Source organism: Chelon labrosus (genome assembly GCF_963514085.1).
Source record: "Chelon labrosus genome assembly, chromosome: 10".
Lineage (NCBI taxonomy): Eukaryota > Metazoa > Chordata > Actinopteri > Mugiliformes > Mugilidae > Chelon > Chelon labrosus.
Window position 1 is genome coordinate 17,124,518 of NC_140360.1, and position 56,714 is coordinate 17,181,231.

The following is a 56,714-nucleotide window of genomic DNA, read 5'->3' on the forward strand; positions in this document are numbered from 1 at the left end:
TAATGAATAGACAGTGTTATTTATCTTTTACTCATAACTGATATTTAATACCTTTGGACAGAACCACGCTCTGTGCTAAGCTTGACTGACATTGACCCACAGACAGCAACGCAGCAAACAAATGGACGCAGTGTTTACTCAAACTGTCCCTTTAAGTAAACATTAAGAATCTAATGTCAGTATGAATGCACGTGTTTAAGGGGATTTTTGCCACCTCGTGTCCTCTTCGTGGAAACCTTTATGTGTCTGTGGCTACATGCCTGAATCTAATTTGGTTTGCAGCTGCAGCAGAACCAAACACAGAGGCATATTTCCAAAACCTGGCAGGAAAATGTGATTCATGTGAATGTTATTAGCATTTCCCTTCATTTTCTGTTTCGGTTTGTGTATGTGCTGTTTGTGCAGGCAGAAGTCATGACGCATCACCTGATCGGATATCTGACCCGTGTCAACAGTAAAACGGGCTGTGTGTGTTTGTCTACAAGGGGATTTTCACCTTCAGAGCTTCCTAGTATCTTAGGTCAGAGGTCTTTTGGTCAAATGAGGAAATGGGTGAAAATGCAAGTTTCCTGAATAGGTTCAAATGATGATGCATTCAGTTATTTCTTCTTATGAATGACTGTGTACATGTGTTTGTAGCACGTGGTGTGTCGCACACAGGGCAGAGCGATGTCTGCCAAATCCGAACAGATGACAGATGGCTTCATCAGTCTGAAGTATAACAGAGAATTTAAGTGTCAGCCATGTGGAGTGGAAGTGGAGCATGGTGAACTGTGCAGAACATAAATAGAAAAACTGCTCATCTGTCACAGAGGGATTTTTATGTCAGCGTGAAAAACTGAATGGATCTGAACTGGCTGCCTGGTACAGCTGGTGCTTTCATACCTCTTTCATACCGCTTTCATACATGTACAGCATTAACTAAAAAGATGCAAGACACACATTTTCCACGTCCGTCTGTTTCAACTGTCTGCATTTGCACGGTTTTGGAAATTCCACAGGTTCATGAGTTCAGTTCCCCAGCTGAACATTTCCCACAGAGAAACTACGGACTGACCATCAGTCAAAGTTGCATCTCCAGTTTTTGTGAAATCCATCACCCTTCAATGTGGTTTCAAATGTATTTTAAAGCGAATGGTTGTCTGTCTCTCTGTGTTAGCCCTGCGATGGACTGGCGACCTGTCCAGGGTGTACCCCTGCCTCTTGCCCGATGACAGCCGGGATAGGCTCCAGCAGACCCCACAACCCTTCACAGGAATAACCGGGTATAGAAAATGAATGAATGAATGAATGTATTTTAAAGCCTTCTATATTAAACGTTTATTCATTTGGCTCTAAAAGAAGACAAAGTAAGATATCTAATGTAAATATATCTGTTTTCAAAAATAATGTTGAAATCAGACAAAACAACAATGATCCCTGAAATATTAAGAACTTCACAGCTACATACACAGCAAGCTTTTTCTAATCACATTGGTTTTTTGTTTTGGAGCAGAGATCATCAGATGAAAACCCACCCAGTTCAAACATTAGTCATTGTTTACATAGAGTTGACAGGGAAGATCCATGCCACTGCTCTTTCACTATGGAGCAAGAGCTGACACACGTTTAACTTAAATTAGCCTCGTATAAAACTAGAAGCAAGGGGGGAAAGCTAACCAGGGTTTAGGCAAAGCAACAACAAGCTCTAAAGCTCAGTAGTTAACACAGGGCGTACAAAATCATGAATATAACATCAACAAAGTCGGGTTTTATTGTGAGTCATGTGTTGGTTATGTTAGTTATGTGTTATTGTCAACATGAGGTTGCTGGACTAGACAGCAAAGCATGAAGCATGACCCATGGTGATGATTTTACATTGTGAGGAGATTAAATAAACTATTAATGAAAACTTAACCAGTGGGATTTAGAGGTACTTTTTACTAAGCTAAGCTAAGCTAACCAACCTCCTGTCTTGTCTAATTCTAACAAATAACCGGACATAAACATCTTACAGTCTTAACCAGGACTACATCGCTTTAAATTATTTGGAAATTAAGTATATTTTCAAAACTTTTTTTAAAATTTTAAAATTAAGATTAAGAGTTGTAAAATACATTAATGTGAAAAGAAGAAGAATAAGGAAAAAAAAAAAATCTTTGTTATTGCTCCACATGGTTATCTGAGAGCCACAAATTATGTCACCAGAGACATTTTACGGGAGAGTCGACCCCCTTACAAAGATCCTCAACAGAAATCAATGTGGAAATCCCGTAACGTGTGATGGTTACACACATCCCAATGCAGGTCACGTCTCCACACTCTGGAGTAAATAAAGATGGTGTTGTGAAACTTTCCACATGCGTTGTAGAAGTTTAACCTGTGGGAATAAATGATTTTCTAACATTATTCTGGGCTAAAAATCACCAACTTTATGAAGCTGTTTTACTCAGATTTTACTGGTGAAACACGCTGTACATCTATATGCCTTTGTTTTTAGCTTCGTTTTTAGACGAACCATGACGGGGATAACTGAGAATCTTTATGGACTATTGCACTTTGGGACGAGCAGCCTTCGGCTAGTGCACACATATAGAAGGACATCAAGGAAACGTATAGTATACATGCAGTTTGTGTCCAAGTGGATCCTTCCTTGTTCATTAAACCATAAAACTGCTCAGGTAGAATCTGGTAGGTAGAAAGGTAGAATCTGTGCACAGACAAGTTGTCTGATCATGACACCGCTAAACTCATTTCAAACAATAGCAATGAATGACAGGATATTGTTGTCTTCAACAAAAATATGAAACCATTATTTTAAGGATATCATCAAGCTTATGAACTTTTTCAATAATATATGTTTAGTTGATGTATTTTGGTCCACATTTGTGTTACATTTTCACCCCTTACCTAACTCGCCCCACTGACATTTAGCGCTGAATATGCCTGGGGAAGTTTGTAAATCTCATCTGTTATAGTAGTTTGTTTCTACATTCATTACGAGCAGAGAGCTCAAATATAACAAATCAGAGATGGACAGGAATGCTGTCGACTGTGTGTAATGCGGATTAAATCACTCCACAGTAGTGGAGATGTTGGCACAGAGACAGACAGACAGAGAGCATTAATCACAAATCTGATTCAAGATTCTGATTCAAAAAATAATACATCCATCACATCCAAACTGCCTTGCAGTGAAAGTATTTGCATAATTCAAGTAAGACGAGGTGGAGAGCTCTTGCATTATGTAAATCAAGATATGATTAAAGAACATTACCATAAGCACAAGTGCAATCAGGAAGTGGAAATGTATTGGCAACGCTTGTCTATTAACTGCTCTTGAATGTGGCACAGTTCACTGACGCCGCAAATGAGAAGCTGGTTCATTACCACCAATCTAGGGAGCAGGTATTTCACATACGGCACCGTATTATGCTAACAGCTGCATAATTGCAACGGTGGAGGGAAGTCCTCGCTCTCAGCATCTGTCGGTCTGCAGGGGGAAAAAACTAAATTGGGTACATATGAAGGTGTTTTGATTTGCCGACTGGGCACGGAAATTGACAAGATTATTTCTCCCTTAAAAGCCTCCTGAGTACATTTCAAAAAGCTGCAAGTTGAGGTACCCTTCAGTGAGATGACTTTTGATTTAATGCATCAGATAGCAGTGGTTAAAAAGGGCTTGTGTGCAAAATGTATTTCTTATTTCAAAGGTAAAGAAAAAATGGCAGAGACAAACAGAGACAAAATAAGACAGAATGAATACAATTACAGAGCTAGACATATTTAACATGAAACTGTGCAAAGGGAGAAGTGTTTTTTTTTTCTCTTTTCAAATATTTCAAGTACAATAACTGACAAGGGCTCTTACCGCTGCACAGCTCTCAACCTTCACTGTGAACAGCGCCACTTCAGTCAGACAGTGTTTGAGATTCTCCACCTGAAAACACAACAGTAAAGCCACAACATTATTAAGCAATCAGCGCCGTTGCCACTAGATTGCATCCGCCATCCAGACTAGTGGGTAGGACAAAACGGGACGCCACCCCTGCCCCTTTTTTGTTTTGAAAGCATCAGTGCCCTTTTCAAATGCCAAATCAGAGGTTGGCCTTGCACACTGCAAACTGTATCTGACTGAAGAGGAAATGGCATAAATAAGACTGATTTATAAAAATAAACACTGCTTGCACTTTATGTGGATCATCTGGATCTGATAGCCAGGGTCTCCTCTTGCCCTGCTCCACTGAAATACAAGGAAGAGTCTTGTTTTACTTACTGATTGTTTTCTGGCCTTACTGTAGCAACAAGAAATGAAATAGTAGTAAAGAATGTTTCATTTGCAAACGTTGCCACGAGCCCATACTGCCATCTAAAGGTGTAGAGCACATAGTACAGTCCTAAAAGGAATTGAACAGAGAGAAGTAATAGATTTGTTGGGGGCACACTCATAATATCATTACCTACATTAGTTGCCTTCCAAAGCTTCTAATGAAGACAATGCTTTCGAGTTATTGGCCACCACAAGACCAGTATGGTAAATTTGTGTTGTTTTCTTTTTGTATAGAACAATGAACTGAAATATTTATGTAGCATCATCATAAAAAAAAGAAAATTAAAATGTCTTTTTTTATGAAATTATTTTCATATTTTGTACAACACTACTATTTATTTATTTATTATTTGTTTTATTTGTTTAATTTATAAATAAATCGCTGCACAATCTAACGACTACACGTCCCATGATCCTCTCTTCGGTTCACTTCCGCTCTTTCAACCGCTTTAGGACAAACATTGCAAGGATGGGTAACGCTTCGAGAAAGAGAGCCAACATCTCACAATCTGTTATTACTAACATATAGAGCGCCAATGTCATTCAGATTAAGTAGCAATTTAGCATTTTATTTCCTTTTTGGTTGATGTGAAAGAAACACGCCTATCAGAAAATAAAAAATATATATTCTTTTATCAACACATTTCCTGGTTGCGGTGACGTCGTTGTCCTCACCTTGTCTCATTGGTTCTGTCCGTCGCTTAAGAGTTTTCCCGCGCTGCGTAACAACACACTGAAGTGTCAGCCTGTAGATGTAGCAAGCTAGCGTTTTGGTGACATTTTAACGTTACTTTACATCGATACTGCAGCTGTAGCTACACTATAATGCCGTCCTCAGACTATGACCAAGCTTCTCTGCCGGATTTATTACCGCTGTATTACAAACGGCTGTTCCCCTTCTCACAGTACTATCGCTGGCTAAGCTATGGAGGAGGTGAGTACACTGTCCAAGCTTGAGCTGGTTACCAGTACTGGTTATCTGTTAACTTGCTACGTGTGTTGATGATACTGTGTGATCTCTCTACAACCAGTAGTAGAAATCATAACTAAATTACTGGTGTACAGTTATGAGGTAACAGTACACCACCTTTCAAATTCAAGTGTTTACTTAAAATCTGTACCGTTTCCAAGATTGAGTTGTAAATGGACAAACGTGTGTCTTTTCTTAGGACCACCTGGCACAATATTAAAAAGTTAATTGTGCACTGATAAGTCTGGAATAACAGTCCAATGCCAGGGCTAAACAAGTGCTTTTATTTTGAAAGAGTGTGCTGATACAGTGCCAATCTGTTTCTGGAGGTCAGACTAAAATATTTTCTATTCTTCATTTCAGATTCTATCTCTGCATTATTCATGTGAGCTACAAATATGTGAAAGTAGACGCTGAAATGCTTGAATGTTTTTCCTCTTGCTAAATTCCAGCCCCAGTTTTATTTTTATTTCAGACAAGTGTACATCAAAAGCTTTAAGTACATTGGCGCATTAGATAAAAATTTGCCATACACAGTGGAGATTCCTTTGACACCAGAATCAAGGACTAATCTCTTATATTTTCCTGTGCAACCTCAGTGCAGAAGAACTACTTCCAGAATCGGGAGTTCTCCTTCACACTCAAAGACGACATCTACGTCCGCTACCAGTCGTTCAACACGCAGAATGAGCTGGAGAAGGAGATGCAGAAGATGAACCCGTACAAGATTGACGTCGGAGCAGTGTACAGTCACAGGGTAAGACTTCGCGCTCACGCCACGTGTCTCGTAGAATTTGTGCATCACTTGGAGACACGCGGAGAAAGTTTGTCACTGTTTGTCGCCCGCAGCCAAATCAGCACAACACCGTGAAGTCAGGGACATTCCAGGCTCTGGAGAAGGAGCTAGTGTTTGATATTGATATGACGGATTATGACGACGTCCGAAGCTGCTGCAGGTAAATTGATTATGTTATTCATTTATGTGCAATAACAAATAACTTTATTTCATACGGGCTTGTTACACTGAATAGTGTGAAAGTCATAACAACGATACATAACTTTAATTTTAGTGCTGCAGACATTTGCTCCAAGTGCTGGACCCTGATGACCATCGCTATTCGTATCCTGGATAGAGCTCTCCGAGGTTTGACTTTCACTGATTTCTTTTCAGGCGTCTGCTTGTGTTGATATTTGGCTAAACTGTCATTGAACATGTTTTTGTTTTATAATGTCTTCAGAGGACTTTGGTTTCCACCACCTGCTGTGGGTTTATTCTGGCAGAAGAGGAGTGCATTGCTGGGTGTGTGATGAAGCAGCCAGGAAGCTCTCTGTAGCCGCACGCTCTGCTGTGGCCGAGTATCTCAGCCTCATCAAGGTAACATTATTTCAAGTAGTCTCTCAAGTAAAGGAGAGTAATTAAGGGAGCAAACTGACTCAGTATGCAGTAATATCTATCTAAGGTTTTAAGTTATTGTTTATGCTTGGTCATGTCGGACTACTGAATCAAATTAGGATGCCTTTTGTAAAAAATAATACTTAAATAGGACCTATCAAAGATAAGTGCTCCACAAAGAGTCACAGACAAGAACACACAATAAATGTAAATTTAAAGAAAATTAAACTAATAAAACAACCAATCATTTATCTAAATTAGGGAAGGCTAACGTTTCAAAGTACATCTTGATCTTTTTGGATATGAGATGTGATGTTCTGATTGCTGCTGCTGTTTCACAGGGCGGTGAAGAGACAGTGAAGAAAGTGGTGCTGACGGATCCAATTCACCCTTTTATCAAGTACGTGTGGGGTTATTCTGGTGATTGTCTCTAATTACGCCGACTGTCACAGAGTTTGTTGCCTCTGTGTCTTCAGCTGTTTAAGAGTCTGTACTTGTAATCTTGACAGAGAGTCTTTGGTGGTGGTGGAGCATTACTTTCCCCAATACGCGCTTCAGGACCAGGACATACTGGGTCGCAAGGAGACCATAGAAAAAGTCCTGGCGCTGACGCCTGAAGATATCCTTTTCACAACATGCTGCATAATTTACTTATCTATTTTTTTTAAAGAATGTATCAATTTAATATGGTTTTGTTTTAAAAATGGACACAAAATGACTTGACCTCCATTACATGTAAGAAAGGAACTGCACCTGGAGTTCCAAAATGAGAAGAAACCTGACAAGCGTTGGAATCTGGTCTTGGACCACGCGACCAAGAAACAGGTCAGTCATTCTGCTCACGTGGTGTAAGCTTAAAACATGTTTATTTACGTTATTTATTTAGTTAGTTTTTTACATTATTCCACTAGAAGGTTTATTTTTGTAATGTTTCCTCTTCCAGAAGGCAGGCAAAAAGGGCCATCACTTTGAAAAAGAAATCATGCTGCAGTATTGTTACCCAAGGCTTGATGTGAATGTCAGTAAAGGCGTGAACCATTTGCTAAAGAGCCCGTTCAGTGTCCATCCCAAAACAGGTGAGCAAACTTCAAACATGGATATATTGGACATGGTCTTTGCTGAGTGTAAATTTTGTGTTTTTATTTATTTATTTATTTAATTTGCATTCAATGATGGCAAACAAGTTACACTGAGTGTTCGCCCTGTTCAGACTTGGCATTAACATGCGCCCTTTGTAATTCAATCACAAGTATTCAGCTTTAATTACATGTGTTCAAACCTGGCGATGAGATGGTTCTGGGGTCACCACTCCAGACCTGATCACAGTTTCACGGCCTGTGTTCAAATAAACACCAACATCATTTGGGGTGAAGCAGAATATTGTAACAGCGTCTGTCTCTAATGGATCTCTACCTACCACTGTATCAGAACCATGAACAGCGCTGACATCAAGATATGATACAAATTATGGCACACTGTAAACTCTCTCTCACTCACTGAAAGCCCACACGTTAAGTTATTATTTAGGTTACTTATTTTTCTCTGCGCTGACGTCACACGGAGTCGTGTTACTGCTGCCCCGTTTAATTGCAGCAATTAGAAGAAAATCCACAAGAAACTCAGCAGAAATCACAAACATCGTAAAAAGATACTCAGAACATCTACCCATGGCTGTTTTAACAATGAAACCTTGTAAAGGAAACTACTTAAAAGCTTTGATGTTGAGCTAAGTGCCTTTGATTTTTTTTCTCTTGTTCACTGGTGAGCAGGTAGATCTAATGATATTTAAGTGAACCCTGACAGATTCCTACTGTGATTTCTCTCTGGCTAGGGCGCATTTCTGTTCCTATTGACCTCAAAGAACTGGATACCTTTGATCCTTTTGCTGTGCCCACAATCAGGTAAGCAGTAATGTTATATCTTTTGTTCTGTTGTGAGCAGTATGTGTCTGTTTAGAGCTGACTTTGGGCCTATTTTCTTTGTTTTTAGTCTGATCTGTGAGGAGCTGGACCGGCCCCGGCCGGGCGAAGAGGAGGAGAAGTCCGAGGACGCCAAGGAGAAGGAAAACGAGAAGGATGCAGCAGAGAGGCGGAAGATTAGAGGTCTGAGAAAATCTTTAAAGAAATGCACTTTGGCCAACTTAGCAGTAAAATGGTATTTTCTTGCTTGTTTAAATGCAGACAAAACATGTATGATGATTCCAAACAAACTGTATGTCCAGTGCTTCTGAATGTCTAAGCTCACATGTTTAAATTTATTTTTCACAGATTACAAAAGAACCAGCCTGGCGAAGTACGTGAAACACTTTGATCATTTTCTAGATGTATTGGCTTCCTCGTGGAAAGGAGACCTTCTCAGAAAAAGTGGTAAGGTTTTAGTTTTGGTAGATTAAATGTAGATGGAGCAATTTCTGAGTTTTTCATATTTTTTAAGCAGTTTGCTTTATTTCCTTTTCCTCCTTTAGATCTCCAGAAAGAATTCTGAATTGGACCAACAACCAGAAAATTACATCTCTGAAGGAGCACTGTTTATACGACTCTGTTAATTAATGTGGCTGGTGATGCAATAGAAACGGAGTTAATTTTGTGTAATGGTGTCATTATTCTGGTGAACAGTAATTTCATCCAAATCTGTTTTATTATGCTCCTACAAGACTCAGTACGTATACACTTATACACAGCTAAATAATTTCTGTCTTACTTTTCTTGGTAAAATATAATTTTTATATTGTTTGTCTACCTGTTCCCTACATATTGTTGTTATGCAGACATTTGTGAAAATAAATTTGATACTTCTGCTCTTGTAAATCCGTCCATTTATTATTTTCATCAGATTTTGTTAAAAATGTAGGTTATGGGCCCTGGTTGTAGTAGCAGTTCCCAAACAGTTCCCAGTATACTGAACGGGCTTCAAATTGACTACAACAGTAAGATGTAACATATATATTAATGCATTTTTAGTTTGCTCTTTTTTCTACAATGAGTGCTGTTAGTACATTCTGGATATTGTGATCTTAGTATTTTGTACAGGGTACCTTTACTTGCGGTATTTTGTGTTGTATTTCTGCTTTGACTCATATAAAACAACACAAATGGATGAGCCTACTTCATCACACTCCTTCCTTCTTGACATTTAATCAACATATTTACTTCAGTGAAGTTGCGAAAGGGACAACACAAGCAATAGCACTAGAGTTATGTTCACTACCAAATCTTAAAAAAGGCTTGCCAACTGTTGTCACATGCCAACTAGATTCAACACAAAATAAATGAAACTGTTGCTTTGTTTACATCAGGAATACCTTTAAAACCACCAGAAAATTGGTAATAATAATAATTGGAAAATGTGGTTACTAATTAATTTTAAGTTAGAGTAGCAATATTACAAAAAAAAAAAACAGTCCGCATTAAAAATGCAAAAATACAGACACATATTGAGTAAACATGCGAAAGAAGCACCTGAGAATGACATTGTATTATTTCAAGTGGACAAATGTGGATTTGGTAACGTCCACATCATGTTTAAAAAGCATATGTCGTATATGCCATGTACTTTTACTGGAAGCACATTTCACTGATCTCACTAAATCTCTAAATCACATTAATTTCACAACATTTAAAGGCCACCGGTTAATACTAGCTAAGCTAGGCTAGTTAGCTTTTAGCAGAAGTACTAGTCTCACACTTTTTTCATCATCATGATTTAAGTATAATCATGGATTATATGTATGTATAACACTGTATTATTTATGTAGTATAACAAGTATGTTCATACTAACATTTTAAGGGAATAAAAAGTGGCTAAGTTAACTTTAAAATGCAATGTAGCTTGGCTTTACCTTTAATTTATCCCACAATGGGGCATATTTTTTCCATTTTTACGTTAAGATAAAACGTTAAAGGAGCAATATTTATTCTGGCCATATTTTATTTACACAAAGACAACGGCCATTACTCAATTTTGACTTTAGTCAAAAATACTAAAATTCTGACTGTGTCTTTAAATAACCCGGAAGTAGAAAGCGCCACTCTAACGGATATTACTGAGAAACTGAGGTCAGAAGTTCTCTTTTACAGCCATCTTGGATATAGCGTCCCGAGTCGGTGAGTGTCTCTGTTGATAATCCAACATCATCCAGCCATTTTTCATATATTCCCGTCAGAACCGAAGGTTTAATGTGATTAATTAAAGTGTGGCCGTCAGGCTGGTACAGCTATTGTTTCTGTTCGAGTTCTCTGTTTAGCGATCTGTGTGTCGTTGTGTCACTGACTACCGGCTCAAAATGGGGGAGCATGATGTCTATCAGTTTGCTAGCAGACTGTCAGGGCCGCAGTCAAGTGTGTGACAAGAAAAGTGAGGTTGATTTTTGTGACAATTAACTGGTCACTTTAGAAGAGGTCGAATTAGATGAAAAGATTGTGTTGGACTTGGGTTTTAGCCGTTAGCTTCCCACTGTTGTGGCTGACAGAACCCGCTGGCTAACCGAAGCTAACTTTAGCTAAATGTTGCTTCAACACTGCTAAAGCATGGGCTCTGTCACCTGTTCAACCCCCTACACCAACTGAAAGTCGGTGTACTAACGTCAGTGATCAGTTGTATCTCATATCAGTCATCCTACATTTAGCTACCTTATCTTACCATCACCAGAGTGCTTGTGCTAACAATCAGTCTCTTCTTTATTTCCCTCACCAGCAACCATGCCTGGTGAAGCCACAGAAACGGTCCCTGTCACCGAGCAGGAGATGCAGCAGCCTCAAGTAGAGACTGGTTCGTATATTTTGTCTTCTGAAGAACTTGCATGCAGCACTGCACATTAGATAATGGGTCCTGGATCTCTGTGAGCTTGTGAATTTGACTTCAAATGAGTGATTCTGTGAGGTAATTAGTTGTGTAGATGAGTGATTTGATGACTGTCGAGTTCAGGGTGTTGACTCAGCTGGCAGCACACTGACTAAACGTAACAGGTGACAGTCACCTTTGACTGTTACGGCAGCCGTGATGTTGCCTGGATTAGTTGTAAAGAGTAATCCAGGACCCCTTTTCCATTTAAACAAACTCACAGTGGCGTGTGTTGACTTGCACTGACAACTGGATTTAACACACAATGCATGGGGTTTTGAGTGTGGTTTTCTGTGTGCACTGCAATGCCTTGAAAACCCACTGTGTAGCTTGGAAGTAACACTGTTGGCAGTGGCACAGATTATGTCTTCTATGTATATTTGTGTGGCTTTAATATTGAGCTGTAGCAATATTGTGTAAACCATAAATGTCACTGATAACATACTGTTAGGGAAATTAATGTCTTTTAATACAATAGTTGAAAGTTAGTTTGTTTAAAGTACTTTATTATTATTTTTTTAACTGGCAACAAAGATATTTAGACAGTGTGTATGGTGGCTGACTGCTATCCTTTGTTTTAGTGCCTTACCTGGATGAGGAAATCTTAATTTTCTTTCTAAATAATGAATCCCGCCGGAGTAAGAATTAAACACTATTTTCCAGTTTTTGTTTTCCTTTAAACATGGAGGTGTTTGCTCAGGGCTGTGTATGGTCTACTTGTATCTCATCTGATCAGATATCTAATATAATTTACTAGTTAGCTGTAATCCTCTAAAAGTGTATAAATACCCAGATAATACACATCTGTTGGTCTCATGCAACTACAGTGCAGTTGTTTTGCAAAGGTCTCAGTTTGTGTGTGTTTTAGTTTAGAAGAAACCTTAAATTTACACTGCTGATGTTTTGCATATTGCTGCAGTTATAACACTGAGGCTAAGCTCATTACTCTTTTACATCTGTCTTTTAGACAAACACTAAATTTCCCTTCAAAATGTGTTAACCTTAAATATATGGCTCTGACTGTTAACTTTCTTGCCCTCATGAAATCTGAAATAGTTTGACTCTACTTTTTTGATGGAAGACATAATTGCTAGCTGACAGCGGTTTACAACAGTTTAACTGTCTTTGCCAGTGAAATATATTAGTGTATTTGCAATTTGCTTAGTTAAACTGCAGCTTTTTGAATGCTTGCCAATCAAGGAAAATATGAGATTTGCATTTTACTTTATGTTTAGCCACATGGTTGGACAATGGTAAACAAATCATTAGTGGCTTTGTGCGTTTATTTGGGTTTTATAACACATTATCATCAAGGTGGGAAATCAAAAGAGAGAAGTTCTTGGCATTAGTATCTTATCCTACTGTTCATCCATAAGTAATTGACAAATTTTCAAAAGTGTTCTAAGGGACAAGCATGTTTTTTTTGGGCCTTTTAAGAAACAAGAGTTGGGTCATTATTACAGAGCTCTGTGCTAGTGCTATGTTTCATGCAGCTTTATTAATGCTGACTGTAATGTTCTCATCTTGCAATAAAAGGCCTTGAATTGGTTTTTAGTCAGGGCAGTCCTCTATCAAGATTCACAAGGGTAATCCTTGACATTGTTTGTATGCATGTGCTGGTATTTTGGACTTGAAGTGGTCTCCCCTCTGTCACACTTAGAAACTGCATGGAGTCTTGGACACGGGCACTTTTTTTCCCCCTTGGGTGTGTGCCCACCCCACCCTCAAAGTCACAAACCCATCAGTTTCTGTTCACGTGTGGGGCACATTTTTATTTCATCATGTGCTTTCATGAGGCTCCCATTACAGCCATTACTCTTCCTTCATCAGCTGCAGCAGCGGTGTTGAGTTGTTCTCCTCCCGCGACAGCTGTTCCTACAGTGAGCAAGACAGCCCCACTGGAGAATCCTCCAGAAACCTCTGATGCTCAAGAGATGGGCTCCGCAGAAGGAGCTAGCAGTGATCAACCAAATGGTGTAACTGCAACTCAAGCAATGTCCGAGCAAACAGAAGAGAGTGTGTTGAAGGCAACACCTGCCTCACAGCAAGAGGTGACTGCTGATGAGGCTCCCATTGCTTCCTCTGAGCTTCACAATCTTGAAGAAGCCACCAAAGAAGAAAAAGGTCCATCTGTTGCTGAAGAATCAACCAGCCAAGAGGTCAAGCAGATTTCTGCTGAAGAAAAGGCCTGTGGCGAAGAGCCAGCAGTAGAAAAAAACCTTGGAGAACCAACACCCTCTCTTTCTGAAGATGTTGGTGCAACCGATGAAGTTGGGAAGACAAGTGATGCACCGACGTCTGTGGTGGAAGGGTTAAAGAATCTTTGCCTGGACAAAGCGCAAGATAAAGTCTCTTCTGGTGATGGGAATGTCGACACGGCAACTCAGAATGAAAATCCTGACAAGAAAGAACCTGTTATAATTCTCTCCAAGGCCAGTCAGTCAAAGGGGACCGCTAAATGTGAGGCCCCACCTATTTCCAGCCGCCACCTGTCAGGTTGGTTTATCTTCTGTGAAAACAAAAGTGCGTTTCCCTCCCCACACGTTCATTTCTTGTGAATACATCAGGTTTTCCATCCAGTGCTCACACTATTTACTATGAGGGATGACTTGAGAGTGCCGCATCCAAGTATTTTTGTCACTATGAATTATGACTTGTTCGAAAGGAATTCGTCCCTGAAGTTTTGCTGTAAACATCACTTAGAGTGGTTATGCTCTTTATATTACCTACTGGCATACTGTAGATCCCACTGGCGCAGTAGATCACATCCAACTCATCAGTTAAAACGTTTCATTACAATGGATACAATTGTTTGGCTGGGATAAACTCCAATCTTTTTTTTAAGCAGTTTCCAAGTTCGTTTATTTTTCCTGATGTTGACATGTTTTTATGCTAGGTCTATGGTGTTTGTGTAGTATAGTGTTCAATGCATTGCAAGTATGGTTTTACTTTTTGACCTGCATCCTGACTAAATGTAGAATGAGGTTTTCTGTGTGGAAGTAGGAAAAGTATGTTCTGTGCATTTTGAGTGGCAATTTGCATCAAACTCTTAAAATTAGGGATGTGTGCTCTTTTCCTAACCGTAAGCAAGGAGATTGCGTTTTGGTTTGTCAGCATTTAACCTGCATGAGTAAGACGTCCATTGTCAGGTGAAAAGTTTTTAAAGAATCTTTTTCTATTCAGCTACACCTCCTGCCCCAGCTTCCTCCCAGCATCCTCAGGCAGCTTCAGGCCCTGCTAAGCCCAAAGGCAAAGATGCCAAGAGTGCACAGGGTTCTTCTGCCCCAAAGGCTGTCCCTGGCAGAAGGAAACGCTCCTCTATGTCTGCCTCTTCTGCCTCTCCAACCTCACCAAAATCTACTCCCTCTTCTACCCCGCTGTCACCTGTGCTTTCTCCCCTGGCTTCCTCACCTGGCAGCTCTTCTGCTAATCAGGCTAACCGTACCACCCCAAAAGTAGTTAAGGCTGGCAAACAAGGAAAAGCCAAAAAAGGAGAGGCATTTGTCCCTGCTCCTGTACAAGTGGAGTGCAAAGTCACTGAATCAAAAGAAAAAACAGCAGAGTTGAAGCAGACGGCAACAGTTGAAGTTGAGACAAAAACTCCAGCTACTTCAAAGCCTGCTGCAGCCCCAGCTGCTTTTAAAGTTACCTCCAAACCTGCTGTTGCAGCACCAGTTTCCTTTTCAGATACTATAGCTTGTAGCCCCCCCAAATCCGTTGAAGTTAGAGCAGCTTCTTCAAAAGCTGCTCCTTTTATTGCAGCTGCTGATGATGAGCTCCCTCCACTTATCCCACCTGAGAAGCATATTACAATACCCTTATCCGTACCCCCTTTTGAGAAAGACGCGGCAAAGCTTGGCACATCACCCTCTAAATCTAATCCTGATAGTACTAGGGCATCATCCAAACCCAAGACCAATAAGTCTGTTCCTGTTGAGGTTTCCAAAGCAGCAGCACCAATAAAATCTGCTTCTGTAGAAGCTCCTAAAGCTGCTAAACCAACCCAGGCCAAAACTGCCCCTCCTGAGGCTGCCAAGCCCGAGGCCAAGCCCAAAGCCGCCCCCGTGGAGGCTGCCAAGCCCAAAGCCGCCCCCGTGGAGGCTGCCAAGCCCGAGGCCAAGCCCAAAGCCGCCCCCGTGGAGGCTGCCAAGCCCGAGGCCAAAGCCAAAGCCGCCCCCGTGGAGGCTGCCAAGCCCGAGGCCAAAGCCAAAGCCGCCCCCGTGGAGGCTGCCAAAGCCGCCCCCGTGGAGGCTGCCAAGCCCGAGGCCAAGGCCAAAGCCGCCCCCGTGGAGGCTGCCAAGCCCGAGGCCAAGGCCAAAGCCGCCCCCGTGGAGGCTGCCAAGCCCGAGGCTAAGGCCAAAGCCGCCCCTGTTGAGGTTGCTAAGGCCAAAGCCGCCCCCGTGGAGGCTGCCAAGCCCGAGGCCAAGGCCAAAGCCGCCCCCGTGGAGGCTGCCAAGCCCGAGGCTAAGGCCAAAGCCGCCCCTGTTGAGGTTGCTAAGGCCAAAGCCGCCCCCGTGGAGGCTGCCAAGCCCGAGGCTAAAGCCAAAGCCGCCCCTGTTGAGGTTGCTAAGGCCAAAGCCGCCCCCGTGGAGGCTGCCAAGCCCGAGGCTAAGGCTAAAGCCGTCCCCATTGAGGTTGCTAAGGCCAAAGCTGCCCCTGTTGAGGTTGCCAAGCCCGAGGCTAAGGCCAAAGCCGCCCCCGTTGAGGTTGCTAAGGCTAAAGCTGCCCCCGTTGAGGTTGCTAAGGCCAATGCTGCCCCTGTTGAGGCTGCCAAGCCCGAGGTTAAGGCCAATGCTGCCAAGCCCGAGGTTAAGGCCAATGCTGCCAAGCCCGAGGTTAAGGCCAATGCTGCCAAGCCCGAGGCTAAGGCCAATGCTGCCAAGCCCGAGGCTAAGGCCAATGCTGCCCCCGTTGAGGCTGCCAAGCCCGAGGCTAAGGCCAAAGCCGCCCCCGTTGAGGCTGCCAAGCCCGAGGCTAAGGCCAAAGCCGCCCCCGTTGAGGCTGCCAAGCCCGAGGCTAAGGCCAAAGCCGCCCCCGTTGAGGCTGCCAAGCCCGAGGTTAAGGCCAAAGCCGCCCCCGTTGAGGCTGCCAAGCCCGAGGTTAAGTCTGTCCCTAACAAAGCTCCTAAACAAGTTGAAGAAGCCAAAGCTGCACCTTCTAAGGTTGCCAAACCAGATGTAGAGGTGAAGTCTGCCCCTGTTGAAGTTGCCAAGCCAGCCTATGTGAAGGGTGCCAAGCCAGTTACTGAGGCCAAATTGGTTGAGGTTAATGCAGTTCCTGCTGAGGTTGCTAAGGCTACCAAACCAGATGCTAAGCCTTCATCTGCTTCTGTGAAACCTGCTCCAGTTGAGCCTGCTGCTCCTCGTAAACTCACTTTTGCTGAGGCTGTTGCAAAACCTGCCCCTGTTAAACCTGAAGTAATCGATACAACTCCTTCTGAACCCGTATCCTCACCTAAACCTGCCCCTACATCTGCTAAAACCCCAGCCAAGGTGGAGCCCGTGATCAAGAACGACAATGGTATTTCCTCCTTTCTCTCTCCTTTTGTGCCATCTGTTTTTCCAACTGTCACTGCCTTCTGGGAATTGCTCAGATCCTCAGATATGCCTCTCTCTTACATCCTATCTCGCGAGGTATACATTAGCTTTCCTTTAAGTTGTGTATCGATAAATGCTATCTAGTTGTGGGCATGACTCTTGGTTTTTGGAAGCAATTCAGTTGAATACTGTCAAATTGGACAGTCTAAATGGTGTCTGTCAGTTTTTATTTAGTGAAGAGGAGTTGTCTGTTTGGTTAACATGGCTTTGGGTAGGAAGGACTTATGTTCTCAACATACATACTGTTTTGAAATTTTCTGTTAACTTTCAGGTGTATATGTGTGTAATTGTTGGCACATAGTGACTAAATTTTGGTGGTACTTATAGGATCCGGCACTGAGTCAGACAGCGATGACTCAGTCCCTGAGCTGGAGGAACAGGACTCTGCACAGACAACACAGCAAGCTCAGGTGAGGTGTCAGTCTGGTTTTGAATATTGTTTTAACCTGCATGCCTTTATAAAAGATAAAATTTTGAGCAGACGGTGTTGCTCTTGACTCTTCAATGATGTTTCACATACTTTCGTTCTTCTGAGCCTACTGAAGCCAGCCTTTCTGTCCTGAGAAGAGATGTGAATCGCAGTCAACCCTACCTAATCCTTGCTTCTACATTTAGTTGTTCACATAAAATTAATAATCAATTTACATTTTACTTCCTGTAGCTTGCAGCCGCTGCTGAGATAGATGAGGAGCCTGTCAGCAAAGCCAAACAGAGCCGCAGTGAAAAGAAGGCACGAAAGGTAAAGATCCCTGCTCACCCTGTCACTGAAACGTAAACTGTGGCTTTCTGTATCAACTGGCCAAATCTAGCCACATTTCTAAATTTTCTTCCTTTTCTTGCAGGCAATGTCAAAGCTTGGTCTCAGGCAGGTAACAGGGGTCACCAGAGTCACCATTCGCAAGTCAAAGAACATCTTGTTTGTTATAACCAAACCAGACGTCTACAAGAGCCCTGCATCAGACACATACATCGTCTTCGGCGAGGCCAAGGTAACCAGCCTCCTTTAGTGTTTGGTCATGTAGAGCGTATGCTTCACAGATTCACCTAATAGCGTGACGTTGATGGATAGATACACCAGTTTCTCATTTTACCTGCTTTCCGTTCCCCAGATTGAGGATCTTTCCCAGCAAGCCCAGCTGGCTGCCGCAGAAAAATTCAAGGTACAGGGAGAAGCCGTATCAAACATCCAGGAAAACACACAGACGCCAACAGTACAGGAGGAGAGCGAAGAAGAAGAGGTAAGACTTCATTAGTGTGATGGACATCAAAATAGGCTAACTTTGTTACATCGTATAAGTTCATAACAAATCTTTGTTTTGATTATTCTAGGTTGATGAGACCGGAGTTGAGGTCAAGGACATTGAACTCGTCATGTCACAAGCAAATGTGTCGCGGGCGAAGGCTGTACGCGCCCTGAAAAACAACAACAACGACATTGTCAATGCTATTATGGTAAGATTTTAAATCCTTTGCACAAATCCTGTGAACGGAGACATTTTAAATGGTTTTCTTTTCATGCATATGAGAACTCTTCAGTGATGATTAACACAGTGACTTTCGTTCTTCTGAGTCTACTGAAGTTAACATTTCTGTCCTGAGAAGAGAGAGGTTGTTTTTGTTTTTTTAAACTCAGGAAAGCATTTATTCAAACTTCTGCTAACTTCAGCTGTTTTTGTGCTTTGCAGGAATTGACGATGTAATGGGACCCTGTCAACGAGGAGTTGAAGAAAGGTTGCTGATTTAAGCTCATTTATACAATTTATACCCAAGATGGAAATAAAGTTGTGGCTTGATGAAATGAATTTTTGATTTTTTTGCTCTTCTTTGGGGAAGAGGTGAGGGGAGGGGTTGCTGTTTTGTTTTCAGGACTGATTATTAGCCTGGTCACTGCAGGGATGGACTGATCAAGCAAATATTATTTTATTATTGTTAAAGTCCTCAGATTCTTACCACAACATAGATTTGACCTTGACTTAAGAGGACAGGGCTAACCACTCGGCCACCATCAACGCCTCAGTGTGTTTTGTTTTCAAATTTGTTTTGCAGTGGAAGTATGTCGATTTAAAAATGTATGTGGATGACAAGGCTGCTGGTTCATTCTGTTCAACTCACTGAGCAGGAGTGAGACTAAATGTCTTAATCAGTTTCTGGTCCAAACTTTTCAAAACTATCTGGAGTGAAGTGGGGATCATCTTAATTTGCATGCTTTGTAAGACTGAAGCAGGAGCATTGTACTGGAAAAAATAATAAAACGGCTACATCCGAGGAGTCTTGATGATTAATGGGTATGAATGAAATGATATCTTTGTTTTTTGGAGTTAAAACATAATCGAAACCATCAGAAGTTGGAGGAGAAATGCCTTGTACTACAAATGGCTTGACTGGAGGAGACGAGGGATATCCAACAAGAGACATAGTATTTTTCAACAAAGATGTTAAAAATAAGTTAATGAGGAATTGAAACAAACTCAACAAAGTGCAGCTGTCTCAACAGTAGAGAGCCTACTAACGAGATGCATTTAGCACTTAAATGGTTGTTGAAGTTTTATTTCTCCAAAATAAAAAAAATAAATAAATAAAGGTGCAAGGAATGAATCTTAATATAGTCCGTGTTGTAATATCTACTGGTCATTTCAACATTTTGGGGGATTTTGTCTAGATGTGGAAGCAGACGGTAAGTATTCAGACATATTTGATTTTTATTTATTTGGATAATGTGCCAACTGGGCTCATAAAGCAGGATAGATGCTATACATACCATATGTATATACACTGCCGGGCTAAAAAAAAAAAATGGCCACAGAAGAAAAAGGTCACACTCTAATATTTCGTTGGACCACCTTTAGCTTTGATTACAGCACACATTCTCTTTGGCATTGTTTCAATAAGCTTCCGCAATGTCACCAGATTTATTTCCATCCAGTGTTGCATTCATTTTTCACCAAGATCTTGTTTTGGTGATGGGAGAGTCTGACCACTGCACAAAGCCTTCTCCAGCACATCCCAAAGATTCTCAATGGGGTTAAGGTCTGGACTCTGTGGTGGCCGATCCATGTGTGAAAATTATGTCTCATGCTCCCTGAACCACTCTTTCACAATTTGAGCCCCATGAATCCTGGCATTGTCATCTTGGAATACACTCCTGATCAAAATTTTAAGACCAGTTGAAAAATTGCAAGAATTTACATTTTGCACTGTTGGATCTTAAGAAGGTTCTAAGTAAGTAGTACTTCAAAATGCAAAAAGAAGAAATGGGAGTGAGACAAGAAAAAAATTTGAGTAAGCAATTTATTGCAAACAACCATTAAACTGAAATAGGCTGTTCATCAGCTGATCAAAAGTTTAAGACCACATCTCAAAAAAACCCAAACATCCCCTAAAACAGAAATAAAATTTTCAAAAAAGGACTCAGTAATGAGTAGCTGCACCATTCGTGTTAATCACCTCATAAATTTGTGTCGGCATCATGCTTGGTGCTAGTGTTTCCAGGAGGCTCGTGGGAATGTTGCTCCATGTGGTGAAGATGGCTTCACGGAGGGCATCCACTGTCTGGGACTGGTGTCCATTTTTGTTACCTTCCCTTGCCATCCAACCCCAAGTGTTCTCAATTGGATTTAGATCAGGGGAACATGCAGGATGGTTCAAAAGAGTGATGTTATTTCTCTGGAAGAAGTCCTTTGTCAGGCGGGCATTGTGAACTGCAGCGTTGTCCTGTTGAAAAACCCAGTCATTACCACACAGACGATGGCCTTCAGTCATGAGGGATGCCCCCTGCAACATCTCCACATAGCCAGCTGCCGTTTGACGCCTCTGCACAACCTGAAGCTCCATTGTTCCATTGAAGGACAAAGACCCCAGATCATGATGGCACCCCCTCCACTGTGCCGTGTAGAAAACATCTCAGGTGGGATCTCCTTGTCATGCCAGTAACGTTGGAAGCCATCAGGACCGTCAAGGTTAAGTTTTTCTCATCAGAGAATAAAACTTTCTCCCACCTTTCAATGTCCCATGTTTGGTGCTCTCGTGCAAACTCCAAATGGGCAATTTTGTGCCGCTGAAGGAGACGAGGTCTTTGAAGACGTTTTTTGTTCTTAAAACCCTTCTCTCGCAGATGCCGTCTAATGGTTATGGGACTGCAGTTGGCACCAGTGACAAGCTTAATCTGGGCCAAGGATCGTCCCGTTCCTTGACGGACAGCCAGCTGGATCCTCCGGCTCAGGGCCGGTGAAATTTTTTTGGGTCTACCACTTGACTTTTTTTTCCATAACCCTCAGGATCTTTTAAGAAGTTTAAAATGACTGTCTTACTGCGTCCAACCTCAGCAGCAATGGCACGCTGCGAGAGGCCTTGCTGATGCAGCTCAACAATCCGACCGCGTTCAAAGAGAGAAAGCTTTTTTGCCTTTGCCATCAGGAGATCATGACAGTGTGCGTACCTGACAGAAAATGACACTGAATCCACATTTTTGCGAAGATTTGGGCTTTTAAAGGCTGCGGTCTTAAACTTTTGATCAACTGATGAACAGCCTATTTCAGTTTAATGGTTGTTTGCAATAAATTGCTTACTCAAATTTTTTTCTTGTCTCACTCCCATTTCTTCTTTTTGCATTTTGAAGCACTATTTAGAACCTTCTTAAGATCCAACAGTGCAAAATGTAAATTCTTGCAATTTTTCAGCTGGTCTTAAAATTTTGATCAGGAGTGTATGCCTGTACCACCAGGGAAGAAAAAAACTCCATTGATGAAATAACCTGGTCATTCAGTATATTCAGGTAGTCAGCTGACCTCAGTCTTTGGTCACATAATGTTGCTGAACCTAGACCTGAGCAACTGCAGCAACCCCAGATCATAGCACTGCCTCCACAGGCTTGTACAGTAGACACTAGGCATGATGGGTGCATCACTTCATCTGCCTCTCTTCTTACCCTGATGCGATGGTTCCCCACTATCCTTCCAGTTTTTAATAATGCGTTGGACAGTTCTTAACCCAATTTTAGTAGCTTCTACAATCTCCTTAGATGTTTTCTCTGCTTGATGCATGCCAATGACTTGACCCTTCTCAAACAGACTAACATCTTTTCCATGACCACAGGATGTGTCTTTACACATGGTTGTTTAAGAAATGAGAAGCTACTCATTGCATCAGTTGGGGTTAAATAACTTGTTGCCAGCTGAAAGATAATCACCCATGCAGTAATTATCCTATAGCAGGCTCGTACCTATTTGCTTAGTTTAATCCAGGTGGCGACTTTTTTTTTTTTTGGCCAGGCAGTGTATATATACACACACACAACTAGCAGAGAGTAAAAAGCAAATGGTTTCTAACAACCACTGAATGGACTGGAATTGTTTGGAAATTTACGCTTATGGACAATAGACATTTTCCCTGAGAGTATACGAGTAAAAAGTGTGAAAATGCTGGATAAACTGGAATAGTGTAACCCAACTTGCAAAGCTAAAACAAAGGCAACTGGACTTGTTGAGTTCTGTTGAAGACATTTAACCACTCACCCAAGTCAGTATTTATTTATCTTTTTTTGGGTGTTGGGTTTTGGGGGGTTATTCATTCATTTGTATTCAGTTCTTGCACGTCTGACAGTGCTGTGTGCGATGGAGATGTCAATTTCCCTGTGGGAACCTCCCAAAGGGATCAATAAAGTTATCTATCTATCTATATATCTATCTATCTAATTAGATAGATAGATTAATCATAGATTAATCATGTGCAATGACTGATTAATTATAGGTTCTGGGGGGCCAGGTGAAGTGCAAACTAGCGATAAGTAGATGTGGAGATGCGCTACAGGGCCCTCATATGTTTAGGGGGATTTATGGTGGAAAATATACCAAAAGATAGTCGTTTGGGGGCTTCTTTGTCATGTTTTTTTTTTTTTTTTTATCTCACAGGGCCCCAATACATTTGATTGGTTTGGTTGTCCTGACTTATTAGTGGTGTTTAGATTAGTGTTTTTTTGTTTTTTGTTTTTAGAATTTCTCTCTTTTGAACATGTCAGGTTATCTAGAGACTTTCTGACCTTATTAGTGTCAGTAATCGAGGGACAATAGGTTGATCCCATTCCTGTATGCAGAAGAAGTCACTTTGGATAAGTGGTGAAATGTCTTCAAGAAGAGTCAAATAAGACCAGTTGCCTTTAATATATACACACATCATCATCATCCATGGATTTTTTTTTTCATCCATTAGTGCCATGTAGATGTATCCTGGTCCAGCAGCATGCTCTATAAACTGTTAGTATTGGACTAGATTAGGTTTTCATGCTGGGTGGCACGGAGACCGTAGCTAATCTTATTACATCTGCTGGAGTCCGGGACCATACGCTGCCTCCCTCACATCACCGGCAGCTGTGGCTGAAAGCTCTAGAAACGTCTGGTTGCGTCAGTTCTGCCATTCTCACACCGGGATACGCAAGCAAATCTGGAGTAGAGTCCGCACAGGCTACAGGCGTTTGCATTGGCTGTGTGTGTGTGTGCGCGAGTGTGTGGGCAGCCTTCCTTCTGTTTTTTCGCAGCCATTAGTATTCTTTTTACAAGACTGTTTAACCTGCGATATAGAAGCTCACTTCACGCCGAGACATGTAAGTTGTGGGGAGTTAACGCGAGGACACAGCGGAGGGAAAGTGCGGTAGCGCAGCCTGCTTTAGCTAGCTAGCTAGCTAGCGTTGACAACATGCTTTTAGCCAAGGCGGGAGGTTGGCCTTGCCTCGTTGAACTGCGAATAGCGCTAACTCGATCCCTTACACGCCGGGAAAAGACCACACTGCACCGTCACCGTGATTATAGCGGGCCCGGTTGCCCCGCAGTATCTAAAAAATAGTGTGCTACTGCTAGCTATAGCATGGGTCAGGTGCACCGCATGGCTTGTAGCGTTGTTAGCCTGGCTAGCAGTGTTCATTGAACTGTTAGCATTAGATTAGCATCGGATCTGTGGAGAAGGATCGCAGTATTGTAAATAAAAAATCTGTGCGTGTTAGTAAGTAAAAACTATTAGTCGTTAGCTGGAGTCATAAAGGTGGGGAGAGCAACGTCTAACACGAGTTAAACTTAGCGGTAGCTTCCATACAATGCAGTGATGATTTGTAAGAGGATTTGGCTAATGAAAGCTTCAGAGCCAAGTGACAATAAACATGCTGGTAGCTTGCATGATTTATATTTTTATTTTACTTCATCAATTAACCTAAATGTATATGTGCTCTAAACCTAGTTTGTAATAATGAGTGAACAGTCACCTCCATGTTCATCCCTTATTTAGTCAGATCTTGCCATTCTAGTGGACCACACCAAGTCATCATCCCTGTTTTATAGCATTACTCCATTACAGGCCTTTAGTGAATTATATTTATTACTTGTAGGAAATTTCGAGCTAGGCCCTTCTAAAATATCACATGAACTAGGCTTGCCACGCTTTAGTGCGCACAGATGTTTCACTTTTAATACTCTTGATACTGGAGCACACTGTGTAACTTGATGCTGAGTAGGAACCTGATACAAAGGCTTTTTTGATGGCAAGCTGTTGCACCTGCAAGCTGACCAACTGTCACCAGCACTGGAACTTTGTATTATGTGTTGTTTTTATATAAACGTACATGATCTCTATGTTTTTTTTTGTTTTTTTTTTTACAACAGTGTGATCTGTTTTATGGTATCGAGTGCTGAGTTATAACTTCCCATTCTCTGTTTCTTCGCAGGCATCCAGCAACTGCCAAGTGGTACGACAGGAGGGACTCTGTTTTTATAGAGTTCTATGTAGCAGACAGCAAAGATGTTAAAGTCAGTTTTGACAAAACAAAGTTTGGTTTCAGGTAGGCATTCTTCGTGTTGACTCATAATAAACACATCATGCTGTATTTAACTCTTAATACCTTGTCACACATGTTGTTGGCTCCTGTCTGGCTATATATTTTTGATGTGTGAATTAAAAGCAATGTTTTCCTCCACAGCTGTCTTGGAGGAACTGACAGTGTCAAGCATGAGAACGAAATAGATCTTTTTGAAGCTATCGACGAGAATGTAAGTTGTACTGACAGTATTGGAAACAAAGGTTCTGATTGCATTTTACAAAATACAGACCAGGTGTGACCATATATTTCTGTGTTTTCTTTCCACTTTGACGCAGGAATCCAAACACAAACGAACAGATCGCTCAGTGTTGTGCTATCTACGAAAAGCACAGCCGGGGAAGGCGTGGCCGAGGCTAACGAAAGAGAAGGCTAAGGTGAGTCGTGTATATACACACAAACACATTTATTACATTTAAAGGACGATGTCCATCCTAACGTTGAAATGTTTATACTATGATGAATCAAGTTCCTTTTATTAAAAATGCTCATCTTTGTTTTAAAAGCTGAGTTGGCTCAGTGTCGACTTCAACAACTGGAAAGACTGGGAGGATGACTCAGACGAGGAGATGGGCAACTTCGATCAATTCTCAGATGTAAGCGCTTTGATTAGTGTTGATTAATTAATTCATGAATACTTTGACATTACTACTTTAAAACAAACCTAAGAACTTTTGAAGGTGATACGAAGATTTAATACAATCAAAGTCTCAAACTGACTCGCTTAAATAAAAAAATTAAAAAACAGAGGTGGGGCTGCTTTGTTGCAGAGAAGTTGGGCCGTGTCCCAGGTTCATGTTCGACCTGAAACTTTGTTTCCCCTCTGTTTTGTCTCCACTGTTGTCAAAGGAAAAAAACATTGCTGGCAGGGTGGGTTACCTCAAGACTGTATAAAAGAAATGGGTTTAACTGCAGGGACTGACAAGTTTCTGACTTGAGCTTGTGGTAACGATGTTGGAAGTTGTGTACACAAAATGCGTATCGTTTTCAAGTGGTAACGTCAACCTTAATTCTTGAGTACATCACTGCTAGGCAACTGTTGGATGTTAAGTAAGCAAGTAATCGTGCAATTTAATGTAGAAAAGAAGACGTAATCTAAGGATGAGGCTGCTGCTAATATCAACATTTTCCCCAGAAATATTGGGAAATTTCCAAGAAGACTTTACTTATGAATTACAGTATCTTAATTTATTACCTCTGCCATTCCTGAAAACGCAGAAAAGCAAGTATGTGAACTCAAACCTCATTGAAAATTTCCACTTACGACGATGTTAATACCAAGACGTTTAATCTTGTAGAGAAATTCAACTTCAGTTGTCACATTGACAGATAGTGGGAACTGCCCCACGTCTCTTGAATTAGCAGCATTGATATCCTTTTAAATTAAATAACACTGAGTTGTTGTTTTTTTTTTTTTTTTTTAAATCTTACAGATGATGAACAACATGGGAGGTGAAGAGGACCTACCCGATCTAGATGGTGCAGACGATGTAAGAATTAGTTTCACTTCATTTCGATGAATTAAACTTGTATTCATCACTGAAAGCTAATTTTAATCTGTCGGTACAGGTTAAGGGTGTAACGTTGTTGCCTTGAACACAGATAACGGTTTTCTTTTTTTATGGCTTTCCTTTTTTAGGATGAATCTGCAGATAGTGATGATGAGAGTAAGTATTTATGAGAATGTGTACAAACTGCAGCTGCAGCCGCAGATAGAGTGTTTCATGTTATTTATGTTTTTCTTTCAGAAATGCCAGATTTGGAGTAGAAGACTGTAAGACTCTGGAAAGAAAATGGAAGAACAGAGGGCAAGAGGAATCTTAACAAATGTATATCTTGAAACTGAAGGCAGTGATAAACAACTGTACATACGAGTCAGTAGCCATATTTAAATCCATAGCCTCAGCTCCAAACTCTTGACCAATCAGTCCACTGAAGGTTGATATGCATGGTATTGTACAGAGCAGCTATCTCCACTTCCATTTGCTGTACTGCACCTTTTGGGTATCTTGTTTTACTGTTAAATATTACAACTAAGCACATCTTATTTGTTGGAAAAACTGTATAGTTGTCCTCAACTGAGCAATACGTGGTAAGAGACAATTTCTTTTCAAACGGATTGTGGTTTCAAAATAATTAGGCCCACTCATTCCCAATGTTGTGGTTTTAAGTTAGTCGAACAGTGTAGTTTATCTCATGAATTAAGAAAGTGATTAGATGCATTTACTGATTGGGTTCCTCTAAAGCCTTCCATGTGCTGTGAATTAGATATCCAGGAAGCCAGTCTTTGTTTCCGTAGCTTAACCTTCCAGCTTACATGTTTCCCTTTACTTCTCGTTTAATGTTTGTAAAATTTGGAACACTCATTGCTGAAATATTTGCATCTTCCCAGCGATCAACTGATGTACTTTGTTAATCTGACATGAATTCCACTTATTTCTCTCCTCACACCCACCTAACATGCACACTCATGTTAGACTGCAGAAGCAAGGTGACATGTTTTGCAGCCGATTAAGAGGCTTGAAGTTCAGTTTGGGCCTCAGCATCGTGTGGTTTGTTACTCTCCTCCAGGTTCTTTCCGTTTGTTGATCTAGAGCCTCCCTCGTTGGCGAGGGAGCGTCGGGACGATACGGCGACGTGTAATGACCAAATTATATTTGCACTGTCAATAAAATGTAAGGGGAGACAAGTAATATTCAACTACAGTGGAAATTCTTTTTTTATTGTCTACATCTTTCTAATAAACTGTTTAAGAATCATTTGAAATGTTTTTTTTTTTTGTTTTTTTTTAAATTACATAAAATGTTAATTCTTCTCTAGATGGAGGGTCAGAGTGGGTGAGTTGTAACTCACCACGGACCACTGGAAAGAGTTGGACAGAACACGGGTGTTTGTAATCTCGTTACGGATGTAGAATAACTCCTGGTTAGTGTAACAGTAAAGCTATGTAGTTATTTAAGTATAACGCATATCACTACAATAGCTGGTGAATTTATCATGTTAAGTTTCTGTTGACAATGACATTTCTGGTTCAAGGAGGTGCTGTGCTGGGTTTTAACTTAGTGAGGTGATATATTTATTTTAAACAACAGAAACACGTAAGCTGCTGCTAATTATGGAAATGTCAAAAATAGTATTAGGCATCTTGGTAACAGACTCGTGACAGTTACAGATAAACTGCACTACTTTGCATTACATTATACAGGTGAACTAAAATGGCCACCGGGTGTATTAACATATTTAAACTACTGGAAAGAAAGCTACAGCAGCCTGCAGCTCTGCTATTGTGACAGTTAAGTCTCAACCTTGTTATATTTCACGTCTTAAAGAGACCTTTAAAGAACACCAGGAGCAGCTAACATGGTATATTTACGGATCAAATGATCTTGAGGCACGCGTTTAATTGAGGCAATCTTCCTTAAAATGGAGTATTGGTGCTTGAGGACAATTTGTGCCAGCGTTCACGCATGGATGTGTCTGCGCTAGGACCCAGACGCCTTCGGGCTCCTCGGCCCAGTGTATTTGCATACTTCCTCTTCGGGCCTGATTTCCTCACTGACTCATTTACGAGAAGGCGACGCTAATATGCAACACTAGTTTCCTGTTGTCACCAGAAAGCATATTAAATTAAAAGCGTAGATTACGTAGTCGTTGCGTACGTTAATAATAATAATCTGACAAAAAAAAAAAAAAACACTTATTATTACGTATTAGTAATAATAATGTAATTGCAATTATAGAAACCAACTTTACTTAATAGTTTAAGTGCTCTTTAAAGGTAATTATTATTTGTATAGAACATGTTATTAAGTATTATTAAATAAAGAATAGTTTGTGTTTATCGCTGTGAAGAAATATTACTATAACATTATTATTATAATTTTTCACTTTATGTTATTTTTGTTTCTTTCTTTCTTGAAGTAATTGTACCGGATGTGTGTGTGTGCTTATTGTTGGGATATTTACACTGCTACTGTTCGCTCTGTTCTGTGATCATGGCTGCACTGGACCCCACCAGCCATGTTTGCTAATTTAAAACCCAAAGCTTAGGGAATAGTTGTTTATTATTTATCGCCGTGCCATCTTCACCCGTTAAGACGAAGGTTTAGGGGCATCTGCGCCTTCGCAGTCCGAGGACTGAAAGGTTTGAGTCGCTTTTAATTGAAATATCAGCGAAACTTTTGATGGTGGTAATGTGGGAGGATGATGCTGTGCAAAAAAAAAAAAAAAAATTGTCTGTGCGTGCAGCGTAAACAATGTAACTTCATCTGGCTGCTAGCTAACGTTAGCCCGTGAACAAAAGAGAGCACGCCTCCATCTGTTAACAAGCGCGTCTGATGGGTGAGTTGATGTTAGTCATTAGAAACAGACCGGTTTACATTTATTTCCACTCACTGTGCTTCCCTTTATACCTGATGGCCATCACGGATCCATACCAGCGTGGTTGCGGTACCTGCTACCTGGCTAGAAGCTAACATCGCAGCATAAGTACCGTACTTACTCCAGATAAACGCAAAGGATGCTATCGGTTAGCATTGTAGCTAGCATCTGTTAGCTAGTTTCTATTGTGGTGATTTAGCTAAATAACCTTGGGACTGAAGCGAGAATTGTTTTTTCTCAAATGTTTACTAAGTACCAAGACCTCCTTATACGCTTCTGTTGTGTTGAACTCGTATTTATTGTTGTGGCTATCAGTGGTTAGCACAGCTGACTAGCTTTAAAGTGAATTGTTCGACTGGGAGCGCAGCTAGCGCCGACTAGGCTAATGCTATTTGAGGTGGCCTTGTTGAATTAGGAAATCAAGTATCCTGGAGGGGCCACTTTTGTACTGAGATGGAGGGGGAACTGTTACACAGCTAACGGCGTGGTAAACACTTCCCCAGGCCTCGGGAGTGCAACATATTCTGCCTAATCCCTCCATTGTTAGTTGGCCGAGGCCGCCGGGTCTTGGTACAGCTTGTGTATATGTGTGTGTGTGTGTGACTGTCCGGGCCGTACATTGATCGCGGTGAAACGAAGAGGCTCGTATTATCGTCGCCTCATCAGCGCTAATGATGAAGCTCCTGTCGTAATATTCCGGCTGTCCATTACACTCGCCGGGGCCTGGCATCTGCTGCTGCCGCCGCTGGCTGCGACATTTTGACGGTTGATGTTGGAGCGAAATGGTGCTGTCACAAGCCGCAGCTGCCAAAAAGCACCGAGGAGGAGGAGGATAGACATTTCATGGAGGAAACGGCACGCATTACGTAGCGTCGACCGTCTTCTCATACCCGCATGTAAAGAAATGAAAATGAAATAATGAATGCGTTTTGTGATTCATTCGGTGCTGCGTGTCCCGCTTAGCATTTTAACCCAGTTTCACCACTTCCCATACACAGTACAGGAGCTGAACACTACAGAGTGGAATTTATTTATTTATTTATTGTTCTTTCTGTTTTTAGATGGACTCAAATAATCATTTCAACTATGGCACCCACTCCTCAGCAAACTCAGGACTGAAACTCTCCTCAGGGGATTCTCTTTATACTAACGGGTCCTCCATGAGTTTTCCTCAGCAGGGGAAGAGTGAGTATTTTCATCATTACACACCACTTTAAAATACTAAATAAATTTAGACGGGTCTCATTTTCTCACCATCAAACCCTGTTTTACTAATGCAAAGTGTAACCTTTTTAACTTACTGATGTTATCTAATGTTCCTGTTTGTGTTTAGCAGATATGAATGGCGAAATGAATGTGAATGGCGTCACTACTGTACTCGGGTCCAGTGGGCCTGGTTCCCACCCACCATCAGCTCCTTACCCGCACATGAGCAACCACCACCAGGGCAGTATGGGCTATGACTACCTGTGGGGAGGGCACCCACAGTACAGTCCTGCCATGGGCGCCTCTCCGGGGCACGGGATGCATCAGAAGCAGCCCACGCCTGGGATGGTGCAGCCTCAGTCACAGCACCACTTCCAGGGTCACGGACAGTACCAACTGAACGGGGGGATCGAAAGCTCCCACCAGCCCCCCGTGGCAGGCCCAGCAAACATGCCCCTTTCCGGGAGTCAGTACTGGAACAGGAGTAACCCTGGCCAACAGCAGATAGGTTATAATTCCCACGGCATGTATGGGACCTACCAGAGTCAGACACATCCTGGGATTACACCATCACAGCATCACCAGCAGCAGTCCTTACAGCCGCCACATCAACCATCGCAGCAGAACCTTCACTCCCACCGTAACCCACACCATCACCACCAGCAGCACCAGCAACCACAGCATTATGGCATGATGCCTAATGGGATGCCCTACTACCAGCATCAGCCTCAGCACCCGTCCCTGCCATCTCCCCAGCAGCAGCCGCAGCCGCAGCCGCCACCACAACAGTCTCAGCCCCAAGGCCAGGCTCAGATCATGCCCCCAGCTGCACAGAATTTTACTCCTCCACGTGGCAGCCCGCAGCACCACAGCTTAGGCAGAGGGAGCACTGGCAGCCCTCTTCCTGTGGGGATGTCTACGGCACCAATATTGTCACCAACAATGCAGGACAGTGGATCTCCAAAGGGCCACAACAGGGAACGCAGCCCCCATGCTAGCAGTGTGGGGATGTCTTCTCCAGTGCAAGGTGACTATCTTACACTTGTATTTCTGTCATACTTTTTTAACTCAGTTTTTCCAGTTTGACTTATTTGTGTGCCTGGAATTGCTTAGTTCTACATTGTGATGGTGCTGCATTTCTGATCTTTATCTGTGTGTGATTTCCTCATAAGTCCAACTACTCTCCTCCTACTTCCCACTTCCTGCTTTAACGCCAGTGCTTGAATAGTCATACGGCCGTCATTCTCTATGGCTATGTCCCAGCTGATGATCTCATTAAAACATGGCACTCCCTTGTTGTGTTTATTGTATCTGTACAAAATCATATTGCTCAAATGCATTTAGATACTACTTTTATTTGACCAGCAGATGGCGCTGTTTGACTACGTGCCACACTATATGGAAAGTAATTGCCACATGGATGGTTTTTAAGGAGAACCGATCTCCACTAATCATTTTTACAAAACATTTCAGAAAAAAACTACAATTTCAGATTTCACTCTCAGAGTGTCGCTTACGCTAAAATGATCTCTTCTCTTTCAGGGCATTCAAGGGAAGCTGTCAAGGAGGTAGACACAAGCTACAATGGCAGTGAAAGGGCACCTGTTGCCCACAGGCTACCGAAGACTGACAGTTACCAATCCAAACCGTCTGCTGCTCACCTGGGGCCCCCAAGTGATTATCGTCAGCATTCTGAACAGCCAGCAGCTCAGCATCCAGGAATGGCTTCCCCTGTCAGAGACCCAGTGGTTGGCCCACCTCAGTCGGTGTCATCTCTGCTCTCTGTGTCTTCATTAACTGCAGCAGCATCAGTGTCTCCGACCAAGGCCTCGACTCCACTTCGGGTCTCTGCAGCTCCTGCGTTCTCCGGATCCCCCACGTCTGCACATGGGCCTCCTCCACTTTCATCAGTAGATGTAGAATCGACCCACCCACAGATCTCAACACCTCCCAACGTACCCTTTGCTTCATCTCCCTCTGCTTCACCCAGACTTTCCACTCCTCCCCTGATGGTACAAGGCCTCAGGCCCCCCATTTCTGCTGCCACTGAGGTATCTCCTGTAGGATCCAAACAGTTGTCAGCAGGTGCTTCTTCCTCCTTCGTGCCTGCATCACCCTCAAAGGTGGCGGCACCTCTTTCTTCGACTGATGGTAGACCTGCAGCAGTTTCTTCAGTGCCTCCAGTCTCCTCTTTACCGAAATCTCTGGTTCATCAAACCCCTGGACCTCCTACAACCGTCTCCCCTCCTGCCATGTCCTGTTACCCTTCATCCATCAAATCTCTTGAGATGCAGACAGCTCAAGAGCCCAAGCCGCTGTCCTGCTTCACTGATGGATCTGAAGTCCATGAAATCCCCGGACCCCCAAACTTAATGTCTACTACTTTATCTGCAAAGTCTTCATCACCTGGTGGGGCTCCATCTCTTATTTCAGTGTCTGCACCTTCAACCTCAACCTCACCCAGCCCTGGCTTATCATCATCAGCAACTTCTGCATCTGTGTCTAAAAGTCCTTCTGTTGGCAGTAGATTTTGTGAAACAGAGCCCACACCGCATTGTCAGAAATACACTCCTCCAGCCGTTGAATTGGGTCTTTCCACTGCTGCACCATCACCACCAGGAAGTTTGAACTTACCTTCCCTAGCAGCTGAAAGTCCCACAGTCCGACCTCTGTCTACCCTACCTCTTTTAACCACTCAAGCCTCCAGGACTGCACCCGTGTCCACCCCTTCCGCCTTGCCTCCTGTAATGGGCATGTCTTCTGGTGTGGTCCAAAGTCCTGATTCCGAGCGGCTTAAGCCGTCGTCTCCCAAGTCAGAGCACCACGGTCACAATGAGGATAGAAAAATGTTGGCTAATAAAAGAAATGGAAAATCAGAAGAACACCAGCTTGATACAGCGCCGATAAGGACATCACAAGTGGAAGCGAGTGATGCCCCTGGCAAATCCATGCAGACCCCGGTTGCTCCTGATCAAAAGCCCAAGAATAAACAAACAGATTTTGAAAAGCACCACATGCAGAGCATCTGGGATGCAGAGGACACCCCGGAGGAAGGGACTCCACTTAGAAACTCCCCACAGCTTAACAGCACAAGATTAGAAAATCTGACGGATGAACAAAGTTTTGACAACTCTTTACAAATTGCCTCAACGTGTGACACCCCCTCTAGATTCGATGTCAGCTCCGTCTTGGAAAAGACCTCTCTCTTAGGTGGCGATAGCTCCTACGCAGGTGACTCCACTCATTTTGACAGCAGCTTTCACCCGAGAAACGACATCTCTCAGTTTGACAGCACTTCCCAGGCTGAGGAGGAGCCCTCTACTACGTTTGACACCACTAGAGATACCAGCTGCTCTGTGGAAGACTCCAGAGATGACACACTGGACTCCACCAGGGAAGGGGAAACCTCTGAGGCAGAAGAGACCAGGAACAGTTTCCAAATAACTGGAGAATCCACGCTAGAGTCTTCTCTCAACAACACCTCCCAGCTCGAAGAGCCTCCTGTGGACTCGAGTGATGTGTCCAACTCTCGCTCATGTGTGTCGCCTTATTCAGGTCGTCAAGGTACGTTGATGTTGAGTACTGTATAGTTTGATAATCGGCATTTATTTGCAGTTCCCTCAGATTACTTTTATCTATTTCTTGAGTCATCAGTCTTAATTTCTGATTTCGCCTGACACAATTTAATGTTGTTCCCTCTCAGGACCTGAAGCAGAGTGGGAGACGAGAGGACACGACACACCAGACTCAGCTGGACACATTAATATTAAGACCACTGCTGAGGAGGTAATGACACCCCCGAGTTTCAGGATGAGAGATGAGAACTTCATCGCCTTCAGCACCCCAGCAGAGAGCCCTGCTGTACACCCACTCCAACCAGTAACTGACCAGACTGTGTCTGCTACCAGAGGGCATCTGAAAACCCCAGGGAAACCACGCAAACCTCGAGAAAAGGCAATATGGATTAAAACCACAGGTATTTAATGGTCTGATTGCAACAAAATCTTACCTGAGGAGATTATTGGATTTGATCTGAAACGTATTTTTCTCTTATTTTATTCTAAGCTCCAGAAGGGACCCAGCGCAAACCTCGGGCTCGAACCCCTAAAGTGGAGAAGATTAAGACAGACAAAGAGGGAGGCACTAAAGAGGAGGCACCTAAGGGCAGAAAAAGGCAGAAATCTCTCAAGGTCAATGTCAAAGAAACATCAGATGTATCCGGGGAGGCCGGTCTTCCTACAGGGGAGGTCGATCCAATAACAGCTGCGATTGAAGCCGTTCTGGCCAACGCATCAGCTATGAGCGCAGCACTTGAGAAACCCAAGAAAGCGAAAAGGGCCAAGAAACAAGACCAAGAGGGAAATGTGGCCAAAACAAAGAAACAAGGTGCAGAAGCTACCGCTGAAGATGCTGATGAAAACGATGATGACAGCTCCACTGCAGGTAATGAAGGTCAATAGCTCTGTCAGACATGGAGACATCATAACATTGCTAGTGGTTTGATGCTAAGCCCAGTTGTGTGTGCATTTTCTTGGACAGGCGAATCCAACAGGCGGAGGGTGGCGACAGAGGACCAGGTCCAGATCCCTCTGATGCACGGGTAATGAGTCACGGTTCACTGACGCTTAAAATCAGAAGGATGGTTCCAATCACATCTTTTTATACAACACATTATATACTACATTTTAATTTCTGTTTACTTTCAAATTCATTGTATTAACAAAGATCACAATCTGTTGAAGATTTAAAAAAACAATTTTAAACCGAATGAAAATCAAGACGTCCAGATGTGTGCTATGCTGTAACAGCATCAGTCTCCAGAGCATCCCACTGCGTCTATATTTTGTCTTGCATCGTATTTCTGAGCACTTGAGATCTGCTGCATCACCAGGCACAGTTCAGTCGGTCCCAATCAGTCGATATAGTAACATTTACATCTTCTGCCCCCTGCCAGCTTTCTCTCTCTGCAGCTATCTTCTGTATGTCTGAAGAGTTCAGCTCAGACACTCGGACAAATCACAGTGCAGTGAAATCCATCACATATGGATATATTTATGCTCACTGTTGAATGTTGATCAGACGCTACTCGTGACAAATTTTTCAGTGACCGCTAAGGTCAACAGGTAGCGATAGGTGACCCAACACATGAGCAAAATGGCAACTAGTCCACTGCCTAACGGTGACTGCCCTTTGAAGACAATAATCTCTAAATGATCAATAGTGTTTTAATTTTTTTTTACAAGGAAGTTACGACAACCTTGGATCTCTGTGGCACAAAATAATGGACTAAATCCGCCCTCAGATCAGGCATACAACCAGTACAATAAATCATTTGTCTTTTAATGGGACTGGTTAACAATAAGAAAATATCCTCAAAGTTATGACAGAAATGTAACGCCTAACTCTCTTAACTGCAGCTGGAAGAGGGAGATTCGTGTGAAGAAGATGGAGAACAGGATGAAGGGTGAAACCTGGTACTACACACCTTGTGGGAGGAGGATGAAGCAGTTCCCAGAAATAGTCAAGGTGAATATCTCTGGTTATGAAACTGACCCCAAAGGATCTTTCCCACTGTTGGAACCACTGTCTTGTCATAGATGACCTTATACCAATTGTGTTAAAACCTAATTTTCTCTTTTGCTCATCCTGCCCAATTGTGTCATGCAGTACTTGAAGAGGCACGCAGACAGTGTGGTCACCAGAGAACACTTCAGTTTCAGCCCACGTATGCCTGTTGGAGACTTCTACGAAGAGAGAGAGACGTCAGAGGTCAGTACATTCCTAAAAATATTAATTAAGTTAAATCATTAGCATTGAAGGATTTGGGTAAACACTGCTACAACAGGTAAACTCATTTTGTGCCTTACATACATTACATCCATACAATAATTTGCAGGGTGTGAAGTGGGTCCTCTTGGCAAATGAGGAGGTTCCCTCTATGATCATGGCCATCACTGGTCGGCGTGGTCGACCTCCAAACCCAGACAAAGAGAAACCTCGCAGGGTTCGTGGTGTGAAGGGAGCAGCGCGCCGCCCAGGTAGACCTCCCAAGACCAAGATGATTGACCTCCTCAGCAAAGTTGACGCCAAGCTGCTGAAGCGACTCGAAGCCAAGGGTGAGCTGATGTTGACTGTATTATTTGTGTGTATGTCAGAGTGACTCTTAAGACCGTATGTCTTCCTTGGATGTGCGCTTAACTTATTGTTTGTATTTCCTCTTTCATAGAAGCTCTCACTGAAGAGGAAAAGGAGAAGCTAGCAAAAATCAAAAAGAAAATGAAGAAAAAGGTATGTAGTCCATATTAGTTGTAATGTTTATCTGTTGCACTGTTTACACCTCTTTCTGAATCTGTTGCTGTCCCCTTTTAAGGCAAGAATGAAGAGAAGGGAGGATGCAAAGATTAAGAAGATGAAACTGGAGAAGAAGAAAGCCAAGGTACAGAAAATACTCTTAAAATAATTATCAATCACCAGTGTCCCCAGCTCTACTGCTCTTTTTGCCGCCTCCACCTCAACTTTCTTTCCTCTCGGATTTTTAGCTGGAGCAAGAGGCCAAACACCTCGAGGTAAAGTCTGAACCAACAGATCCGACGGCCTCACAGGCAACTCAGCCAGCCTCTGAGTCTGCAGCAGAGCCCAAGAAGCCTGGTCGCAGGAGGTCAGTCAAGGTCGAGGTCCCTCCACCAGTACAGCAGACAGATGGGGAGAGGATAGCCCAGGGTAAGAGGGTGCTGGGTGCTCGGAGTAAAGCCAAGGCTCTGGCTAAAGCCCAAGCTGAGGCGGAGGCAGCTGCTCAGGCCGCCGCGGCGGCTAAGAGAGCAGCAGAGCGGAGAGCGCAGGCCCAGAGACGCCTGGAGGAGCGGAAAAGGCAGCAGTTGATCGCAGAAGAGCTGAAGAAGCCCACAGAAGACATGTGTCTCACAGACCATAAAGTGAGTGTCAACTTAACCACAGTTAAAACTGTGATTGCAGCTGTTCACTCATTCTGATTATGACTTTTTAACTCCATCTCCACCAGCCCCTGCCAGAGCTGTCCCGTATCCCTGGTGTGGTTCTTTCCGGTACAGCCTTTGCTCACTGCCTAGCTGTGGTGGAGTTCCTACATGGTTATGGAAAGGTGATCGGTCTGAACGTTCCCAAGGACATCCCCAGTCTCTCTACCCTGCAAGAAGGCCTCTTGGGGCTCGGTGACAGGCAAGGAGAGGTTCAGGACTTGTTGATAAAGCTGGTGGAGGCTGCACTGCATGATCCAGGCCTGCCGTCATATTATCAGGTTTGTGATGCACTTGGGCATTCTCTCTCTTAAAGCATCTGTTTTATCTGTATTTTGGCTAATCTTCATCTTTCCATCCATATCTTCAGTCGGTAAAGATTCTAGGGGACAAGCTGGTTGAGTTGGATCTGACCCGCAGCACAGTGTCAGAAGTACTTCGCATCTTTCTGGAATCTCATGGTTATGAGACGGAGGTGTGCAACACACTGCGGACCAAAACTTTTCACGCCCTGCCTCCAGACACTAAGGCGGCCATCCTGGCTTTCTTGGTGGAAGAGCTCAACAGCAGCAACATTGTGACAAGGTTAGACAATGAAAGTTATTTATTTCTAATCTTGAATTATGCCACATTGCTGTCATTTCATGTATGTGTGTGTGTTTTTTCTATTACAGTGACATTGACAACACAATGGAAAACATGGCAACCTACAGGAAGAACAAGTGGATCATTGAGGGGAAATTGCGCAAGTAAGATCTTGGTTTTCGTTTTTTAATACAGACTAATTAAAGACCTATAACATGCTGAGCTCGGTTGTTTTCCCCCCGCCAGACTGAAGGCGGTGCTAGCACGTCGTACAGGACGTTCGGAGGAAGAGCTGTGTTTTGAAGAGAGAAGGCGCAGTGCCAGAGTAGCCGAGGAAGAGAACCTCAACCTGGAGGATTGTGGTCTAGTCCTGGAGAGAGGAAACCGTCGCGCACGCAAAGAAGAACCCAAACTCAGTGATGTAAGTGTCTTCTCTAGTTTTTAGTTTGAGTCACAACCAGATCATTGCTATTTTTTATAATATAATTTAATTCTTTGTTGCTGCAGACTGAAAGCCCTACCAATGCCAGCATTCCAGAGCTTGAAAGGCAGATAGATAAGCTAACCAAGGTGGGATAGACACTACACCAGCACAGTGCTTTAAACAATTTTATGACTTTATATTAAATATGCTCTTTTCTTCTGAACCTCCACAGCGCCAAGCATTTTTCCGTAAAAAGCTGCTACAGTCTTCTCATTCCATGCGAGCTGTATTGCTCGGTCAGGACCGGTACAGGCGCAGATACTTGGCCCTACCTCACCTCGGAGGAGTTCTAGTCGAGGGACCAGAAGAGCTGCTCAGTGAGTCTAAATATTATTATTATTATTTTTATCATTTGCATACCCTTTTTTCTGCCTCAATCAACTCTTTCCTTTGCATATCTATCTTGCAGCTTCAGGAGATGTCCTTGTAGCAGAGGTGCCTGTTACCTTCCTCAAAAAAGAGCCCAAAGTTGAGGAGATTCCCACACCAAGCACTCCCCCTCCTACTCTGCCTTCCTCTCCTTCCTCTGCCACACCGGTCCAGGCCCAGCCCTTGTCTCCAGAGGACGACCCCCTCCCTGGCACCGCATCCCTCATGAGCAGGCCGAGAGGACGCGGACGTCCCCGCAAAATCAAACCTGAAGTTGAGCTTCACCTCCGCACTGCAAAGATCCGCCGCCGTCGTCGAAGTAGCATCAGGTCTGGGGGTGAAGAAGGGCCGGGATCACCAAACTGTGGCACACAAGACCTCACACAAGCTGCCTTCCAGAGCTGGCTCAGCCAGTCACAGGAAGCAGTGACCAATGGCACATGCACAGCGGCAGGGGAAGCTCCAGAGGGTAATCGACCAGAGGAGAGTGTAAAGGAGATGGCAGAAAAACAAGGACAGTGGTTCAACCTGCTGCCCAAACAACCGTGTGATGAGAGCTCTCTGACTGAGCCCCAGATTCCCACCTCACCCCGCTCACCCCCTAAACTCCTCCCTCAGATCAGTGCACTCATTGCTCCGCTAATGCAGGTGTGTCTGTGGAATAATAACGTTAAACACATTTAATTATGCTATAATTCAGTCTGTGACATGTGAAAATAAACAATCTCTTCCCACTCCTCAGCCGGACCCACTCTTGCCTGGTTTGGCTCCTGCTGAACCTGTAACCCCAGCAGCCCCACAGGAGGATGCTCCTCCTGTCAGCCCTCATGCTGTTCCTGCCGGTTCTCCATCAGCAAACCCTCAACTTCTTCCAGCTCCGATTGCCCCTGCTCCGGCTGCTCCGGCCGCTCCGGCTGCTCCGGCCGCTCCCACCACACCTGCCAAGCCAGGTCGCAGGCGGAGGAGAGGCAGCAGAGGCAGTAGTCCTGCCCGCAGAGGGCCACGCGGATCTGCAGCCAAACGACGCGGCCGCCCACCAAACTCTGTTTTTCAGGAGCTTGAGCAACAGTACTTCACACAAATGGTGGCCAAGCCCATACCAGCATGTAAGTTGTGAGAGTGCAGTCTGAGACATGTTCACATTTGTTTGACTGCATTGAGCATTCCTTAACAACATGGTGAGGGTTAAATGGGCCACTAAATATCTAAAACAAAGGCAGCTGGTTTGTCTTTATTTTAGTAGCTTCTTACTCTTCTTCTTTTCTTGCGCTGCTTAAGATATGCTGTATATTTTATCAGTTTTTCTTCAAGAGTATCTTAAGACTAGTTCTCTTCAATGCTGGATTCCCAATGTCCCAATATTCTCAAGACAATGCATTTCTTCATAGACTTGCTTTCTGTATTGATATGTCTGTGTTTAGTGTGCTGTGTGATGTTTATATTAATGTGTTTGTTCTCCAGCGATGGTGCGTGGCTGGTGGTGGATCAAGGATCCAGAGGAGCTCTACAGCACCTTACAGTCCCTCCATCCAAGGGGCATCAGGGAGAAGGTTCTCCATAAGCATTTGGCCAAACAAATGGAGAGCTTAGCCGAGATGTGCACCAAACCTATCGACGGTGAGTGTTGTTAACTGCGTCATTGTGCCTCATCAGCCTGTCGAGTTTCACCGGTTCTCCTCTACAAATGGTTCCCTCTGTCTTTTTTCCAACCAGACCCAATATTTGAGTTGAAGGTAGAGGAGAAGGATGTGTTGCTGGAGGCTCTGCAGCAGCCCTGGCAAGTGCAGGAGAAAGTAATGGAGACGGACATCAGTGCCCTGCAGTGGGTGGAGGACCTGGAACAGCGGGTGATTGCTTCTGACCTCCATCTCAAGGTGCAGAATCACTGTTAATTCAACATGACATGTCATTATTCTGAACTACACATAAAATTAAACCTTAAAAGGACTCTAAAATACAAAAAACTTTCTATTTTGCTTCTTAAAGTTTAAAATTTAAATACAGAATTTAAACAATGTAAAAAAAAAAAAAGAAAAGACAAACCTTAAGAAATCCGCACGTGGAGTTTTAGAAGTGGTAAAATATATATTATTTGCTTCTTGTGTTTCTTCAAGGCTGCTCCACAGAGCACAGTCAGTGATACTGAAACAAACGCCATTGAGACGCCAATGGCAGAATTTCAGGTAAAACACCACATTAAACATGACTTCAAACCTGTTGCGTTTCCAAGTTCTCTCGCTCACATGCCTTGGCTCCGTCCTCTGTCTCGTCTTAGCCCTACACAATCCCAGACCCAGACTCCACACGCGATGACCTCCAATACTACGAACATGATGCAGACCCGCGTGACGACTGGATTGTGCGGACCAAGAAGGAGTGGTCTGGCCTGCCTCGCATCGCCACGCACCCGCTGGACCTGGCCGTGCTGCGGCTAGCCAACCTCGAGCGAAACATCGAGAGACGCTACCTGAAGGAGCCGCTCTGGAACCCAGCTGAAGTGATGCGCCTTGCTCCTCTCACCCCTACACCCGGAGAAGAACATCCCATGGATGTCATCAGGTGAGAAAGACGACCTGGGTTTGCAGGGCTGGGGATAAACATGATTTTGTTTTTCATATATGGTGTACATACATTTTAAATGTTTTTACTAATTTGTGATCTTTCCTTCCAGTCTGGAAAGTGAAATCACCTCCCGACTACGAACGTGGCGGCAGGCTCTAGATCGCTGCCGCAGTGCTCCCCAGCTCTGTCTGTGTTTGCTGCAGCTGGAAAAGGCCATAGCTTGGGAAAGATCGGTGACTAAAGTGGTGAGAAGTCTCACAACTGTCTGGTCAGATTGTGAACTTGGATTTCAGCGTCATTATTTTTAAGGATAACTTCTCTGTGATCTCTCTTTTCATAGACTTGCCAGGTGTGCAGGAAGGGAGACAATGATGAGTGCCTGTTGCTGTGTGACGGCTGTGATCGTGGCTGCCACATGTACTGTCTGAGGCCCAAAATCACCCAGGTGCCCGAGGGAGACTGGTTTTGTCCAACCTGCGTTGGAAAGGTCAGAACCAGTCCTGTGATTCTTTATTTCAAACGAAGCAAAAATAACTCGTAACGTAAGAGCAGTATCCAGAATTGTGTTAATTCTAAATTGCTTGGTCTGTGTTCTTCTTTAGGATGAATGCGATTCACCGGACTCATCCAAAAAGCGCACCAGGATGAAAAAGAGGCGATACGAAGACGACAGCTCTGAAGATGAGATGACGGCGACGACGAGGCGCAGTGGCGGCATGATGACGCGGCACAAGGAGCCCGCGGCACCTTCCTCGTCGTCCCGTTACTCTGGAGAAGGAGGCGGCACGAAGCGGCGCCGCATGACAACACGCAACCAACCAGACCTCACCTTCTGCGAGTGAGTCCTGCCTTCATCACTGTTGATCTATTCATACACAGAATGAAGTCGTTACGGTGACTTTTGTATGCTGTGCTGGATTTGTGTTAATAGATTTTATTTTTATTTCCTTCCAGGATCATTTTAATGGAGATGGAGTCTCATGCAGATGCCTGGCCGTTCCTTGAACCAGTCAACCCCCGCTTGGTGCCAGGCTACCGGCGCATCGTCAAAAACCCCATGGACTTCCTCACCATGCGAGAGAGGCTGCTGCAGGGAGGGTAAGAGCTTCACGTCTCATTTATAAACTCTGCTTTAGGAAAATCCTCAACACTCATGGTGTCACCATTAAGGTGAATCCCCTCATCTTACCAAATAGATTTTAACCCATTCAGACCGGATCACGCATCTGTGCGTGTTTACCTTTAAGACCGGATCACGCATCTATGCGTAGTTACCATTAAGGCCGGCAAACGCGTCTGTGTCATTTTGAGCGTTGTCGTCTTTTTCGAGGCACATGGCCAATTATATGCACTGTGATTGGCTCAAATATTCTTGGGGTGAGTGACAGAGATGCTTAGGGATTTTTTTTTAAACTCATGTGACTAATAAAACGCTTTGTGATTGGTCAAAATAAGCCTACACGTGGAGTATGTTTTGATCGAAAATTTTAAACACCGTGCTAGCGATCCGTCACGGCTGACTCAAGTGAAGGAAGTGATATTGACGAAGTAATTGAAAAAATAGATCTTTACTGATTTTCAAAATTTTAAAAATGTTTGGTGTTTATTGATTTATTTTTTTTTTTTTAAAATGCATTTGAAGATTATGCCCTAGCAAGTCAGTCAAGTTGAAAGCCAAAGAAGTAAGCTGTCAAATGCTTTTTATCTCATGTTTTTATCTGCTACAGAGCCTGAGAAATTAAGGTTTTAGTAAGCGTTGACATATTTTGAAAAACCTCAGGTTTTGAGAGGGGGTTTACAGAAGAGTATTTAGGCCTAAATGGGTTAAGAAATGTTTCAAGTGGGTAATATGAAACAATGTAGAACCAACAATGACTGTACAAAAACACAGATATTCAACAATATTAAATACACAACTTGAAATATCACGAACCTCGTTAGAAGTACAGAAAACAAAGAAACCTCTACTGAAGACTATTTCTCAGAAGGACAAATAAATAGGGCAGAATCCAGGACATGGTTACACCACAGTCTTTAAAGAATAAAATGGCACAAAAAGAAAAACAGAAAATTCTCCCTTGAATCTAAATTTATGCTGAAGTGTGATCTATGCTAATTGCTTGTGATTTTGTAAGCTTAATAAATGTTCCTTCTCCATTGTGTTTGCTTATGATTTTGTCCCTAATACTGGCTGATTGTTCTCTACTTACAAGTCTTATTATGTCCTATATGGCTTTAATTTCATCTGTCAAGGCACCTTTGCTAATAATTTGTCCCTTTCTGGTAACTTTTCCGTTCTGTGTCTTTGCCTCAGGTACTGCAGCTGTGAGGAGTTTGCGGCGGACGCTCAGCTTGTCTTCAACAACTGCGAGCTCTTCAACGAGGACACATCAGAGGTGGGAATGGCCGGACACTCCATGAGGCGTTTCTTTGAGAGCCGCTGGGCGGAGTTCTACTCAGACAAGGACAAATAGGAGCCTGCGACGAACCACCCTGATGGTGGGGCTGTAGACTGTTGGTGCTTTCACCGTCCCAGTCACACACTCTCCATTACTGCTAAGACTCTCTGGAGGTTCTTCCAGCTTCATGTACTCTCTCATGTATAGGTATATATGTATAGATTTTGGCTATTTGTCTGTTATCGTTTCCTCTACCGGCCTAATCTTTTCTATAGGCCCACAGCTGAACTGGCTTGAACTCGTACCCATTCCCCGTCTCAGAGAGTGAGAACACGTCTCTCTTCACCTTTCTTGTCTCTTGTCATCTTCACCTCAGCACCTCATCTGTTTCTCCTGTCACGTCCTTTCACAAGCCCCATGTCGTAGCGAGGCCTTTGCTCAAGCCCTGCTGTGGGCTCATGACACGGTCTCAGGCCTCGTGTATTATGGCTCTCAGGCTCGTACTGAAGGTCACGGGCCGATCACACTATCACAGCCTAACCCGCTGCGTACCGGACCTGCTTGGCACCGCTCAACGACAAAATGGATCAAAACTCTTCACAGAGCTTGGGCCATTTCTTACCTGTTCATTGGAAATGTAATGTACCGTGGTCTTATGCCTAGAAGTAATTTTTTTGCTCAATATATTTTTATTATATATTCTATATATAAATATATATAAAGATTACAATAGCTGGGATTATTTAATAGCAATAGCTTGTAGTGAATGTGTACAGATTACCTTATAGAGATGTCTAGACGATTTATGAAAAGGCCAGTTAAACTAAAAGGAATCTGTTCTTGACTGACTGTCACGCGTAGACGTTGTATAACCTCCACTTAAAGTCTCACACACACACTGACGAACCTTTCACCGACACACACAAACATGCACACAATTTCACACACACATACCTTCTGCTGCTGTCTGAAAGACACTGGTTTCTGAAACTGGAGGATTTTTAGCGTTGGTTAGTCGGTCTTAGACTCTCATACTTCACTGTCCTTCCTGTTAAGAGTAAATATTCATGTGATCTCTGTCGCAGACTGCGTACAACCAAAAAGGAGTCTGCTTCAGAGTGACACCCACAGAAAGTTTGCTCTTACGCTGTAATCGTGACTGATGGGTCTGTCGAACGTTACTGCATGTCTGATGAAGTCTGCAGCTTCAAGCCTGCAGTTTAGCAATTTGTTCCGTGTTTAAAATTACACTCACACTTCTGTTTTGTCTGTAGCTTGTCTGACCAGATGAAAACCTCTAAAAGTGGCTACGGTAGACTAAGATCCTCTCATTTTAAGGACTAGAAGTGCAAAGGAGCTCTGCAAATGAAGTACTGGGCACGTTGCTGCCCGGTTTTCTGTCTTACATTCCTTTTTATTGATTTTTAAAAAAAAATTTGTGCTGTACAAGGGCCAACGTACAACGTTGCACGGCATGGTTGGTGTGCTATGAAGGCGACAGGACGACTCTCTAGTCTGGGTTTTATTTAAACTTGTTTCTTACACTGAACTCAAATCCGTTGATAGGAAATGAACTCTGAGGTTCCTTATTACACTTAAAGGGACGAGACGTTTTTTCAGAAAAGAAAAAAAAAATAGACATGAAAACCAAACGTGGTGTTAAGTGAATTTTTAATAATGTACAGTTTTGGTGACTTTAAATTTGTTCCTTTATATTTTTAGGACCAATTCATCATTTTTAAGAGGAGGTATTACAAGACTCTGTTGTATTAAGGTGATGTAACACGTGTGCATCTGTAGAATGTACTGTGAGTTGAATAAAAATCACATCTAGTAGAGAGCATTTGTTATTGTATCTTCAGTTTTCTTCATTCTCTTAACACCCGAGTTATTTCGGTCTCTTCTGTATCCTAGACGTTGGGTGTCTTTCTAGCGCTCGCATGTCTTCCAACAGTTTGTGTGTGAATCATAGACTGATCATAAAGTCATCAACACCGCAGCTCCACCTTCAAATGCTGCCGCTTAGGCTCCAGATGACGTCAAACCTGCAAGATGGATACGGAAAGAGGTAGAAACGTGGCATCCATCATTACATATACATTATATACATAAATCTAGGGTGTGAGTGAATGTAATCGGGCGATTCAGAATTACACAAACTGGCAGTTTTACTGCGATAAATTAACACCTGCTGTTCTGGGTTTGCGGTTTTCCCAGTGTGAGAGAAAATGGTGAGATATTGTAGTGTGCATTAATAATTTGTATAGCGCAGTGGAAAAACATTAACACTAGATGGGGCATAAAGGGCCTACACGTCAGGGGTAGACTTCAGAAGTCCAAGGAAGGAAAAGTGGTGAACCAGCTAAAGGGTCATTGTTGCGTGTGTGGAGAGAAGCCTAGCGCGATCCTACCATGATGAGCTACTATGGCTCGAGTCAAAGTGTCCATACTGACCCCTGACCCTTGCCATTGTAATGTGGCTATGCTTGGTCTCCAACACTGATCAGGTTGTGGTACATGTTAAAGCAACATGCCAAGACAGGTTTCCCCGAAGGACATCTTATTGTTACGATCTCATCAATGTCATTTACTTCAGTGGTTGGTGGTTTTAATGTTGTGACTGACTGTGTAGACTGCTCAGTCTGACCATGATGAGGCTTTAAATGGTTCGGTTCAGATCAAACTCTTTAAGGGTTAAGCTCAACATCCATATATGTTTAAGGGGTCAGGGAAAACTGAATGATTCATATGTTGTCATCTGCACAGCATGTGGATTTATTTTATTGGCTTGTACCAGACAGTCCACCTCATGCCAACATGCAACAATTGAAGGATCAAGTCCTGGAATTTTTGGTATGTTTGTGATGTGGTTGAAACATCTCTCTGTACTATTTCAGTGCCATTTATAGTGATATTAACTTTAATACTAGTTCTTTGTGAGTGTGCTGGCAGACTATTTGTTCCCTAAATCTTAAGACCTTCAGATAATATACATTGTGGAAAAGGAAGTGATGCTGTAATTTATAACAACAGTCTCTAGGCTGCCTCCCTCATACTGTGCTTCTGTGTATATTTTCAACAAGTGCGCAGCAATACGTCACGCTTAAGAGTGTAGAGGAGCTCGTAACCACGGTGGAAGTCTGCCGAAGTGTCTGGGCGGGGCTCTGCTGCGCCCTGGAGAGTCCTGTCTGGAGCACATGCTCCTGGAAACGTCCTGCCATCACTCCCAGCTGCTCCACAGTGGCAGAGACTCAACACGCACTCACGCATATTTTCTTCACGTTAACCTGCAAAGCATCTAAAGAAATATATGCGTATTGTCAGAAATCAATAAATAAAAACAAGCGCTGTGCCTCCTGGTGCATCTCTTACTTTTTCTTTGCCCTCTGTCACACTCTCAAATCCCTTTGCTTGCACTTTGTGTGAGTGCATATGTGTGTGTGGAATTGTGTCAGTGTCAGCACTCTGGGTTGCGGCGGGGGCTGAAAACTCCCCACGCCAGCGGGTTCCAGTGCGGCCCCCGCCCGTCCCGCTCCACACATTCGGGCTTAGCCCCACAAAAGGGGGGATAACAGTTGCACAGTTGCCGTGGAGAGGAGGGGGTAATCCATGGCATAATGGGGGCACACCAGCACACCCACCCCCCACCCCACCCCTACCAACCAGTTCGTTCTGGACTCGATCTGTCAGATTGAGGGCCCCTGATGCCTGGAGTGTCAGGAAAGTCAGTTCGGACACCAGACATTTCTGTATTAATATGTCACGACAACTGCCTCTAAATTGAGAAATATTGTAGTAATGCATGTTAAAGATGAGACTCATAAAGCATCAAAAAGTGTCAAATAATAATAATGATCCCACTTTTGAGCTAAACCGAGGAATTCTGCTTGTTTTTGGTGCATGCTCATTTGATATCAAAGAGTGAAAATGAAAAGCGTGCACAGACGCAGCATCTCAATAGCCTCTATGGCAACTGCATCATGAAAGAGTTTGTCCCCATGGTGATCAGAGCGGTAGCTCACAAGGAGTTGGTGGAGAGGGGGAGGAGGAGGATGTGTGGACATCATATTTGAGATCCTTAGGCGGTATAGTGACAATATGACAGCTGGCATTTTGTTGTATCTTTAACCATACACTGTAAATCTCGTATCTCATGTTGTGTAACATCTGAAGAGTCAAATCAGCCCTTCCTTCCAGGAGACAAACAGAAAGAAGAGGCATGTTTACCTAATATTTGTCTGCTGCTGAAGTGGATTGTGTGTCTCATTTTCAAAGCAAAGGATGTGGTCTCTTCTTGGTGCTCTGGTCCCGTCCCCTGCTCACTAATTGCACCTTTCTCCTATAATTGATATGAAAATCAGAACGAGCAGCGGTACTGTTTTCCAGGTGCTCAGGACACGCCAACGCAGTCCAGCCAACGGGAGACAACAGGACAAGCCACAAACAACACCTCATTGTTTAGTGTTGAATATATATTGTTAGTATTTCAACAGAAAACTAACAATACATTACCTTGTTTTTTATACATGCAATTTCATCACCCTGTATGTGGCCTGAAGCCCAGTGGTTCCCACTGAAGAAGTAAATATTGAGTGAGTGTAACAGTCAAGCTAGCAAGGTTAGCAACTCTGTCAGCCTGGCCTCAGGAACAGAAGTGAATGCTAATGTTAGCATAGCAACACTGCAATGAGAATACTAACATACTAATGGTCTAAAAATGTTGTTCACAATCCTTGGCTGGCTGATTAGCAATAAAATAAGCGAGTACATTTTGAAAAAACAAAACGCTACAAATGCTACGGTGCCATAATGGAAATGGAAATATATATTTTTTTTCATTTTTTTTTTTTACTTGAATATCTGTAACAATTTTGTTTGCAATGCATTTGGTAACTAGATGAAGGGTGGATCTGCAGACCAGTAAGAGTATCTGTACCAGTTCAGAAATGTAGTTGCAAACTCAAAAATAAGTAAATATACACTGCCTGGACAAAAAAATAAAAAGTCGCCACCTGGGTTGAAATAGCAAATAGGTACAAGCCTCCTATTGGATAATTACTGCATGGGTGATTATCTTTCTGCTGGCAACAAGTTATTTAACCCCAACTGATGCAATGAATAGCTTCTCATTTCTTAAACAACCATGTCTAAAGACAGATCCCATGATCGTGGAAAAGATGTTAGTCTTTTTTGAGAAGGGTCAAATCATTGGCATGCATCAAGCAGAGGAAACATCTAAGAAGATTGAAGAAACTACTAAAACTGGGTTAAGAACTGTCCAACGCATTATTAAAAACTGGAAGGATAGTGGGGAACCATCATCTTTGAGGAAGAAATGTGGTGATTGATCGTGATCTGTGATCACTTAAACGTTTGGTGAAATCAAATCTTAGAAAAACAACAGTAGAACTCAGGGCTATGTTTAATAGTGAAAATAAGAGCATTTCCACACGTACATGAGAAGGGAACTCAAGGAATTGGGACTGAACAGCTGTGTAGCCTTAAGAAAACCACTAATCAGTGAGGCTAACAGGGTTAGGGAGCATAAAGATTGGACTCTGGAGCAATGGAAGAAGGTCATGTGGTCTGATGAGTCCAGATTTACCCTGTTCCAGACTGATGGGGGCATCAGGGTAAGAAGAGAGGCCGATGAAGTGATGCACCCATCATGCCTAGTGCCTACTGTACAAGCCTGTGAGGGCAGTGCTATGATCTGGGGTTGCTGCAGTTGGTCAGGTCTAGGTTCAGCAACATTATGTTGCCCAAAGAATGAGGTCAGCTGACTACCTGAATATACTGAATGAACAGGTTATTACATCAATGGATTTATTTCTTCCCTGATGTCACGGGCATATTCCAAGATGACAATACCAGGATTCATGGGGCTCAGATTGTGAAAGAGTGGTTCAGGGAGCATGAGACATCATTTTCACACATGGATTGTCCTCCACAGAGTCCAGACCTTAACCCCATTGAGAATCTTTGGGATGTGCTGGAGAAGGCTTTGTGCAGTGGTCAGACTCTCCCATCATCAATACTAGATCTTGGTGAAAAATTAATGCAACACTGGATGGAAATAAATCTGGTGACATTACAGAAGATTATCAAACAATGCCACAGAGAATGCATGCTGTAATCAAAGCTCCAATGAAATACTGTGTGAAATTTTTTATTTTTATTTTTTTTGGTGGCGACTTTGTTTTGTCCAGGTAGTGTATTAAACAGTAAAAATAATAAAAATATTTTTTGATCCTGTTTGAACTATGCCACAGTTTTCACACATAGCCAATGTGTTGTCAGTATTATTTATTGAACTTTAAACTGGATGAAATTAAACTCTCTTTAAATCTCACTGAATAAAATGGTCCAACATGTGTCGGTACAACATAGTACAATTCACCACAAACCACAGCCTCCAGCATGAAAACACCGTAGAATCAACAGTGCTCTCAGTTATTTTATACAAAAGCTGAACACCATAACCTTCATGAAGATAAGACTGTTAGAACAGAATGCCTTCAATTTGACCAGAATACCTAATGAACAAGTCAGCGTACATTTTAAGAGACAAGGGTTTTAGTTCAGTGAGTGGTTCATCCTTTCTTTCAGAAAGAAGGCCCTGCTGTAGGCACCACCTCTCTGTATCAGTCTGAACTGACTTAGAAACAAATCTCTGTTTTCTTCTTTTCAGGGTATTTGTTGATAGAACTTAAGGTGGAGAAATGTAAACTGAAAGTGAAGATTTTTTATTATTTGGCTTCTTTTGAGCACTGAAGTTGGTACCTTCAGTGTTTAATAACTATCTGCTGCAGCAGTGCTTGTTATAGTGAGTGAATTTCTATACGTTTTCATGAATTTGTATCATTTTGTGTCCTGGCTTACTGTATTTTCAACCAGCTGTGTATTTGATTCATCCAAACATTGTGCGTCCCTCTTTAAGTGGCCACAATCACTTCAGTTAAAAGATAAGTGAAAGGCCGCTCGTAGTTTTCTGAAGATGTGTCTGCAAATTGCTCAAGGTCGGAGAATTTGTCAGAGGAAAATTTGGAGGTCAGGATGTTACTCATCCAACCCATATTTGCATCGACAAGTGTGTGTACACGGGAAGACTTGATAGGGCCTGAGGTGCAGGGGAAGGAGAGGACGAGGAGAGAGAGAGAGAGAGAAAGAGACAGAGAGGGAGGAGGCTGCTCTCATCAAAGGACCTCTCAGACTCTACAAGTTAATGAGGGATGTAGCCGAGACCCTGAAGCCAGCGGACGCCAACGGGTTCACACAAATAGACGGAGAGGCTGAAGGACAGACGGACCAAGTGGGAGATAAAGTAAAAACCTTAAAGACAAAATACTCATCAAGTTTAAAATGACGTGGCGTGAGGTGAGCATCTTATTTAAGTGATTTTTGGGAGGACGGACTTTTCAATATATTTCTTGAAACAAAAATGAATAAATGAATAACCATAGTATACTTGTATGTTTAATATTTATTTACCATGGTGTTTTCAGACAAGTCGGCATTTTATTTTTGGGTCAGATGGTTATGAAATGTTATCATTTTGGGATAATCAATGCTTTTGTGATTAAATCCATCCAAACATGAAACACTGTTGAGGAGTTGAACTGCAAGTCAATGACAGGGATTGACTGGTTTGTTAGTATTAGATAGGATGATTAATGTCTCATTTAGTTTTTTTATGTGTCATTTTTCATGATTTTGAAATGAGAAGCAGATTGACAAATCATCAACACATACCCAATCCTAATCATGCACAGAGATTAAAACAACTCTGTCTAAACTCCTAAGTTTTAAAAAGATAAATAAAGTCTCACGTTGTTCGCGTGTCCTTTTTCTGAGGAGCTACGCAGTCGGCAGTTCTGGCGTGCCATGGTGGCTGAGCTGCTCGGCACCCTGGTGTTAGTGAGCGCAGTGCTGGGTGCCTCATTGCCCGGGCCTGGAGAGACCTCAGGGGGGCCCCTGTACCCAGCAGTGGCAGTGGGAGCGGTGATTGTTGTCTTGGGACACTGTTTTGGAGAAATAAGCGGGGCACAGGTGAGTAGACTGTTTACATGCGTAGAAGCACCAATATGACATGTAAAACTGCTCCATGCCAGGTTAAAGCTTTGCATTTGAAGTCGTACAAAGCAGAAGTACAGAAATATTTTTAGCTTAATATGCTTCATGCAGTGTATGAAAAATCTGTGTAATCGCTACGGCTATTTCGAATGATGTATTATCATTTATTCTATTATTAAGTTGTTAATAACTGACTGTCTCAGAAGTTTATTTATGTGCAGTTTGTCCAGTGGTGACAAACCTAGTGGTGAGGTCACAAAAGAAGGTCATAAAAACTGTATAAGGATTCAATAAATGATCAGTGGAGGAAAAGGGAGTTGGAAATGTGACACACCTTTTTGTATTTGTATCTTTGTATTTTTAAATGTCAGCATGTGTTTGTGTTTGTGATCAGGTGAATCCTGCTGTGACTCTGTCTCTGTTGGTCACACGGAGGCAGGATGCTCTCCGGGCCCTTTTTTATATAGCTGCTCAGTGTCTTGGGGCCTCTTTAGGAGCCGGGGCCCTCTATCTGGCCCTGCCGCTCAAAACCACCGCAGACCACTTTGTCAACAGGGTCAGTTCTCAAAATACATTTGTCTTTGTTGAATATTCTTGTCTGTGTTCGTAGTGTTTCCTCTTCTTCTCTCCTTACTACTATTTCACCTCTCTCAGGTACCCGTAGAGTTGAATGCAGCCCAGGCCCTGGGCATGGAGGTTCTCTGTACCTTCCAGCTGGTCTTCACTATTTTCTCTGTTGAGGACCAGAGACGGAGGGAGAGTCCAGAACCAGGAAACTTGGCAATTGGATTAGCACACACTGCTGGAGTGCTAATAGGGGTAAGAGGAGCTCTCATATAAATTTAACCTGACTTCCAGCTGTTTTTTTTTTTTTTTTTTTTTTTTTACTGTTTTTTTATGTTGTTTGACCGCCAGGCGCGGTTCTCTGGTGCTAGTATGAATCCTGCGCGTACTCTCGGTCCAGCCATCATCACTGGCTTCTGGGAAAACCACTGGGTGAGAGAAAAAAAATTCCAACGGAAACACATGTCCCACATCTCATTTTCCAAAGTAGCCATGTTACGCTTGTTGAATCACTGAACTACTTTACTTCTTAACTACTTTAATTCCTTTTGATACATATTATACTTTTTCTAGTTATAGATATTGTTACTATTGCTGATCATTTGTTTTGTGGATCTTTAAACTACTCAGTGGATTTCTTTTAATAAGAGTTTGAAGCCTAAAGTTGTAAAATCAGACAATATTTTACCAAAAATGCAAAAATAGCAGCACAAACAGAGTCGTTTCTTTTTCATATCCTGTTAAAGCCTCAAATATATCTACTATCAGAACTAATCTATTAAGAAATTATCAACTACAACAGCAAAATGATGAATCAGTATTAAAAATCTACTCATGTAAAATATAATACTATATCATGTAATCTATTCTACCACTATCTACTCATAATGGAGCTGGTGTTGGACCATCTCAGTAAACTCCTCCGTCCATGCTGACCTCCTGCATCTCTTTATAAAAACGTTGCTCTTTTCCCCACCTGCAGGTTTATTGGATCGGACCTGTGTTCGGTGCCGTTCTGGCCGGAGTGTCCTACGAGTTCTTCTTCACGCGCAGCGCCTCTCGTCAGAAGCTGGTGGCCTGTTTGACCTGCAAGGACATCGAGATCGTGGAGACGACCAGCATGACCGGGTCGTCTCTGTCCACGGTCACACAGAACGCCTCCAGAGCCAAGCAGGCCAACAAGCAGGAGAACAACTGATGGCACATGCGTGAGGAAACGTTTGCGAAGATGCAGAGTGTACAGCTCAGACGTGGGATCAGGCTTGACAGCGGCGGAAACCAAAGAAAAAGGAGAAGTTGCATTAAAGGTTCTAACACATCAGTAGGTGCCAGTGAGCTAAGGGATTCAAATTTGGTCAGGAGATATTCATATATTCTATAAAGCTTAATTTTGAGAGTTAAAGCACCTTATGGCAAACTCCAAGTACTGATGAAGAAATTGGGCAGTGTAGAGGAACTGACTATTGACTGTATTTAGATAGCTTAAACTAGTTTGTCTCGCTGAAGGTGTCATATTGAACCCCAAAATGAACTCCAAAGGCACTGAAAAGTCTGCTCCTTTTTTATTTTGTAAAAATCTTGAACAGGTGGACACAAAGACAACACAGGCGAATGTGTATAAAGGCCTATGAGTAACTTATAAGATGTTGATATGTCAGAGTCATGTTGACAACTTGTTTCCGGCTGCACCAATGGGGAAAAAAATGCCTCACTGCAGGTAAGAGAATATAAATCCAAAAAAGCAGTGTGCACATCAGCAAAAGTACAGGAGAGCCGGAGATTTCTGCAAACCAGCTCAACAAAACAAATTACCAAGCAATGGTAAAATCTAAAAATTGACACTAAAAGCTACTTGTCATTGAAAACCAAAAAAAGGGTGCAACAGCAAAATATGTAGTTGAGTGAGGGTTTGAGTCACTGCTTATGAAATCAACTTACTATCTGTAAATAGAAAAGAGAAGGTGTTATTTCTTTCTTCTTTTAAAGTTACATGGCCTTGAGTTAAACCTCTGACGATTTAGCCTGATGGTCAACATAGGCCCGCTCATCAAACCATGTCTGCAGGCATCCATTAGCTCATGTTGTATCTCTTCACGAGACCACCTTTAATATGAATCATCATATAGTTCATCATACTTTGGTTCATAATGTTGTAAAAATTCAGGTTGAAATGAGTTTTGCTTGTTGAGACAAATTAAAGAGGACGCTGCATGTTAAAGGGGCTGATTGTGACCTCTGAGGTCCCTGTCATTAGTGCGTGAGAAGGTGCAGCCAGCACGGCGAGATTCAATATTCACATTTGCACATCATTATAATATGTAATAGAGACTCATTGAAATCCTGCTGAAAAACACCCTCATGTTCCAGTTGCGTCTTGTGTTTGTGAATGCTTTGAAATGCTAAAGAGGTCCTTACCCTGCACTGCGGGTTCAATGATGCTCTCAATCAGTCCTGCAGCTCTCTCATGTCTGTGCCTGTTAGTGTCTGTCTCCTCTCTGAGGCCTCCTATTCACAATCAAATGGGCCTCATACCTCTGTAATGGCTCTACAGAAAGAACACCTTCAGTCAGAATAAGCTTTGTAATTTGGATCGGATATAATGAGCGTGTGTACGTGCCGTTTTGGGTGTGTGAGAGAAACCTTTAATCATATTTGTATGTTGGTATAAACTGCCGTTGTTTGTCTCATCTTAATTTGCATGTAATTTAAAGGATCTGCCAAAATACCAAAACTAATTAGTGTAATTGGTTTTGCAGTGGTTATGTCTACCTCAAGACGCACAACACCACTTAAAGTAAATAAGATTTATTTTTTAATTTTTGGGATAGGTGACCTTTTAAAACAACATTCAAACGTTGTATTTATTCTACATGAATGTTCATAATTATTATAAGACACTTTATTGCCATCTGAAATAATCTGAAATAAAACCACTTAAGAAGTCGGTGTCAGTATAAAAGTGTAATTTGAATGCACTCATACTAGATTATATATTATACTCAGATATACACAGTTATACGACAAACTATTTTAGACACACACACAGACACACACAACATGCACAATAGCTATAACTGCCAACGTGCCGCCAGCAATTTGCATTGTGTGTGTTCTTTCTAACATGTATAAAAGGGAGTTAAAACGGCAAGCTCAGCGTTTTGCATTCATCACCGTCAATCCACACACACACACACACACACTCGCACACACACTCCAACAGCGGTGGCTCTCGGCTGGTCAGCGCGATGCCCCGGTGCTACTCGGTAACCCCACTGTCCCCCCTCGTCCCTGCTGCCCTGCTGCGCCTCTCCCTCTCCCTTGCTTCACCCACACATTGAGAACATTCAGGGCTTCGGTCGCATGTCCTCCTTCAACACACACACACAATCTCGCGTATTGCAAACCTCTGCCAAGCACGTCCTAGAAGCTGCCACAACACAAAACATAAATGGCTAAATGGTTGTTCATCCTGTATTTTCACTGTTTGCACTTTTCTTTCTTTGCACACATCAGCCATTTTCAAGTCTCCACCACACGGCGCTGGCTGAGCAGCAGCGTCAGTGCAGATTGAGCCCTGAAGCGATGCCAAGTGCTCGTACTTCCCGGCCTCTGCAGTTATTGACGCCTCTTTGCTTTACTTACGTATTATCAGTCAGGGACTGACGGCTTAATTGAGTCCACAACAATAAACATAACACAGTTCTAAACTTTAGCTTTAGCATTGCATATTCAAGACTTTTGCTAATTGTTACTGTTTCAGTTTAATATATATTTTTGTCTTGTCTCCGACCATACGTGGACCAGACAATGGTTTCACAGGGTCAGGCATTTCACTGTATGGGTCAGTTCAGCGCTGTTAGCTTTGGACACTACACTTCCGTCCGGGGCCCCCCACTGCATTATCCACATGTGCGTATATGCCCGCGAGTGTGTGTGTGTCTTTCTGCATACATGTGTGCTTCTCTCCTTGTCTATCAGCATTTGTGTCCCCTTATTATGACAGTTATGAGATGTCAACAGATGACATACGCCCCAAAGAAAACGTTTTCCTCTCAGCTCCAGCTGCTCTTCGCTGTGGCTGTTGCTCCTAGTTTCCCACTTGCCCTAAAAATAAATCCAGCCCATCATGTCATTTTC

The 56,714-nt window shown here is 42.8% G+C and overlaps 6 protein-coding genes across 10 annotated transcripts; all 6 read left to right on the forward strand.

The window, feature by feature from the left end:
• Positions 1-4,904: 4,904 nt before the first annotated feature.
• Positions 4,905-9,925, forward strand: prim1 (DNA primase subunit 1). Its single transcript, XM_084552750.1, has 13 exons — positions 4,905-5,243; positions 5,879-6,036; positions 6,129-6,235; positions 6,350-6,423; positions 6,518-6,654; positions 7,014-7,072; positions 7,182-7,291; positions 7,406-7,497; positions 7,616-7,748; positions 8,504-8,573; positions 8,662-8,774; positions 8,940-9,038; positions 9,137-9,925. The coding sequence occupies exons 1-13, from the start codon at positions 5,135-5,137 to the stop codon at positions 9,154-9,156; spliced, it is 1,281 nt and encodes a 426-aa protein (XP_084408876.1). The 5' UTR covers positions 4,905-5,134; the 3' UTR covers positions 9,157-9,925.
• Positions 9,926-10,695: 770 nt separating this feature from the next.
• Positions 10,696-18,910, forward strand: LOC311494717 (nascent polypeptide-associated complex subunit alpha). The gene is made up of 8 exons (XM_084553906.1): positions 10,696-10,775; positions 11,365-11,439; positions 17,436-17,518; positions 17,770-17,847; positions 17,951-18,097; positions 18,218-18,346; positions 18,438-18,560; positions 18,794-18,910. The coding sequence occupies exons 2-8, from the start codon at positions 11,370-11,372 to the stop codon at positions 18,806-18,808; spliced, it is 645 nt and encodes a 214-aa protein (XP_084410032.1). The 5' UTR covers positions 10,696-10,775; positions 11,365-11,369; the 3' UTR covers positions 18,809-18,910.
• LOC311494716 (uncharacterized protein) lies at positions 14,015-17,429 on the forward strand. Its single transcript, XM_084553905.1, has one exon. It carries the CDS (start codon positions 14,832-14,834, stop codon positions 17,190-17,192), a length of 2,361 nt encoding a protein of 786 aa, XP_084410031.1. The 5' UTR covers positions 14,015-14,831; the 3' UTR covers positions 17,193-17,429.
• Positions 18,911-23,275: 4,365 nt separating the features above from the next.
• Positions 23,276-27,723, forward strand: LOC311493889 (prostaglandin E synthase 3-like). Its single transcript, XM_084552697.1, has 8 exons — positions 23,276-23,703; positions 24,814-24,927; positions 25,066-25,135; positions 25,242-25,340; positions 25,470-25,559; positions 26,397-26,453; positions 26,603-26,630; positions 26,712-27,723. Coding segments are annotated over exons 1-8 (480 nt in total). The 5' UTR covers positions 23,276-23,701; the 3' UTR covers positions 26,732-27,723.
• Positions 27,724-28,935: 1,212 nt separating this feature from the next.
• baz2a (bromodomain adjacent to zinc finger domain, 2A) lies at positions 28,936-45,776 on the forward strand. Of its 5 annotated transcripts, none has more exons than XM_084553048.1 (30): positions 28,936-29,304; positions 30,405-30,528; positions 30,677-31,576; positions 32,092-34,113; positions 34,253-34,525; positions 34,615-34,992; positions 35,089-35,149; positions 35,967-36,075; positions 36,217-36,318; positions 36,446-36,665; positions 36,776-36,837; positions 36,920-36,985; positions 37,089-37,481; positions 37,568-37,822; positions 37,912-38,126; positions 38,216-38,290; positions 38,373-38,547; positions 38,634-38,696; positions 38,783-38,927; positions 39,020-39,627; positions 39,722-40,085; positions 40,441-40,596; positions 40,693-40,853; positions 41,094-41,162; positions 41,255-41,538; positions 41,651-41,786; positions 41,882-42,028; positions 42,144-42,379; positions 42,496-42,639; positions 43,856-45,776. In XM_084553048.1, the coding sequence occupies exons 2-30, from the start codon at positions 30,405-30,407 to the stop codon at positions 44,013-44,015; spliced, it is 8,103 nt and encodes a 2,700-aa protein (XP_084409174.1). In that variant the 5' UTR covers positions 28,936-29,304; the 3' UTR covers positions 44,016-45,776. The 5 variants fall into 5 exon arrangements, with proteins under 5 accessions (XP_084409174.1, XP_084409177.1, XP_084409173.1 ...); XM_084553051.1 differs by having other exon boundaries at positions 30,680-31,576; XM_084553047.1 differs by having other exon boundaries at positions 28,936-29,107.
• Positions 45,777-51,758: 5,982 nt separating this feature from the next.
• LOC311493915 (aquaporin-4) lies at positions 51,759-53,957 on the forward strand. Its single transcript, XM_084552735.1, has 5 exons — positions 51,759-51,989; positions 52,408-52,569; positions 52,668-52,832; positions 52,929-53,009; positions 53,560-53,957. Exons 1-5 carry the CDS (start codon positions 51,825-51,827, stop codon positions 53,773-53,775), a joined length of 789 nt encoding a protein of 262 aa, XP_084408861.1. The 5' UTR covers positions 51,759-51,824; the 3' UTR covers positions 53,776-53,957.
• The last annotated feature ends 2,757 nt before the right edge of the window (positions 53,958-56,714 follow it).

Coding starts and splice junctions, on each gene's coding strand:
- prim1 (XM_084552750.1), top strand. CDS start 5,135: ATGCCGTCCTCAGACTATGACCAAGCTTCTCTGCCGGATTTATTACCG. Junction 5,244..5,878: donor CTGGCTAAGCTATGGAGGAG/GTGAGTACACTG, acceptor GTGCAACCTCAG/TGCAGAAGAACTACTTCCAG. Junction 6,037..6,128: donor GAGCAGTGTACAGTCACAGG/GTAAGACTTCGC, acceptor TGTCGCCCGCAG/CCAAATCAGCACAACACCGT.
- LOC311494717 (XM_084553906.1), top strand. CDS start 11,370: ATGCCTGGTGAAGCCACAGAAACGGTCCCTGTCACCGAGCAGGAGATG. Junction 17,519..17,769: donor AGACAACACAGCAAGCTCAG/GTGAGGTGTCAG, acceptor TACTTCCTGTAG/CTTGCAGCCGCTGCTGAGAT. Junction 17,848..17,950: donor GTGAAAAGAAGGCACGAAAG/GTAAAGATCCCT, acceptor CTTTTCTTGCAG/GCAATGTCAAAGCTTGGTCT.
- LOC311494716 (XM_084553905.1), top strand. CDS start 14,832: ATGTCTGCCTCTTCTGCCTCTCCAACCTCACCAAAATCTACTCCCTCT.
- LOC311493889 (XM_084552697.1), top strand. Junction 25,136..25,241: donor TTGAAGCTATCGACGAGAAT/GTAAGTTGTACT, acceptor ACTTTGACGCAG/GAATCCAAACACAAACGAAC. Junction 25,341..25,469: donor TAACGAAAGAGAAGGCTAAG/GTGAGTCGTGTA, acceptor TTGTTTTAAAAG/CTGAGTTGGCTCAGTGTCGA.
- baz2a (XM_084553048.1), top strand. CDS start 30,405: ATGGACTCAAATAATCATTTCAACTATGGCACCCACTCCTCAGCAAAC. Junction 36,666..36,775: donor GAAGCGACTCGAAGCCAAGG/GTGAGCTGATGT, acceptor CCTCTTTCATAG/AAGCTCTCACTGAAGAGGAA. Junction 40,597..40,692: donor GTGCACCAAACCTATCGACG/GTGAGTGTTGTT, acceptor TTTTCCAACCAG/ACCCAATATTTGAGTTGAAG.
- LOC311493915 (XM_084552735.1), top strand. CDS start 51,825: ATGGTGGCTGAGCTGCTCGGCACCCTGGTGTTAGTGAGCGCAGTGCTG. Junction 52,570..52,667: donor CAGACCACTTTGTCAACAGG/GTCAGTTCTCAA, acceptor CACCTCTCTCAG/GTACCCGTAGAGTTGAATGC. Junction 52,833..52,928: donor CTGCTGGAGTGCTAATAGGG/GTAAGAGGAGCT, acceptor TTTGACCGCCAG/GCGCGGTTCTCTGGTGCTAG.